The following is a 60,504-nucleotide window of genomic DNA, read 5'->3' on the forward strand; positions in this document are numbered from 1 at the left end:
ATTGTCATTGTCTACCATTGGGCAGCAAGTCCAAAGAGCAAGCTTCTGCCATACCTTGGTTGATGTTCAAAGACATGTAGTGTCTGACTGGATGTTGTGGCAGGGGATTTAAATGAGCGTATCCATCCTCTTCCTCTGTATTCATATGCATTGTCCGAGAACTCATTCGTGGTTCAGTAATGGTCCTCTTAAAAGACGGACTGAACGATTTGTGAAAGAGAAGCAAAAAGAAAAGCAGAAAGAGGGAGGGGATAGGAGAATGAGTCACACTTCAAATGCCCTAAGGCATTCTTATTCAAGTATTATGTGTGACTCCTCCCTTTCCTCCCTCAGGGATGGAACTCCTCTCTTCCCACTCATCACATCTCACCCTGGGTCTGGGACATGTAGAGATGACACAAGTCCCAGTAAAAGTATGGTCTGGTAGCTCCCCTCTTTTCAATTTAACCTTCCCACAACTTTCATCTCCTTTGAACATTCCACATTTTAAGACAGAACAAACACCTTTGATTCATCTCAGAGGCAGACTAACTTCAGCTGCAAATAGCTGCTGAAGCTATTTAATCACACAGAGGAGGCAGAAGTGCTGTCCACGGTCTAATGTCGTCTTCTCAGTGGGAGAAGTGGGAAATCAGGGTGTGGGTAAAAAGGCACAGACAGGATTTAACAAATAAGAGAAGCGAGCCCTTGTGGCAAGGGCTAGCCACATACTGGACTGACCTAGCAAGAGTGCAGCTAGCAGAGCAAAGGAGGTGATGGAGTTCTCCATCACTTCTGAATATGTAGCTAGAGAACTATGTCCAGTTTTGGGCTCCCCATTAAAAAAAAAATAAAAAATTTAAAAAATCCCATCAAATACATAAATGCTAAAACCAGTCAAGAAGGGACCCATAAAGATGCTTAGGAGCTGGAGCACTTGATTTACAGGGGCAGACTCTGGCAACTGGATTTGTTCAGCCTGGAGAAGAGAAAGCTAAGGAGAATCCAACTGCAATCTCTCACTGCATAAAGGGGCTATGGAGAAGATGGGGCCAGAGTCTTAGAGGTGTACAGTAAAAGGACAAGAAGTAGGGTGGTCAGATATAAGAAGAGGTGTCCAGACAGGGTGTGTCATCTCTGTCACTGGAGATTTTCTGAACTTGACTAGATAGGGACTGGACTAATCTGATCTAGCTTTGAAATTAGACCTGCTGGGCAGGAGTTTGGACCAGAGGGACTTCAGAGGTCCCTCCCAGATTGAATCTTTCCATGACAACTATGAGTATGAAGGGAAGACTCACTAATGATTTTTAGGGGGGAATGCCCAAAGGAACCTGAAGTAGCATCATCTGTTCCCCTTTCTTGTAACTTGGAGAGAAAAACTTAGAAAGTGAGAAACAGACTGAATAATACTTTTTTTTAGTAACTCAAATTCTCTGCACCACCCAACTTCAGTAGGAGCCCCTTTTTCTTTTTGCAAAGCCCTGCTCACACCTTGCTGGCCTTTCTGCACAGTGCTGTGCACTCTCCCCTTTTTCCTCTGGAAGTTTCCCTACCAGGAGGACGTAGGATGTATCAAAGTCACCATGTAAAGAGAGAAGTTTCAGAAAGGTTGGCACCTCACCTGCTGCCTCAGATGTTTCAGATGAGTAGTTGTTTATTTAATTTAACACAGAAAAAAATACAAAAACTGATGAAGTGAAGGCAAAGACAGAGTGAAGGACCACACTCCATGGACAAAATTATACCAGTTGAGAGATCATGTTAAGGAGAGAAGATACTGTGGGAAAGACCAGGGCAGACTTAGACTGATGTGATAGTGAGATTGTGTGACTGGAAACTTGTCATTAGAGATGCTTGAGCCAGATTGAGACCTGTGTCAAGGAGTCTGGCCATCCCCAGGAAAAGACACACGGCAGAGCCATGGTGTCTTAAGTGCCATTGTTTGAAAGGAACCTCTGGAAGTCATGTGGTTCAACCTCCTGTTCACAGCTGGGGTAGCTTTGAACTGATGAAGGTGCCCAAGGGCTTGTCCAGTCAAGTTCGCACAGTCTCCAAGGTCGGAGATCTCCCAGCCTCTCTGAATACCCATCCTATGTTTGGTCACCTCCACTGTGAAGAAAGTTCTCCTTGTGTCTAACTGGGATTTCCTACTATGGTTTCTGTTAGTTGCCTCTAGTAGTGCTCTAATCAGCCCTGGCAGAGTGTAGGTATGAATATGGGGACAAGATAGAGGGCCCCAAAGGAGCACTTGCTGATAAAGAGCTGGTCCCATGTCTGCCATTCAGCTGTGCTCTTGGGCACCTTCTTGTACCCTTTTAGTCACCTCTTAGTGATTTAAAAGCACATCAGTGAAAGATGTTATAAGGCTTAATTTGTTTAAGATTCTGATTTGAAAAACAAAGAACATAGAAGGAAGATCCAAGAACAGATGAGCATCAGATTCTTTAGTGAATTGGCTGAACTTCACAGGGTGGGCGTCTTCTTTCTTGCTTTCTACAGACAGTGTCTGTGAACACAGATTTTCATCATATTATTTAGCATCTTGCTGACAATGCATTTCAGCCTGTGAGCACTGGCATCTACTGGCAAGTCTGAACCCCCTCCAGGGCAGCTGCTGTGCTCATGACAAGGATGATGGAGGCCATTGGGAACAAGAGAGGATGCACTGGAGGGCCTGGAGCAGAGAATGTAGTGGAGGATGTGAAGAAGCACTGTGCAGCCAGGGTGTTTGGTTCAACTCTGTTATTTCTGAAGCCGCCTTCCAGACATACATGAACTCTGTTTTTTCCTATCCAGCAGCTCCTCCCGTGGCTCCTCTCATTTCTCTGTCTTTGTTATCTCATTGTAGATGGGCAAATGTAAAGCTGCCATGCCTCCACTTCAGAATGGCACTACTCATTCCCCAATGCACCCCTTTATTCACTTTGCCCCCATCTCCTTCACTGTCCGTGTCCTGTTTGAAGGGATGTTGAAGCCAACAACTCGTCTTTAGTTCTGAAACCTTTCAAAATTTATGAAGTCTCAGGATCTGCCAAGGGCTTTACTCTCACACAATATATAATACTGGGTTTTATTTTCCATACAAAATGTGCTTCAAAAGAACCACTTCTCCAAACTTCCCAGTGCCAGAGAAAGATTGTGGACCTTCCCTACCCCCAAAGATAGTGGACTTCCCTGAGCAGCTTGTGTCTTGGACTCCATCTGTGTGTAGGCAGGAGAACTTTGACAACATTTAAAATAGAAGGCAGACTGGATGAAATAATAAATTTGCTTTAATTTAAAATACTAGATACTATAAATTGTTCCTTCTGGAATGCGCTGCTCTTAACAGGAGAAAAGCCCTTTCCAAGCTGCGGGGGCCAAATGGAGTTCACTATATAAAGATATGGAAATAGTTTACAAAGATCATCCAGCCATAGAAAAGAAAGAAAGAAAGGTACCCTGGAAGTTACCACCACTGACTGCAGTAATGGGGAATGCTCCCTAAAAAGTCACACCAGACAGCGCACAGGAAACCCATGTTTTCACGATGCAGCCATCAAACAGTGGAATACAGCAGATTGCTAGGAAAAAATCAAGAGTCAATTTATGGGAAGAAAAAGAGGTAAAGCGTGGCAGCGTAGAAGCCTGCTGTGAATTATTTTTTTCAAGTTGAGTGGGTTGAACCAGATGAAACATTGTACCTTCCTTGCATTGTACCTTGCACTTCCTACTGCAATAGTAAGGAATTCTAGATAGTTAACTGGTATTTGCATCCATAAATTAAGACTTGGCTCTACTGAGTATAGTGAATTGATTCAGCTCACAAATATCTTTCGGCACATTGGGACAAAGGTTTCATTTTTAACCAAGGAACCGCTTCAATCTTTGAGAGTATTTTCCAATGAAATGTTAAATATTAAAGACATATTATTATTTTTTCATTTATTTTTAGGAAAGTCTCCAAATACTAAGGCATATACACATAGACATAAGGAATATATATACAAGGAATATGTGCGTATGTAATACAAACCAGATGCTGACATACAGAACTTCAAAGAACTCCTGCAATGAAACTCCACCCAGAAAAGTGGAGGCATCATATTCTTTCAAGAAGTATGACAAGTGCTTTAATAACACATGATGCATAGCACTTACCTTGGACTCCAGAGAACCCAAACAGTGTAGATATAATACAAGAGGTCAAGTAAGATTTGTGGCAATGGATTCTGCATCAGTTTGAGTGACTGTGTGTAGCTCTGAATGGAACACATAACTATTATCCTCCCTGTTATTCGCACAGCAATTAACACTATGGTTGCATTGAAGTTATTCAGGTAATGTTTTAATTCAGCCATGACATTTGACTCTACTTTTAATAGAAATTGTTTCAAGACATTCCCTGTAGTCTTCTGAAAATATATATTTTTTTCTATAAATGTTAATGCATATGTGAAAAGAATTTTATGGATTAATAGAGCCTTGCATTCTTTCTGTATCTCTATACCTTAAACAGGGGAACAGAGAGAAGAATAGATTTAGGAAAGAAGGTATGCCTTGGCAAACTGATCTAGAAGAGAATTATGGGTGGAGAGTAGTTAGTGTGTAGAGTAAGTAACTCAGACAGTAAATTATCAAGGATGCAGCTGGTTTATGACTGCCAGGTGTTAGCGTAAAGTGCTGATTAAAGCTCAAGAAATATAGAGACCTACAAGAATGTGTGGCTGTCAACCTAAAGAGACACACAATACTCATTGCTTGACTGTAGCTAATTCCTTCATGTTGCTTCTTAGGCCTGTGGTTTTTAGCTTTGTAGTATTTTTTTCTCTCTCTCATTTGTGAGCCAGGGAGGGAAAATGCAGGCAAAGAGGAAGATTTGATCTCTAATGACCTGTCCATTTGAATCACTATTCTGAGAAAACTGCATGCTAAACAAACAAAAATAAAAATACATTTAAAAGTTCCAGTTCCTAAAGCTGGTATCTCACAGCAGCAGATCCCACATCCCTTCTTGCAATGCCTCTTCAGGTGAAATGAACGGCCCCTTTCTCACAGATCCATAATTGCTTTGTTGAACAGGAGTGGCTGGCATAAATAATCTGTCCATAGACAGAAGCACAGAAGATGTTGTCATATAACACGGCCCTAGAAAACGAAAAGATATGGCTTAATGATGTCCCAATGACATCATGTGATCTATATTTGGACCATTTCTAATCGTACTGATTTGTCACTGGAATGCAGAGTTATTTTCCCCTTGGAGCTATTTCATTTGTGCTAAGTGGTCCTCTTGTGTCTGGTGCATGTGATGGAGCTGTACTTTGCCACCCGTTGTTCCTTACACAGGACACGAATTCAGACCTCCATAGCAGATGCTATGATCTCCACGCTCCTTTGTCATTGCACATGTGACAAACACGGGAAAGAGGAAACACAGGTTTCATATAATTTACTGGGGCCCATCAGATAGAACCATACTGGTCCTAAGTTATGAAGGCTTACCGTTTTGTCACTTCTTTTGAAAAAGCCGTTCCATCCTCCCAGTACCAGCCATTCCTTTCGTGTACGTATGATAATCCAACCCAGTAGAGCTGTGAATCCTGTGGCAGAGAAACCTGTAGGTGTGGGAAAATCATCACAATATTTCAAAAATAAGACCCAAGTTCTTGTATCTTGCAGCTGTGAAAGTTCTGCAACCTAAGGAGATAGCTCTTGCTCAATAGGAGAGTAACACGTTGTCCATGCTTGCTCTCCATGAGGCAGTGCTGACGGCTCTAATTATAGGATCATTCAAATACCGTTGTTTGTTGAATTGTGACAAGACAAATGCACTGTGGATCTGTGAAAACACTGCTTTTTCAAAGGAAAAAGAAAAAAAAAAAAAGGCAGCTTTATCTGGTCTGCCTTTAGGTGTCTATGCTGCCTTCAGATATCTGCAGTATAGATACAAATATGGGAGCACCAGTTAAGACCCAGTTAGAGTCAGCAGAGATCTGGCCAACGGATCCAATGGAGCCTGAGAAGTGATTCATCTCACCCAATGGGAGTGCTACTGAATAGTGACTGCGTTGGCCAGATTTCCCACTGACTGTACAGAAGTAGCCTGGGGAAGGAGCTCTGAAGTTGCAGACCTCTTACACTGCAGATGCCTGAAGTCAGGTGAGATGAATCCCAGCCTAGAGGGCAGAGCCTGTTGCCTAAATGCAGCCCTCCAACAGCTTTTGAGATTCTCCAGCCTCTCTGAGGTCTTTGCATATGGTTGATAGAGAAGACCCAGAACCTACGGGAGAACTGTGCCTTGCTGAGGTCAAGGAGAGGACCCTTGGGCATGTCAGATAGCCCTAGAAACCTATGCTTAGGCACCTGAAAGAGGTTCCTCAGCATCTTAGCCTGTTCAGATCTTTCAGATGCTCTACTGCTGCTTTGTAGCATGCTTAGGGACTCGTACAAAATCTAAAATCCACAGCTGGCATAACCTTGCCTGGCCTCAGTATGGCTGCAGCTGCCTATAGTAATCATGGAAGAAAAAGCAAGCACCCAGACATCTGAAATCAAACTATCCAGGGATTTATACAGCATACGAAAAGCATCTCTTGAATTCAGCACTGAAGTTGTGGTATTCCGGTGTCTCGCAACTGTGAGCCATGATCCTGACCTCAGGATGCCACTAAACTCAATAATAAAGCATTTCTCCAATTCCTATTTTATCTCTACCCTTTAAAAAGCTTTATGTGGTAAAAAGACAACAAGGACATTTGGGCTTTGTGTAAGCTGTTGAAAAAGAGGTTCCCAGATATGTGTGTACATAAAAGGAAAAATAGGGTCTTAACAGCAAATTACAGATCTTTCATTATTCAGAAAAAACAAACAAACAAAAAAACAACAAAAAACCCAAACTAAATGAGTAAGACTAGTAAATATTTTTCAGTTGTCATAATATAATCATCTGCTGTGACATGATTAACACCACTCTGTGAGGGATGACACAAGGTCAGAAAACAACCTGTAGTAGTCACTTGGCACTGCAGGGTGCAAATGACAGTACCACGGTGAATTGGCCACTCTCCCAGATTTCACGTTGATGTGGGTTTGATGCTGGGACCCCCTCCATAAGACTTGTGGAAAGAGACAATGGAAACATGCCTTCTCTGTGGTGGCTCTCTCCTCTGTGGTATAATGCACAATTTGTTTTCTTTGTGAAAACCTAAGCATTAGCTATTAAAGTATTTTATACAATGGCTTATTCTATTTCTCCTAATACACAGTTTGACTATTTCCCACAGCTCACAGTTTAGAAAGTGTCCCAAGTTGTGACAATCTTGTGACTTGCAGGAAGGCTACTGGACCCGGACAAAACTAAATACAAGCACTGTAAACGATCAAACTCATTTCTGCCTACAAGTTAAAACGTGACATAAAAGAATGCATGAGGTTAAGACTGTACCATCTTTGCTGTGTCTTTCAGCACAAGAAGAGTGGCGTTCCTCGAGGAGCAGAACTCCTGGCTTTGCTTCCATGTTTTCCTCTCCTTTGAAATGTAGAAGCAGCTGTCAGCTCCGCTGTTTACCCAGCTGGCTGGACAGACGGCACATTTTGTCCCTAGAAATCAGAAAAAGTATTAGGCAGGTCTGTGAGGAATACAGGGGCTTGAGTGAGAAGAGTTTAAGGGCAGCCATGAATCAGCCCAGCTCTTCAGGGGTGAAAGACAAGTTGTTTTGCAGGTTAGTGTGCACACACTCACAACTCACATACTACCACAGTTAAAAACAGACACTACCCGACCAGATCTTTTCCCTCTGATTTTATAGTCCCTCAGTCAATGGCCTCTGAAAAGGAGGTGATTTGCGTTTATTTACGTGGCAACCGCATTTACCGTTTTTCTCCTTCCCTTCCAAACACAACGCTTCCCTCATTTCCCGCAGCTTCTTTCCTTCCTCAGGATCCTTGGAAACCTGAAAAACTGAAAGGCATGGAAGCGTTGATCAAAGATTTTTTAAAAAAAGCTTTTAACTTTATTTTGTTGCTTTTGGCATTCTTTTAATTTTTGTCTACTTCATTTGTATGTCCACCATTGTGTGTACATCATCCGCATTGTCTTCACCAGGAGAGTTGTGCAGCACTGGAAGAAATCACCGGGAAAGTGGGGGGCATCTCCACCCTTGAAGATTTTCAAAAGTCATCTTGACAAAGCTACAGATTACTTTATCTGGGGTTGGTGATAGTCCAGCTTTGAATAGTGGGGACTAATGGGTGGGTGTCAGACTAGAAACCTAAAGAATTCCCTCTGAGTTAACATTTCAGTGATGCCATGGACCACCCTGAGTGTTCATCCTGGGCGCTCGCAACTGCTTTCCTCCTTCCAAAAAGGCACTGGGGACTCTCTGCCTCTGCTTCCAAATGTAATGTGCCATCATCTTTTGTCATTAATTGAAATGTTGCTGCGGAAAATCTGCTGTAATCGTTAGGCAAATGCACCAGTCACAGTGATTTGATGCCAGGATTGCCCTCCCTGCAAAAAGCTTTCAAACCAAGAAGAGGGAACCGGGAAATATTCCAGTAACAGTCACGGGGGGGCACCATTATCCAGAGAGTGTGGCTAACGAGATGAGTTTCTACCTGTGCAAACTCATCATTTCAGAAATGGATTAGGGTTAAGGTGAGGGTTAGGGTTTGTCAGTGGTTAGGGTAAGGGTTAGGTATATACATTAAGGCTGGGATTAGGTTTAAGGTTGGAGTTAGGGTTAGAAGTGGGGCTAGAGTCATTATGATTATGGTTAGGCATTAGATGTTACCTGTAAAGTTATGATTTAGGTTTGGGGTTGGGGTTAGGTTTAGGAGTTAGGTTTATGCTTAGGCATACGGATTGGGATAGGGTTAGGGATAAACTTTAGTGTTAGGATTAGGGTTGTTAAGGTTAGGCATTAGGTTTAGGGTTAGAGTCAGTTAGATTTAGGTATTGCATTAGGATTAGTGTAACCCTTAGGGTTAGGGTAACTATAAATGCAGATATTAGTGATTAGTTTGAAGAAGAGGAGCCTGAGGGGAGACCTCATTGCCCTCTACAGCTCCCTGAAAGGAGGGTGTAGAGAGGTGGGGGTTGGCCTCTTCTCCCAAGGGAATAATGACAGGACCAGAGGAAATGGTCTAAAGTTGTGTCAGGGGAGGTTTAGATTAGATATTAGGAAGAATTACTCTACTGAGAGAGTGGTCAGGCACTGGAACAGCCTGCCCAGGGAGGTGGTGGAGTCACCACTGGAGGTATTTAATAAACATGTAGACGTGGCACTTCAGGGCATGCTCTAGTGCCCAAAATTGTTATGTTGGGGTTTATTTTGTGTGTGTCTGGAATGGAATCGATGATCTCAAAGATCCCTTCCAACCATGAAGATTCTGTGTGATTCTGTGACCCCAAGTGACCTGTGCTGACAATGATTTGTGGGGGGATTTTTGTGGCAGAGCTGTACTGCTGCCCTTCTTGCTGGATTATTTCCATTGGAAGAAACCCGGACACCAGGGAAAGTTTTCTGGGGTGAGAAGAAGTAGTTGTACAGCTGGAATTCACTCCAACAGCCACATGTCCAGACACAGCAGTACTTACACAGGGCCAACAGGGCTACCAGCCCCGACAGCAACACCAGGCACAACACGAGGAAAACAAAGGCCACTGTCCGCCATATGGAAGACGAGGAAGAGGCTCCTGAGACAAATAAAAAACCCATTCAGCAACAAAACCAACGGCTTTCCTCACCACGCAGTGGTCCTACCTCCTCTCTGACAGCAGCAGTTCACCTTTATACCTTCTTACACCTTCTGCAGAGCAGTGCTTGTTATCACTCTTCTGAATTTCCTGGAGTTATTTTAAGAAAATACCTATTTATCCACTGAGATTATTTAATAACTGAGGCTCTAGTGTTTTAAAATAAAAATTCTTCTCATGAGATAGTAAATGGATTATATTTTGCAGTTCCCACAGTCCTGGAAATAATAAAACAACCTCTAAGACTTCTCCACCGTGTAAAGGGAAAATTACCATCTAGCTCTGAATAATTACTTCTAGAACCTGTGATTGGGATTTCTAAATGACTGCAATGTTTGAACATTAAACTGTGAACATTAAACATTAAACTTGATCAGACTTTAGAGCTGTTGAGCAAAAGATTGGAAAAGATAAACTATAGCCATCCCTCCCAGCCGAATTTAGTCATAAGTCTATCTACTTTACCTGGTCTCTGTGCATATCAAAAAGCCATTTTAAGAGCTTGCCAACCTATTCATTTCCAGGAAGCTCTGCCCCTAGATCACACTCACTAATATTTTATCCTTAGATTTTTGACTGTTGCTTCTCAACAGCTTCTCCTCCATCCTCCTTGTCAAGTGATCATTCTCAATGGATAGTCCTAGATCTTTTCCACACAGCACCAGCGTGATGTTAATTTATGTCTTTTTCTACCCTGCCCAGCATGATCTTTCTTTTCCAGATAGCACCAGGGTGATGTTAATTTAGTCTTTTTCTACCCTGCCCAGCATGATCTTTATTTCACACACAGTGTGAATTGCTGAGCCACGGCAACAGTACTCAAGTGATCATTTTATGGTCTCAGACATTCCATGGGCACAATACAATGCCTTAGTTAACACCCAGCTTTTTATAGAAAAACTTTGAGTATAAACAAATAAAAACATATACACCCATACAGTATATAGTGAATATACTTTCACTATTATAAGTAATAAACAGAGCACCTTTCTACTCCCCACAACTGAGTAAATTGCTTCCATTTCCAAGGCACTCATTATCTGATACAGTGCCTTCCTCTCTTGTAGAGCCTTGCTGTAATAAATGAGTCCTACCAAAATAATAAAAAAAAATCTATAGAAAGGTGAAATTTGTCTTCTGTGTGGAAGTAAATGGGAAAAGTAATTGGAGTAAAGATAAGCTTCAGAAAAAATATCATCTCTGTTCAGAAACTATTGCACGCAAGACTCCATTATGATTATTGTCTCTGTTGTTTCCTTGAACATTTATCTAGGAACATACTATAAAGTTTAAAGGGATTATATAGTAAACAACATGACTATGTAAATTGAAGTTATATGAAGTTATGATCTAGATAGAAAACCTAATTTCCATCTGTACTTACTGTCTACTCTGACACAACTGGCCGGAGCCTTGAATGTAGAACATTTGTTGCTGCTCGAATATCCAGAAGTAATAACTGAAGCTGAGGGTCGTAAATTTAAAGCGGTGTAGCCTTCCTCATCCTCCATCTCCAGCTCATCACACTTCTGTCTGCAACAGGAGCGCTTTGGGAGTAAGGGCACACTGCAGTGAGACCAGTGCTGGAGCCACGGGAATGGTTCACGTTTCAGGATTTCCAGTGAAACCACGGAGGAAGCTGGCTCTGTTCTGATTACTGTGTCATACTAAAAATGTAATGTATTGAAAGCAAGTTAAGGACACTGTCAAGGATGTGTGTTTTCTTCCTGGATGCAAAGACCAGGAGTCTTGGTTCCTGGCTAGAACCTAAGACTGTTTCATTTAACTATCCACCTGATCAGACCCTGTAAATACAGAAAACATCAGAATTTTCTACCTCCTCAAAATAAGATGCTCTAGAAATAGTTGCTATTTTGAGTTAAGGTGTGAAAGATATCTGTTCATATATCAGGGCACAAATAGCACCCAACAGGAATGGGCTGCCCAGGGAAGCGATTGAACCTCCATCCCTGGAGGTATTCAAAAGACAGGTTGACATAGTGCTTAGAGACATGGTTTAGGGATGTGAGTTTTTTTGTTTTTGTCAGAGTTACGTTGATGGTTGGACTAGATGATCTTAAGGTCCCTTCCAACCTAGACAGTTCTATGATTCTAACAGCTGCACAGAGAGCAATAGGCTACATTCCCATTCACTGTTATGAAATAAATGAAAAATGAAATTATTGTGCAAAAATTCTCTGAAACAAATGCTAGAAGGGGAAAAGCTGAGCTAAAAGGATGGTGAGGCCTGGTGCTTGGCAGGATTCAAGTGACCACTCACTCAGCCTGCGTCAGGGAAAGACCAGACCACGCTGAAGACCTCTCTGCTGTTGCACTGTACGCAGAAGTCACTGTGCAGGAGTGGCTTATCCATCCTCTCCCTCCATCTCTAGCTCTCTGCAGTGGCTGGCTCCAGTGTTGAGCTGTAGTTCTTACACATCTTCAGCAACCAACTCTCCTTAACCGAGCACTTGCCCAGACACGATGAGTCACGTCGTGGTGACAGGGTGAGTCAGGAGGAAATTGTGAGAGAGGGGAATTTCTGTGTAGCTGTTCATGTTCTTGTGTGTAAAGTTCAGAGTCTCCCGCTTGCAAAATAATATCCACAGACTGGAAATACACTGTAATGACTGGGGTATTCATCCTGCCTTGCTGTGCAGATAATAGATTTTTTTCAGGGTAGAAATACCTCTGGCTGCATGTATTTCTTGCATTATATCTTACCTGCATGCAAAGCATGGAAGGTGGAAAAGTTGGGAATAAAAGGTACCTACAGTCAATTTTGTTACACAGAGAGGCACACAAGGAATAGCAGGCACCGCATGCTCATGGTGTACCCATAATATCCTCATAAAAACCCACACTAAATATGGTGCAAAAATACTTGTCTAGTGGGCCTGAAAACTGTATGTTGGCACCTTACTGTGAAAAGGGCTTTTCTGCAGATAACTGGGAGCCAAGTGTGTCTATATTACTGAACTTCATTGCAAGTTTTCATGACAGTAACCTCCTCACTCTTAGCAGCAACTTCATGTAATGAATTGCCTTTGGGAAAACTTTTCTCCAACCTGATCTTACTTCTGCAAAGGAAACAGGAGGTAAAGTAATTTTCTTGTATTCTTTTGTTAGCTCTGTATTCAATAAGCAGTCTGTTAATTATATCACTTCTTTTTTTGAGCCTTCTTTTAAAACAGATCCTGCTGTAAGAACAGAGGTAACAAAAGTTGTTAGGTGGGGCTTCATCATCATGCTCTCTGTTCTTGTAAAGGTCCAGGGCAGAGAAAATTTCTCATTTCTTCAGACTAAAATGAAAAAGAAAAATAAGCTAAGGAAGAAGTTTGGGTCTACATTTGAACACAGCAGGTCTACAAATGTTTGTCAGCAGGCTGAGCAAAATGGCTGGGTTTATTAACCAGAATGTGACCTTTCAAATTGCCTTATCTGGAGTCTATGACTTGGGGGGGATGTGGGGAGGAATGGAATTTAGACATGGGAAACATGCTGTTGTAAAGAACTGTGATTCAAAAAAGCCAACACACGAACAAGTCCCTTCCTATGTCTTGTCATCTGTGAGGAAAAGCTCCTTTGAGTGGCAAAGGGGATACAGCCAGCGCGTCCTTAAGCCCCATCTGGTTGCAGCACCACAAGAGCATGTCATCTGCCAGATTCAGCCTTTGCTGGATAAGGTTGGTTGTTGTTGCCTGCAGCAGTCTTCATGTCTGCAGTGAATGGTAGGACACTGCCTTTTGCCTTTCTTCCCTGGGGTAACGTTGATTTGGGGGTTTTTTTTGGTTTTTTTTGGTGTTTCAATCATCGTTTTTTGAGGAGAAGCAGCTAGCTCCAGGGCACTGTGAAACCCTACTGTAACCCCACCTGCCTCTGCATCAGAGATTGCTTTAAATTTGCAGTAAAGTGACCCAAAAGATCTAGGCCACGGCAAGATATGAGGTGGGCTTGTGGCTGCCTGTCAGCATGGGGAGGTCTCAATCTCACCTCATGTTTGTCTTCAACAAACTGCAGAAACACCTAGGATTTGCACATCTGCTCTTAGGCATGCAGCATTAATCAAAAAACATCCTGGGAATATCTTTCCTGTTACCTCACATTCACTCTAATGTAAGAGAGAAGAAGATCAGACTTTTTCTCTCTCTCTTTCTTTCTTTCTTTCCTTCTTTCCTTCCTTCTTTCTTTCTTTCTTTCTTTCTTTCTTTCTTTCTTTCTTTCTTTCTTTCTTTCTTTCTTTCTTTCTTTCTTTCTTTCTTTCTCTCTTTCTCTCTTTCTCTCTTTCTCTCTTTCTCTCTTTCTCTCTTTCTCTCTTTCTTTCTCTCTTTCTCTCTCTCTTTCTTTCTCTCTTTCTCTCTTTCTCTCTTTCTTTCTTTCTCTCTTTCTTTCTCTCTTTCTTTCATTTTTTCTCATGAATTACAGCAAAGCCCTTCAATATCTGGAAAGGATGCACTATGAATACAGCTCTGGGTGCCTTCCAGATGAGATATCTTATTTCAGTGTAGCTGTTGAGAGACACACCAGGGCTGTGTCCGTGCTGCAGGACAGAAGCACTCTGCATTTTCACCCCCAAAGACAGGAACAGCCAGGAGAGCAGCTGGGAGAGATTACACTAGAGATGCACGGGGTGAGTGGTGTAAACAGCAGAGAGGAACAGAAATCCACTAAGGTTTCTGGAGCATGAAATTGATATTTGAAAATAACAAAAATGCTCATGTCGGTGACCAGAAACTGCTGTGCAGTGCTGAGATCAGTGACATACTAGAACAGCATCTTGAAGGGAATGACCAATGCTTTCACAGCCCAGATGCTACAACGGTGGTAAATGATCCACAATAAATAGTCTGGGGCACAATCCACAAGGAATACACAAGTCTCCAGGGGAGACCAAGCAAGGAATTTGTGGACTCAAATCAAAACGCCGTTATAAGACTGAGATTTCTTATTGCAACCTGCCTGCCATTGTTCTACGGAGATCTGGAGGGAGATATTTTGTTCATTACCAAATATCCCAAATTCTTGGGGTATTTTCACTGTGGATGGGTTTGTAGACCTTTTCCCAGCACATTGAATAGTATGTCATTCCAGGAAATATCCTAAAAATACATAAGAGGAGGTTCTGTTCATGCCTCTCACTGAACCCTAGCATAACTCTTGCAATAGATCAAAAAAGTGGAAAATTAGAAAAGTAGAAAAGAAGAACAGTATTATTACCAGGAAGAAAAAAATAAATTAAAAAAAAAAAGTAAAAGAAAAGTTAAGAAGAGAACTAACAGTGCCAGGAAGAAGTATAGAACATGGAAGAGAGCTAGACATTCGTAGCTGAAGGATATCTTCTACTGTGACACATGGACTAGTCCTTATGAGAACTAGGAATCCCTGTGCTCCAGAGGAAATATGATTCAGGAACACTTTGGCCCATCTTTTGAGGATAACTGTGTTTGTGTACTCTATACTTCACCATCCTAGCATATTGAAGAAGTCAGATCAACAAGACATCAGAAGCGTCTCTCGAGTGGAAGTGTTTAATCCTCAGCAGTTGCGTTATGTTACAGCTGTACAGTTATGAACTGACAAGTGGTAATTAGGACTGTACCAATGGATGCTTGAGAGAGGAGCAGCATCTTTACGTGCTCGCCCTGTCACTGTGCTTTTTTTTCTGGCCATCACTGCTGACCATTTTGTCCATCACTTGTGTTGGTTAAAACCAAGTATTCATCTGGCAGTTTTGGATCTGGAACGACAGACTTGGGTTGCTCCTGGAGCCCATCACCAGGCTTGTTTCCTTAGCATGAAGATACTTTTACACAAGTCTAAAAGAGAATGAAAATGGGGGAATTGAATAGGTTTGGTCCCACATATTTAAATTCTCATTTGACAGTTCTGAAAAACTAAATAAATAAAAAATCCAACCTTGCAGAATGACTTCTAGCTTCTCATAATCATTTTGGTCTGACAAACCAGTCGTCCTGCCAACGGTTGTTACCTCGCTGCAGTTGGATGGCGGGCTTTTCACAGATATAGTAAAGCTCTTCTGTACATGATGAGCTATATATGGCATTATAATAAAAATATCCACAGAGGTCATGGGAGGGTAGATAGTTTGCCCTAGGAAAGAAAACCATTTATTTTTGCATCTCACTTCATCCTTGCCCCTTCCAAAAAGAGCTGTCTTTACTTTCACGAAAAATATATACCCCCAGCAAAGAAATAAAGCATTTAGTGACACTGTGTACCAACTCCTAGAAGGCTCACCCTGTCCTGACCATGCCAACAAGCACCCCCAGCAGGGGTGGATCCTAAACCATTTCTTGTGCCTGACATTGTGCTAACTCCTGGGTACCAACCGGAGGGTGTCAGTGGCTCTTTCAACAGAAGTGTAGAGGATACCACCCAATAATGAAAAGGAAAATTGGCAAAGTAGATTTGAAAACCAGAAGAAAAATGTACTGTATTTCTGAAATAACTTGCTAAACCAAAGTGAAATGATTCTAGAGAATAAATACTGTCTTATACAGAATTAAAAAAAGTATAAAACCAAAAGCATGAAATGATGCACCTTTCCACTGGAGTTTTTTCCGTGTGTCTTCACTGAAACAAGATGTTAGATGCAAGAGGAATACGTGACATTTGTGGTCAGTCTGAAACCACATCATGGAAATAAACTTTCCAGGTTTTGCCCAGTAATACTGCCTAGATCACCCTCCAAGCTGTTCTGGGTAAGGCCAAAAAAAATCCGAAATGAAAAAGTGAGGCCCGGAATCCAGAGAAAGCTGCATAGAAGTTGGCTGTTCAGTGCACCCTTCGTGTCAGAGACACTGGGATTTAGCGTGTGGGTGAGGACCAACTTTATGTACCACGGAAAAGCTGCCCACTTACCAAGACTTTTGTTTATCCGTAAGAACTGTGTTGTCTGCCCAATACCAGTCTCTCTGTCCACCTCTAAATCTTAATCCAAGCCAGTATATTTTTCTATGAAACTTTTTTACCAATTCCTATGCAGAATAAGGACAATTAAAACAGATATTTAGGAAGATATTAAAAATAAATATTTAGGCTCAGAAGTTGAAAGCATTGATGGAAATTGCTTAAAGAACCGAAGTACCGCAAATTGTTAACCTGTCAGAACAAGTTCTGCATTGAAGGGAAAAAACTAGCATCAAAAGATAAATCACAGTAAAGCTGTTTTTAATCAGAGAGAAGATGCACTTCTAGCTCTGAAGAGCAATGTCACCCTCATCAACCTGATTTAAACCCCCTGGGTGAAACACTGCATTGTTTTTCCCTCTTTAGTCATGAATCTTTCCTCCTCCTTTACTCTGTCCTTAGCATTTGTCAACAGTGAAACAGAAGCCTCTGCAGGGAGCTGTTGAGTTTGGTTTGTTGAACCTTTACACTTGGTTCTAGCATCGTTAACTTATTCCCAAAAGCGAGTGGACCATGACGAGCAGAGGAGGTCTTAAACTTCAGCATTTAGCAATATTCTGTCCTTAAAAAAGGCTCTGAGCAGAACAGGTAAGGATGTAAACGTATGCTTTAGCGTGTGTTTTTTTAGCATGCTTTTATGCATGTACCAATGTTGCCTTTTTCACTGCTGCTTGAGGGGATCTCTAAAGATTTTAATTCCATTTTTCTGTTTTTCTCTTCCTTCCTTCACTTATCACTGCTGCTCCTCTGTTTTCTCTTTTTCCTCACAGCTCTCAGTGCTGTGATTAAGGCAGTGAGAACAGATTGCCCCCCACGATCCTTGCTGTCATCGGTTTGGGAAGGTGAGAATAAAGCCTCTCCCCTTTACTTCTGGAGGAAACCTTATGGCCTCAGCGAGAGGGAAACTGGCATTTGTCGAGTGCTGGAGAGCGGGCAGGACCAGCCACGACTGCCATCTCTTGGGTCATCTTTTCTGCCCTCAGTCTTCTAATATGTCTGCTGGCATCCAGAGGCAAAAGGATTATTTCACTCTACACTTGGCATTTCCCCTTCCCACCTCAGTTCGTTTTCATTTACTAAAATTAGGCCAGTTTTCAACAACTTGCTGCCTGGCATTTTAATTTTGATTGAAAAGATGAGATCACCTTTTGTGGAAAGAATTTCTACAACGGGAAAAGACTATGGTTTGCCTATGGGGAGGCCAGGTTAAAAGAGGTTTTTGTGCTAATATCCTACTAAATCCTTCTTTGGGTCTCTAATACTTGTTAAATAAGTGAAATCATTGCCCACAGCCAAACAGCCATGAACGTGCTTTCACCAGTCAGCCCAGCAAGTAGCCAGCCACGGCAAGCTAAGGCACGATGGGTTGTCTCTGACCACCAGCTGCTCAAAAAGGTTGTCCTTTGTGTGACAACGACAAGTCCTATGCCTTGCCACTGCCCAGGACTCCTTAACCACTGTAGAAAAACTCCAGCTCACGGTGCCATTTAAGAAAATTATGTGTGGGGGGGTCAGTAGCTGATAGGGCGCGTGAACTTCTCCCATGAATGAGAAATAGAGTGAGAAACCAGTCCATACCAGCTTTGCTGCCTCTTTTATCAGAAGAAGAGTGGAGTTTTGTGAGGAACAAAACTGGCGACTCTCTTTGAATGACTTCTTTTGCTCGGAGTGGTAGTAGCACATATCATCACCTTCCCACTTCCAGTTTGCAGGGCAGAGTACACAGTTCTGGCCTGGAAAAGGAAAACCATAGCCTCGTTTCTGTTGCCAGCCTGTCCCTCAAAGAACGTCATGGTTGTCCTGTGACAACAGTATCTGTAGGGACTGAGGGTGTTTGAGACGGCCCTCATGTAGTCAAAACCCCACTGTGGTCCCAGAAGGTTCAGGTCATGACAGAGATGAAAACTGAATCACACCCCTATCTCTCCCATTCCTTTAGCACTGGGAGGAGGTTCAGGTGTTGCAATTGGGATTTATTTAGCCTAATTTTAGGAGTCTTCAAAGGTGACATGAGCCAACCTATCTGGATTCCCATTTTAATCAACGAACAGAAGTAGGTTTGTCTCACGCTTCAGGTGTCTGTCTTGTATCCTTGCACTACTGATTTCTCTTCATTGGCTACAAGGGAGACCTGGACAGTTAGCTTGTCTGTAGAACTATACCCAAAGAAACGACAGCCACAGTAAGACCCCTCTGCCCAATGCCCCTACTCCTCAGAGCATAATTTCTGAAGAGAACTATCGCTCTGGGTGGCTCATTGTCAGATGTCAATTAAATAACCAAGCTGTGGCAAAATTATTTCAGAAACAGCCCTGCACTGGACACAGGGAGTGAACTCCCAGGCTGGTTTAGCTATGCTTCACCACACATCACTTCGGAATTTAGGAGACATTCCTGTCTTACATGGGGTTGGTGCTAGCACAGTGTCCTGTGTGTGGACTGCTGCTGACATAGAGCACAGTAAGTTGTTTAATTCTCAGGCAACACTGTAAAACTGTCCATTAGATGCAGATGAGCATGTTGTGGAGATCCATGAATTAGTGCTGACGGGAACTGGCATGTCCGGAAGGCATCCTACAGAACCCTTTTCTTACAGAAATTAAATCCTGAAGCCCTGGTACCACTGCCAGGTCCCACGCCAGAGCACGTATGGCCAGGCTGGGCACCTCTCTCCAGGCACTGCACGAGGCAGACATGCTCATTGCCCACTTTCTAGGTAGCCACGTCTGAGAAGATACAAGCCCACCTAAGGAGACAGACCTGAGTAGACACAGAAGACACATCTCTTTTTCTTCCCTGCCTTGTTAAAAAATAAGCGCTTGTCAAAACTTGTTGATTTACCATTATTTAAAAATAAGCTCTTGTCAAAACTTGTTGATTTACCATTATTTTTAAGGTTTTTGTCCCCTTCCAAGCACAGCTGATTTCCTATTGCTTGCAGCATATTTGAGAAATTTGCATGCAGCTCATTCTTTGTCATGTTGAGGTCTTTGAGTTGTGTCCTGTAGACCTTGGGAACCTGGAAAACTGAAATTCACAATAAGACATTTTCCAGTGCTATCCTTCAGAAAGGGTGGGACATAGATAGGGAATGTCTTAGCAGATCGTTAAGGATAAATAAAACATTTGGGATAAATGTTATTCCTCCCTGAACAGTTGCATGTAAGGTCTGCAGAGATGGAGAATATTTGCATAGTGGATTTCTTATTATTTGGCTGTGAGCAAACAACAAAATTAAAATGTTATTTTTTTATCATATATTTCCATTGCGTATCTTTTTCTTAGGTTGGTTTCCAGGATGTGCTTTTTTCCTAAAAATGTAAACTTCAGCTCTGGATCGCAGTGGAAATACTGCGGATGGGAGGTAATGGGCATGACCTATTTACTGTGACACAAAGCTTTTCCCTCCCCTTCAGATCCAGCATTATCAAAGAGGAATTCACTCCATCGTTAGTGCAGTAGGGATGTGGAAACAGTTTTTTAGGAGACCAGACAACAGCAGCCAGGGCAAGCAGTGGATCTCCTACTCCACTCCTTTCCAGCTCCCCTCCGTGTTGCTCACTTCTAGCCCCATCATGTCGAGAAGAGGACAAAGATGCTCTGCCAAGGGAAAATAGGTTTGCCTGGCTGCCTGTTCTCAGCTGAACGAGAAATTGCACCGAAAGGGCACGTCAGTCTGATATTATTCAGTAGCTTGAGCTCCCCAGCAAACAGAAATGCATTAGTACTTACACAGAACGGTGAGGGTCACCAGCGCCACCAGCAATGCCAGGCACAGCACCACCAAAATCAGGACTACTGGCCAGGGAGGGCGAGATGAAGCAGGAGGAGGCCCTGGGAGGAATTCGGTCATGAAGTGGCAGCGTGATACTACAGGAATGGTGAACACATTACCTTACTATATTGCAGCCATCTTTGTGGTGCACTGGTCAATAAATAATTGCTTTTACTTTACGGTTGCATATTCCTGCTGCAGAGTCTTTGTACACAACAAAAGATGCCCAAACAAAGTAAGACAGTGAGAGATCACAGCAGCTCAGTGCAGAATGTGGACAGTCTTGGGCTTTTCAAAGGCCATAGACTGTGGTGGTAAAGATATTGATAAAGCAAGGTATTGGAAAAATCTAGAACGTTGACTGCTCAAAGCTGAAAAAAAATTTGCACTGCAGAGTTGCAGTAATTTGTGATGTGTGGCATCTATCTGTGCTAATCTGTTTAATTTGAGTGCTGCAGTAAACTCTTCTGGTACTTTGTGGTAGTTTAAGACTTCTAGCTAGGAATTCATAGAGAATTTTTCAGTAACAATGGTTACAAACTAGATACAGAAATGAGTGCCCAATGAGGAGAAAAAGTAATGATCTTTTCCTGAGTGAAGGAAATTTTAAGCATGTCGGTCATCCAAAAATGACCCTGTTGATAGGAGCTGGAAGATTTCACAGGCAAAGATGCACTAAAAGAGGGAGAAAAAGCATTCAGTTTGCTAAGGAAGCACTAAATCTAAGGCATATATTAAAGTTGCCACGATATGGGCTTTGTGGAGAGCCGCAACCATTTTGGCTTAATCCAACAAAGGAGAAGAATGGCAATGTGAAGAGGAAATTGCTACCCTAGAAAAGGGAAAGCAGTATTTAAAACTGGGGAGTGAATTTCTGAAGTAGAAACTGAAATTTAGCACGTTGAGCTGAAGGAACAGGAATGGAAACTATGAAGTGTGCCTCTCCTACAACTAATCTGTGGTCAGCTTCTGTGGTAAAGTAAGCCTGGGCAGAATGTTGTACAAGACCTCACCCTACAGAAGCTCAAGTAGATGAATATCCAGGTGAAAGAAGACCAAGTGATGGATGTTGCCTTGAACTGGTACATAGATTACTGCTGGCTTATATTCACAGAATCACAGAATCACAGAATTTTCTAGGTTGGAAGGGACCTTAAAGATCATCTTGTCCAACTGTCAACCTAATTTTGACAAAAATAAATACCCACACAACAAACAAAGAGCAACACCATCACTAAACCATATCTCCCAGCACCACATCAACCCATCTTTTGAACACCTCCAGGGATGGTGCCTCAACCACCTCCCTGAGCAGCCCATTCCAATGGCTGATAACCCTTTCAGTGAAAAAAATTTTCCTAATATCCAGCCTGAACCTCCCCTGGTGCAACTTGAGGCCATTTCCTCTTGTCCTGTCGCCTGTGACTTGGGAGAAGAGACCGACCCCCACCTCTCTACACCCTCCTTTCAGGTAGTTGTAGAGAGCAAGAAGGTCTCCCCTCAGCCTCCTCTTCTCCAGGCTGAACACCCCCAGCTCCCTCAGCCTCTCCTCACAAGACTTGTGCTCCAGACCCCTCACCATCTTTGTTGCTCTTCTCTGGACCCGCTCCAGCACCTCAATGTCTTTTTTATGGTAGGGAGCCCAAAACTCCCATTTACCTTAAACCCCAGGACCTTTCCAGCCTCCCCAGCCAGCCTGCTCCCAGTCTGTACCACTGCCTGGGATTAGTCCAGCCTCAGTGCACAACAATTTCTGAACCTTCATGGGGTTTCTGCTCACCCAGTCCTCAGGTTTTGAAAGGTTCCTCTGTTTTGAAGCTCAACCACTTGGTAGCATCAGCCACCACCCCTAGTTTAGTATCATTATAAATTTGCACTCTATGTCATTTTGCAGGTTGTTGATGAAGATATTAAGCAACATGGGCTCAGTATCAACCCCTGAGGGACCCCTGCAGGACTCTACCACCAAACAGATGTTAAGCCATTAGTTACTGCCCTTTGAGCCTGGTACTCCAGCCTGTTTTCAATCCACCTAACAGTCCACCATCCAGCCCATAAGTTCCTCAGATTTAAAATCTGTAGGATTTTACTGTAACAGACACTGACAAAAGCCTCGCTAAATATATATAACATTTGCCACTCTCCCTTGCAGCTGCATTTCATCACAGAATGCAAACCCACTCTAAGGAAGTTCTAACTGTTCAGTATTGCACAAAAAAGAAATCCCCAGGCCCTTCATAAAGAGAAAGAACATCTTCCTTCTGCATTATTTTCCAAAGTCTGACCTCACAGGCATACGACAGATACACTCAGAGATAAAGCCTGCACAGGAGAGCCACGTACCGTATAGATCCTAATAAGCCTTAAGGAAGCATTGACTGCTGGGACATATTAATATCTTTAAGGTCTTCTTCTTAAGTGTTTCTGTACATGCTCTGAAGCTGAATATTATGTACCTGCCTTTCTATCACTTCAGTAATAGAAATTTGACTTCCCAAGGCGGGCTTTAAATAGACTTATATAAATTGCAGCAAAAGGGCAAAAATAAATTGTTCCTACCCCTACAAAGTCACAGCCCCAAGCTGAAGACTGAAAGCATTATAGTCCACGCTTCCTGGAGCTTTTAGATGAGAAGAGAAAAAGATTTTGTGGTTTGAAAGTGTGATTTCATAAACAAATACAAGATATTTTCTGGGCAGCAATATGAATGTAAGAGCAACAGTAGTTTTAGCAGTAGTTTTTAGCTTTGACTGTTTTAATTAAAGTACTGCCTTAAGAGTTTGTTTAAGTACTGGTTCCCTGTACTGCACTTTCTAACTTCACACTGCTTCTGCTACACCTAGCACAGCTAAAGGGGCCTTGCACTGGGTCCTCCTTTCTGTACAGTACTCCCATTGCTCTAGAGTGGATATATTTATTCATTGTGCTTGTTCCAATTTCATGTTTGCAAAATAATCCACAGAATGTACTGTGCGCTCTCAGAACGGTGCTTTCTCATGACAAAATATGCGTTGTCTACCCTGGGATGAAGAAGCAGGACATCTAGAGTTGTGTGAGGATACTGGCGTCATTGGACATTAAAGGAAAGGAAGCCCAGAGTTTAACACAAAGACAGTTCAGATTTTTTTAAAAATTATTTTTTTTTTTAGCCCCTGAATTATAATAGTTTGGCAATGCTCAAAACCATAACATAAAAATGTTCAAAAAACATATGTTCAAAAAACATATGTTCAAAAAGCATAACATATGTTCAAGAAGCGTAACAGTGTTTGAAACCACTGCTCTTTGATATAGAATTCCCCAGAGAATTCCTTCTGAATCACAAGCAAGTTGTCCTACTGTTTGTAAACCTCTGCTCCAGAGCCTAACCCCACAAACAGCTAGCATTTTCTATGTTCTTTGTTCCCATGAGTTGCATCACTGAAACCTAGAGTTCACCTTCACAATTTAACGCAAATTAAGCACAATTAATTTAATTTTAAATTGGTAAAATCAGTAAGTTACTATTTAAAATATAGAATTTAAAATGCCTTCATCTCTTTAATAGATACAGCCATTTACAGTGCCTTAATTCAGGCTAGAGCTTCAGAAGTGAAATAAAGTGAGTCAGTTAAAGCTAATGCACTTCTAAGCTTGAATGAAAATTCATGGAGACATTGCATGGAGCTGTAAATTAGTCCAAGTTAACTCTTTTGAGATTTAGACAATTAGGACTACTTGTGGAGCTCAGTATAACTCTCAGTAAAACGCTTTTCTGAGAAATAATAAGATCAGTATTTCAGGTATACCTTTCAAACTCTAAAAAAGTTCAGGCAGAAATGACAGTAACAAAAATGGGATACATTTATAACTAGTATAACTTTTCTGATAGTAACAAAGCTAACAAAGGTCGCTTGGGCATATAATTAAAAGTATTTCCCATCTTATCTACTTCAGCAAGAATAAATCATAAAAGCTTCATAGATACTATACCTTTTCCCTTAGTGTCTTCGGGCTCTGTGAGATTACCCACTTCATAGCTGTTTCCAAATTTCAGATTAGCATATGTTATTTCTTCTGTCATAGCTGGTAAAGAGAAAAGCATCAGAACAAAAAGGTAGAAAAAGATCTTGCATTTGTAGCTGGCAAGAAAAAGATCTAGCATTCAAACTAGGAAGTCAACCTACCCTGTTGCGGGGGTTCCTTATATTGGCAGGCACAAATGAAGCAGCAGAGACATCAAGATACATCTGAACTTCCTCAACCACAGCACTGCCAAAAAAATGTTCCTCTCTCACCCATTGCTATATTCTCTTCCTTCCTCTTTACCTCACTTCTACCCTCCCTGACTGGCATATATTTCTTTCTGCAATTACTGAAGGAAACGCAGCCACTTTTGCAGAACTCTTTTCATTAGAATTCTTCTTCTTTTGGGCAGACAACATTTAGTTGCCATCCGGTTCAGGCTTGAAACACAGAATTGAACAAAATGTTTTATGGCTTTGCAGCTGTCTTTTAGTTTGGGCAGCTATGTTCAATAGCAGATTTCTGATCACACTCCAGCTTCTCTTTCCTACCAGAATCTGTGGAAAGCAAACCAGAAGGTGGGCTGGCATCTTAAAGCTGGCAAATGGTGGTCTCATCCAAAAGAAGTAAGCACTTGTGCTCAAGGTTGTCACCTCAGCCAGGACACGTCAGGACGTTGGCTCTTGCCTTCTGTGCCACCTTCCCAAAGTGATTGTTCGGCCTGGCAGCTCAAAGGCACCAAACTAGGTGGACCTCTTGACAAAGGTGACATCTCTGAAGATATCTTCTTCCATTCGGTTTTCTGGCAGTCATGTTTTATTTCCCTTTCTGCAATAATTTTTTTTCATTCTTTGTTTGTCGTCCAGATCTATGGCATGAGGAAAAGCGTACACTAACACTCAGATTTTGAGACTGCACAGTAAAGTGAGTCTTCAAGAAAATACGATTCATGTATCTCCCTCGCAGGGATGGACACAGCTGTAGAAAATACCTGTGTCTGAGGGGAACAAACAATCCTACAGAGGAAAAGAAATGATAGGGAGACCTAGTTAGCCAAGGAGGGAGTATATGTTTCATTGCATGAGAAATTGGCCACCTGCTCTACTGCCGTGTCACTGCATTTCTCTGGAGACAAGTAATTCTTTGTTATCCTGGTAGAGCAGTGCCTTGCTGGACTATTGTTATTATCCAAAGAGTAGTGTAGGGTGAATTTTCTAACATGCAAGTAATTTTGTAAATGGCATAACTGAGACCATGAAACAGGATCTTCTAGAGCAAGAACAAAACATTCAATTGATGCCGAAATATCAGTGATTTTATCTGGAGTGGAAAGGCAGACAGACACACTCCGTGATGAAAGCAGAAGCAAGAGAATAGATTGTCTAAGGAATTTTACACCACTGTCACGATGTTTTTTAATGTTTCCACAGTTGTGAAACCTTAAATGTGCATGACGAAAGAGGGATGTCTGGAGCTTCTGGTACAACTTTTGCAATTTAAGAAAAATGATGAATGGAATGGAAACAGATTAGGCACGCGCATTGCCACCTGAGTGATTAGTGTAAGGCTTACGTACACTGTTCTGCTCTGGGTTAGGAGAGTAAAACATTCTGAAAATGAGCAGGAGTATGAACTAATCCTCCTTTGTACTTCCGGACCTGCGTAACTGAGACTTGGGCTTCAATTTTTTGCTTTCCCTGAGAAAATTAACCAAACATTATTCTTTATAATGATGCTAAAATCAAAATGACTAGTCTAAATTAACAAAAGACATTTGGATCATTAAAATACTGGAACAGCTTTGTAGATGGAACATTAAAAAATACATTTAATACAAAATACCACAAAACAAGCAAAGGTTTCAATAAACCAAACTCTACTAAAAATCAGCTTGACCTGTTTGGGGATTTGGGGTTTGAGTTATTTTTTTGTTGGTTTTTTTCCCACAAGTGTGCAAGTTTAGGGGGGGGGTTTGAGTTATTTCTTTGTTGTTTTTTTCCCACAAGTGTGCAAGTTTAGGGAAGTGTCATTTGTAAAACATGTTTATGTAAAACATTTTTGTAAATACCTAAAATGATCCACCACCTTTGTGCACCAAAATAAATCTGGAGCTTTTGAAGGTCCCATGCTACATCCTCTTTTAGGCACTAAGTTAAAGGTTTTCAACTTTCAGAGGATCTTCATTAACTTAAAGGAGGCAAGCCAGCACCCAGCACCTCTGAACACTGTAATGTTTTCATGTAGGCATTAAGAAAAATAAACATCTGTATAATTATATCCTTTTATTTATTTATTCCATATTGTAATTTAACATTTGACTATTGCTCCAGACAATCAGAAATTATAACCATTTAAAAGAAACCATACATAAGGTCTAAAATCAAGAAAGTAAGTTAACGGCTCTAACAGAAAATCTGTACAGTCATCCTATTGCAGTAAGACTGCTGGTCAGCTGAGGAATGCTGTCTCTTCTCCATTTCTTAACTGACCCTTATACAGAGTGATGAAATTTCTGGCTGTTTGAAGTACTAAAATATTTTAAAATGGCATAAATGTGAGAATTTCAACATTTGCTTGATCTAGGCAGCTGACTCCAACAGACTTCTGGACTTACAGGAAGAAGCCCCTGCTGTTTATTTAGTTGATACATAATTTGTTGTGCTACATCTCAAAATGTGAAGATCTGGAAGGCTGAAAACATCGTTTGGCAGTTGACAATGCTGAAGGTAAATAGGAGAAAGATTTCTTGACTGAATCTAAAACACAGTGTTTCTAACTTCTTGTAAGCAAATATGGCTACGGTTCATTCTCCAACTCACTCTTAAGGAACAGAGAAACCAAAATGGGGTGAAATCCAACAATGTGATGGTAAGGCCACATACATGGAAACCGGTAGCCAGAACTTTCTGAATCAGAAATGGCTAAAAAAATGAAGGACCTGAGTATAATAATATTTCCCACAACTGCCAGTAGGAACTAGGAATATACTGTGAATGTAAAGATCTCATACCAGCTGCATCAGAGGAAGTATCTAGAGCAAAGGCAGTGAAATTTAAGTGCTGGTACATAAAGCACTAGTGGCACTACACCCAGAACACTCTGCAGCATTGCTCTGATCAATGAACCTTAAGAAGTATATGATCTGTTTGGAATAGGTGAAGAGAAGGACTATCTGTAAAAACAGTCAGATAATCGTTTTTTATTGTATTTCAGGAGACTAAATGATCCTGGATTGTTCATCCTTGCCAGAAAAGACAAATAAAGTTATTGTACTCAAGTAAGGTCCTTGTGCTCAATAATGTCTGCCCAAGAGAAAAGGATTATAGCCTAGCTTTTATTTTAAAGCTGTACATTAGAACAAAAATATCTTACACAGGATAAGTGAAATTCTGTAAGTAGCTTTCAGATGGGAAGATTCATCATAATGTAACCCTCCAAGTCAGCTGATTTTCCACTTTCATATTCTGGTTTGGAAAAATAGCCCTTTCCCAAAATACAGTTTTATAGTCATACACAAGGTTCATTAATTGCTACTGTACTCATAAAATCCCATTCAAAGTCAGGTATCATGGGAAGGATCCATTCAATTATAACGCACCTGTTTTTTTTTAAACTAAACCAGAAGCCTGTTATTACAAAAGTAAAAAAAAAAAAGCAAACAAGGGAACCAAAAGAATTCGGAAACCCAAAAAAACCCTATAGCAAAATTAGCTGCATCCCTAAATCTCACAGCTCCTCATCTAGGCATGTAATGTACCACAGCTGAGGCAACATATGCCTTCCGGAGAACTGGGGAAGTGAAAAAAAATTATCAAATCTGATGGAATACACTCAGGTCAGCAAGCTACAGTGAATAAGATCAACTAATTGACTGTGCATAAGCACTTCTAAGACTCAACAGAACAGAAAAATTCAACAGTGCAAAATAGAAGGGAAGCTGGGAAGACTAATAGCTGGGAAGAAAAAGTACTGTTTGGAACAATAAGTTCATCTGCTGTGAAAGCTGGTCACGGGATGTATAAGGACCATTTGCATCCTGTGAGCATGATAAACTTTGGTAAATGTGTTCCTACCAGAAACAGAGACAAGCTGGTGCTCAGGCTCTGCTTCATCTGGAGTCCCCTTATGGTTGAAGCATCTCCGCTCAGAGAGAGACCAAAAGGAGAGCGCAGAGAACGGCTGTACTGGTGACAGGAATGGGAGGCCTCTCCTACAGAAGGAAGTCTGAAAATTTTGTCTCATGTAGTTTGGCAGAATGCCATCTGGAAAAGGAAATGGTTGGATTCTTACAGATAAAGAGGGACTAAACATGAGTGGGAAATGAGTCATTTAGATCTGTGTTACCAGATCTGACATATTCTGCAAAGGCAGTGGCCACAGCTGGAGGAGCAGGAGAGGACACCCTCAGCTTTTCTGCATCCTACTCCCATAAGGGCGCCACAGTGTCACATGAGCAGTTTACTAGAGAAAATAGACCCACTGTTATTTGCGGTTTATTCTATGGCACGGAAAATGGTAGAAATAGTAGAAAGAGAGAATTTCAACCCTTTCTGCTAAGGCTGGCCCTGTATTTCTGAACACTGCTGAACGGCAAGAACATATTTCCTGCTGCTCTTCAGTTCAAGCAGAAGCTTCAGCCTAGTGTCAGACCCTGGTGCAAATTATCAAATCGCATCATGACTTTCTGACACTCAAAAAGCTTGAAACCACAGCTCTAATAATGCCTGCATCTGAGAAACCAACGCTAACAATCAAAGGATTGGTCTTAATTTGAGCGCTTCCAGCTCTGATGATCGACCCATTGATTAACTAGTTCAGTTGATGTTTTCTCTTGTAAATCTCCTCTATTAGATAATGCCGATCTGCTTATTATTATTTTTTTTCTCTTTCCCCATTTTTTTCTTCTTTCTTTTGCTTCTTCTTAGTCTGGAATTCTGCTTCCCTTTGTCATCTCAAGAGTTTTTTTTTTTCTCCAAACAAGTTACTATACGTCCCAGTGTACAAGTATTTATAATGTATAGTATTTTGATAGAAACCTTTTCAGTGTTATTCAGTTCAAAGAACAAAAAAACTACAAAAGTGGTATTTGACACAAGCTTAAGAGCGGTAGGGCAGGATAATTTTCTGGTCATCACCTGAGAGATTAAATTCAATAAATTAGCTCAGGATATTATACTTCTCAGAGGAACAATGACCTTCTGCAGTCCCAAACAGCTCTTCTTTGGGAAATGAGTTTTAAATTCCCTTTTCCTTCATTAAAAATAAAACAAATTCAGGGAGGCAAAGATCACAGCCAACAATGTCTAGAACACCTTTTATTAATTAAGTTATTGATAGAGCCAAGCTGTTAAGGTATTGATAGAGCCAAGCTGTTATTGCAAAAAGCAGGCGGCTATTCACAAAATCCATTCTATTCCTCTCCTCGTGCAGTTCACACACTTGTTCATAGCTACCTGGTCAAAGCCGCAGCCACAAGACAGAGCACAGGAGGACACTCAGCAGCAAAAGGGCGTATTGACACACTCTTGGTGTCTAGGCAGGTGTTCAGAAAGTCCCTCAGAGGGCCCTGAGTTTTATCAGATGTATGCACAACCTTGTAGCCTGTGTTGGAACAACCTGGGTTATTCTGCATGTTGTTAGGTGCTGGTGCATGCTGGTGGTACAGATTTAGCAGGCTGCTGGTATTCTGGGCTGACCAGGTCTTGCAGCTCCAGCAGAACTCCTGGGATCCAGAATTTATCAGTCCTTGGGAGGTTTTTGCACAGTACCTCTCAGCACATAGCCTCCTCCTCCTTGTCTTGCTGTTTTCCGGTAGCTTTTTCTCCATCAACAACCAGTACTTATGGGATCCATTCATACAAGCACCTACAAGAGGCCATTTAGGGCCACCCATTGAATTTGTTTCTCTTGCTTTATTCTTCACCACTCTTAAAATTAAAAATTATAGTGTGGGTTATTAGGTAACATTCTTAGTAAACCTATAAGAATTTTACATCCCTGAACCATGATAAGTACACAGAGAAGTACACAGAGAAGTACACAGCAGGGGGTGTTTCAATGCCAATGATGCCAAAAAAGGATGAGCTGCCTCTTGCGCTTGAGGAATGAAGGCTACAGCTTCCCATTGGTTCCTATCCACCCAGTCAAAAGGGACATTTATCCCCTTATTTACAGAGAGACTCAATCACAAAAGAAGTCTCCAGTGCCCAAGAGATGCTTATAGCTATTTTACAAGGCTGGGACAACAAGTAAGTGAAGAAAGCATTTCACAGGTAGGTAAGAATGCCAGGCAGAGAGAAATGAGCTACCCTCTAAAAATAAAATTTTTTAAGCAAATCAGTCACACCAGAAAACAAAGTCAGGAAAGAAAACAAACAAACAAACAAACAAAAAAAAACCCAACACAAAACCCCCATCAAGATACGATAAAGGAAGTATGATTACAGTGTACTATCTTGCAAAATGCCTGAAAAAGAGACAGGACATGAAACTGCCAAGAGAAAGAAGTGAAGATCAAAATGAGCTGCTCTTCCAGGGCTGGGCTGGCCTTCTCTGTGAGCCACAAAGGCAGGCAGTTGTGCAGAGGGAAACAGACAGCATGTACTGGGGCTGAAGCCCCCGTGTGTCTGGTTCCTGTGCTCCAGTACTTGACATATGAGACTGCAGACATGGACAAGAAAATTTCAGAGCAGCACATTTCTCCATTGCATATTCTCCAGACTGCCAAAGACACTCTGAATCGTAGAATGGTTAGAGTTGGAAGGGACCTTAAAGATCATCAAGTTCTAACCCCCCTGCCGTGGGCAGGGACACCTCCCACCAGACCAGGTTGCTCAAAGGAACTGAACTTAAGAAACACCTCTCAGGCACCACCATCTGCAAAGCAGGGACACACCGAAGAAGGAAGTCAGTTGCCCCACCTCTCAAGAAGAGGGATATTAAACAATCAATCAGCCATAAGAAGGATTGCACATAGGAGCGTCACCTTCAAGCGTGACGAAAGCAAAAACTCTTGCCCCACACTGGCGAGGCAAGGGCAGTCCCACGTGCAAGGCTCTTGCCAAATCCGGTGCTATGGCCTAAGGGTACAATAAAAGTCCTCACAGTGCCGTGATGGGCCTGAGGCATGTCTTGCAGGTTTTAGGCAGCAAAGCGTGAAGAGGGAGATCAGGAGATAGTAACTGCCTCTCACCCAGTGGGAGAAAGCACACTGTCAGTTGAGAGTTTTATTTAAATGGTGACACCAGGCACTGCCCCAGCAGGGAAGAGTCTGTGGAGGGATTGCTTAAAGTCCCTGTCTGCATTTTGGTATTTGAACTCGTAAGCCCCAGAGCTGAAGCAAACCTCTTCTGCACTTGGACTCCTGCAGTCTGTTCTGCCAGCTGGAAGGTCCTCTTTGGAGTCCTCCAAGTTGCAGTCCAGCTGCACCCTCCATAGCAGGCAGCTGCCATGGACCCTGAGGGACAGGCAGGAGGAGGGAAGGCAGGATGGGACATGTGGGCAGGATGGACATCCTCCTCTCAGGTCAGTCAAGCTTGCCAGGCCTCTTTGGACCCTGGCTAGAGAGTGCTCTGTTAGCCACTTCATTTAGAGTTGAGATCATTGAGTTCAACCACAAAAAAAAAACCCAAACAAAAAACCAACCAAACAAAAAAAAGGTCAAAAAAACACATACTCACAAACAGACACAACCCAATAATCTCGGGCACTAGAGCATGCCCTGAAGTGCCATGTCTACAAGTTTCTTAAATACCTCCAGGGATGGCGACTCCACCACCTCCCTGGGCAGGCTGTTCCAGTGCCTCACCACCCTCTCAGGAAAGTAATTCTTCCTGATATCTAATCTAAACCTCCCCTGCTGCAACTTCAGACCATTTCCTCTGCTCCTGTCGTTATTCTCCTGGGAGAAAAGGCCAACACTCACCTCTCTACAACCTTCTTTCTGGTAGTTGTAAAGGGCAATGAGGACTCCCCTCAGCCTCCTCTTCTCCAAACTAAACCTCCCCAGTTCCCTCAGCCTCTCCTCGTATGACCTGTTCTCTAGTCCCATCACCAGCTTGGTGGCTCTCCTCTGGACACGCGCCAGTGCTTCAGTGTCCTTCTTGTAGTGAGGGGCCCAGAACAGAACACAGCCCTCGAGGTGAGGCCTCACCAGTGCCCAGTACAGAGGCACCATCACTGCCCTTCATGAAGATGGCAGCTTGGGAGAATGTGGGCCGCAGGGAGAGCAGTGTGAGGGCAGGGGGCAGTTGGAGGAGGCAGAGGAGAGCAGAGCCCTCGGCCTTGCAGCGGCTGCCCCCCGGCCAGGCGCTGGGAAAGCCTCTGCCCCGGGCAAGGGGAGCGGAGCTGCGGGGCAGAGCTGCGGGCTGACGTCAGCCACCGGGGGCCGAGCCCACGGGCATGATGTCACAAGCAGAGAGGTGAGGTCACAGGGGAGGCCCTCTCCCATTGGCCCCTGCCAGCCAAGAGGAGGCCTGGCTGGTGCTGCCCGGGAGAGCCCAGGCCCAGAGCCCAGAAGCAGCCAGGCCCCAGCAGCTGGGGACGCCCTGCCAGGACAAGGCTTGGCCCGGCGCAGGCAGCACCAGCCCGGGGTCAGGAACCAGCCGCCGGGGCCAGCGAGGGAAGCCGGGGCAGGCGGGCAGGGCCCGGGCAGGCACCGCCGGGAAAGAGCTGCGGGAGCGAGCTGCCGGCAGCATGTCGGGGGCAGAGGAGGTGTGCGTGGGGCCTGAGCAGGAGATGCAGTGCCAACCCCCCGCCTGCTCTGCGGGCCCCTCCGAAGGCAGGGAAGCCAAGACCAAGAAGAGCCGCTCTTCCCGCTCCTCCCGGGCCGGGCTGCTCTTCCCCGTGAGCCGCATCGACAGGCAGCTGCGCAGAGGCCTCTTTGCCCGGCACTTTTCAGCCAGGGCCCCCGTCTACCTGGCTGCGGTGCTGCAGTGGGTGACGCACAAGATCGTGGATGCGGCTGCTGCCGTTTGCAAGAAGAGCAAGCAGAAGCGCATTTCTCCATCCCACATGCAGGCGGCGCTGCAAAGGTGCTCTGGGCTGCAGCAGCTCCTGCGAGGGACTGTGAGGCCCAGGGGCCGCAGCAGGGCCGTCCGCCAGGGAAAGCGCGAGGCCTCACCCTCCAGGAAGAAGACCACCAAGAGGAAGAGCAAGAAGAGATGCCCCGGGCGAAGGGCTGCGCAGAAGTTCCACTGAGCAGAAAGTAGAAGCTCTTGCCCCACACCGGCGAGGAGAGGGCTGCGACACCTGCAAGGATCTTGCCCAACCCAGCTGTGCAGTCTGAGGGCACAATAAAAGCTTTTGCACTGACGTGTGGGACATGGGGCCTTTTGTGCTCTGTGTTGGACTAGTGTCTCCCGGCTGGCCCGAGGCAAGGAGCTGGCTGCAGGCAGAAAGCTCTGCAAAGTGGGGCTGGGGCACAGCCCTCGCTGAGCAGGAGGGCAGCAGCCTGCCTGGACATTGCCCAGGAGTGAGCTGTGAACTGGGGATATGGGCACAGGCAAGCTCTGGCAGAGCAGAGGGACTCGGAGGGGGCATGTCCAGACCTGCTGTCAATGGCATTGGGCATTTTCTGAGCCTTCAAGGCACGTGATAGGAGAGAAAATGGAAGAAAGCAAGGAAGGAAGGAAGGACTTAATGAGTGCAGAGACAGACTGGAGTCAGCAATGGCTCAGAGCTGCAGATTCAATATTTTGGACCAAAGGGGATCCTGCTGCTCTGGAATTATCAGGGGCAATATGGGAAATTGAGCAGAAAGTGCCATGTTTGCTGGGGCAAGGCAGAGGAAGAGGACGAGGTAGTGACTGGGAAGATCCCTCTGTGTTAGACCCTTCATGCCTGAAGAAATGAAAATGGGAAGGTTGGGTCTTTCCAAAAGGGTGGCCCTTGTTTCTCGATCCTGGCTGCAGTTTTGCAATCCCAACCACAGTAACACAGTTTTGGGTTCAGCGTAATACCAGCACGAGCTGAGCTTACTCCTGACAAGTGGCCGTGGAAATGAATGTGTAGATGCATTTGTGGTTGTACCTGCAAAAAGGAGACAGGTTCTATTTATTATGGAGATGAGAGTAGACAAGGCAAGTGACAAGATGTGTTTCCCCGATGCACGGGTGGAACGAGCCACTGGCTGGGTAGGCTGGGGGGAGTCCCAGGTAAAGCCTGGTGCCACCTTCTGCCGTGGCAGAGGGGGAGAGCTGCAGAGCGAGTGGTGCTGGTTGCCCATGCCCAAGGAAGGCAGAGTAGCAGAGGTCACCATCTCTCCTTGTCTTGGGGAGGAACGGTCTGTTGTTGGGTTGGCTTTGCTCACAGCCCCGGGGGCTTTGCCCACAGCCCCGGGGGCTTTGCCAAGTATTGTCTGGGGGCCCTGCACAGCCAGCCCCTAACATTGTCACCAGCAGGCATGCAAATGCCTGGCAAAAGAAGAACTCCAACTTTTAACAAGCCCCACTGTGGCCTCTGTCGCAGCACAACAACAGCAGTGGGAATCACCTGTGCCACTTGCAGAAGCCCCATCAGACTTGGCATCATTAAACGCTGACTCCTTAATGATGCCTCGTGCGGCTGCTCTGCAGGTGCCATGGAACCCTCTCCTGTGCCGTTGGGGCAGGCAGAGCCTGGGCCCGATGGCCCCGATGTCCAGAGCAGAGTAGGGTCATGAGACCCACACGCTCAGTTCAGGCTCCGGCAGCGTATTGCTTTTGTGGGAATCAGAACCACTGCTGCTGTAGCACTTGTTCCTCAATCCCTGTCACATAAAATGTGGGATTTCACCCTTGACTTAGAACACGTTCAGTTCTCTTCTCAGCCATTTCCTCCTGTGTTCTTCCATCCACTCCTCCGTCTGTGGCTGCTTCCTGGAAGAGCCATTTTCTCCTGCTCCTCCCTGTCCTGTTGTGCTCTTCAGCTGTGCTTCCCTTTGCAGTCTCAGGGATGAAGTGATTCCCATTGGATACTCCCAGTGAAACCCCTCCACAATATCCAAACCCCAAACACCAGAGGTTTTCCCTAAGGGCAAAAACCAGTAGAGATTGAGAAAGCCACAATCGAGTGTGGGGTGGAGATGGGGAAAAAGCATCAGATTGTACAGCATACCAAAAATTATCTTCAGTTTAGGGGCTTAGATGCCCGTGTGGACCTGGCATTTGTGGAAGCGTGAAAGGTGAATCTCCTGCAGTCTTGGCCTGTGATGGTAATCAAATGAGATGTCATTGTATTTGAAAGGAGGTCTGCAAGGAAAGGCACCCCCATCTTGTGTGCTCGGCTTGGGTCAGTCATAGGGAGTCCAGGGGAACATAGCAGTGGGGTGGAGCACATTTTCTGGCCAAAGGGAGACATGTTGTCAAGGATTTAAACTTTGGAGGGCTTAAGCTCAAGATAATTTCAAAAGCAAAATGTGTTAAAGATGCACTTCCTTCTAGTGATCCCTGACACTGTCCTCATCAGTCCAGGCTCGGTTCTGCAGCTTTCTTTAGAAAGGAATGGGCAAAATCTTGCGGGATGCTTGGAGTCAGTGAAAGCGCGTGCTCTGAGCAAGTTCTTCTGATGTGTTTTGCAATGTGGTTAGAAAGAAGGTGCCTTTAGCAGGGCTTATCCTGCATGTGTGCAGGAAGGGAGAACGTGAGATTCACACACTGCCATTCTCAGATGGGAAAAAGGTGCTTCCATGGGCACCGAGTGACTTGGGGTTTGCCTCTGATCATGCTGAATCTGAGTGGGGAGGAAGGAATTGAAGTTCAAAGTGGAAGTAAGCCTCCGGCATGAGCAAAAGAAGACCCAGCCCCAGAGCAAGATGTCAGAGCTGCATCCTGCAGGTACCTATACACCGCTCCCTCAAACTCCACCGTGGCTGTGCGCAGCCAGCCCAACCGTTGGGCATGATGGTGTTTGTCAGGGTGGTGTCACCAGGGCAGATGCTTTAGACAGAGGAGAATCAGAAACAGATCTGTTCCCTGGCGGGACTTAACAGCAGCTTTGTCTCTCTCCCGCTGAGATAATGGGCACAAGGCACAAGAGCAAGAGGAAATCACAGTCACTGTTGTCCTCTCCTCTGACCGTGCTTCAGGTTTATGGACTGTGACCTGGTGACATAGAGTGGAAGGCTGTTTCCCTGTGTTCAGAGAACTGGCACACTCCAGACGAACAAGGTGTTGCTCAGTCTCACACCAAGTGGCCAAGAGGAGAAGAGTGACAAGCCCAGCTTTGCTCTCTGACAGTCTCAGCTTGAATGGAGCATTAATGGACCTGGCACTCACAGCCACCAGCTTGGGGGCCCAGAGGCACGCTGTGACATACGTCTGATGAAACTCCAGGAGCTTTATTCGCAGAGCAGAGGCCATCAGCAGCTGGGCTGAAGAAGATTCATACTTCATTGAATGGCTCTAGGCCTACCCGGGTTGTAAAGACAAGACCATTCTTCTTCTGCCCTCTCCAGGGTGGTACAAAATGAGGGATGACATAATGTTCTTCAGGACTGTACTCGTGATCTCAAGGCCTGCGAAGAATGACACATTGGTGCAAGGGAGCGTCCGTCAGGAGGTTCCCTTCTTCAGAAATTGGTTACTGGGTGAGGTGACCCCCAGAGACCCGTTCCAGTCTAACTTTTTCTATGAGTCTGTGTGTCAGGAATTATCTCTGGCTCTCAAGTGAAAGCCAATGTGGGGATAAGAAAGGACAATAAATGCCATGCACCTCTTGTAAAGACCAAGTTATCCAAATATTGTAGGCAGTCCTTTTCTACTCAGTATATCTCAATGTTCTTTTCAGCTCTGTTACTATCTCAAACTGTAAGCAATGTAGCTGGCAGCGAGCAGTGGCTGCAGGTCAGCTTTTAGTAATGCAGTTTCTCCTCTTACAGATTATCATAGGATAATCCAGGTTGATATGCATTATTATTCCAAACTGAGGTGTACCCTGCTTTTCCAGTGCCAAAGTACAAAAATAGCCATATAACTAAAGGGAGAGCCCACTCACACCAGAACTTGAAGGAGCTTCCTTCATCTCATCCATGTGCACACTTTTCTTCCCAGGCATTTCCGAAGGGCCAAATGCACATCCTTGTTCCTCAGGCTATAAACCACAGGGTTCAGCAAGGGAGTCACCACAGTGTAAGTGACAGAAATCAGAGTGTCCTCCTGTAGGCAATAGGTGGATTTGGGCCTTAAATAAACGATGGAGGCGCACCCAAAGTGCACAACAACCACAGTGAGATGGGAGGCACAAGTGGAAAAGGCTTTGCCTTTCCCCTCAGTAGAGGGGATCTTGAGGATGGTGTGGAAGATCAAAAGGTACGAGAGAAGAATCAACAAGAATGAGCCAAACACCACCACAATACCAAAAATAAAGATGACTGTCTCAATTCCATTATTTTCTGTGCAAGCTGCCTGGATGACAGGAGCCATGTCACAGAAGAAGTGATTAATTTCCTTCCCTCCACAGAAAGGCAATGTGAATACAAAGTAGGTAACTATCAGGGACAAGGTGAAGCCGGTCCCTGTTGCAAAGGCCACTAGCTGTCTACAGACTCTGTCGTTCATGAGGACTTTGTAATGTAAAGGTTTACATATAGCCACACAGCGGTCATACCCCATGGCTGTTAGAAGCATACAGTTAGTGGCTCCAAAGCCAATGAAGAAAAACATCTGAACAGCACACCCAGTGAAAGAAATGGCCTTTTCTTCTGTTATTAGATTTACCAGCATCTTGGGAATGAGAGCAAATGTATAGCAAGTTTCTGAAAAAGAGAGAATGGAAAGGAAGAAATACATGGGGATGTGAAGATGACGATGAAGCCTGATAATTGTCATTAGCAGGACATTTCCCGTGAGGGTGACCAGGTAAGTCAGGGAAAAAAAGACAAATAGTGGAATCTGCAGATCTGGAAACTCTGAAAATCCAATCAGGATGAACTCCATCATTTTGGTTTCATTCATCATAAAGCTTCTGGTCTAGAAAGAGATCATTGACAAAAAGAAATCTGATGTGAATGGTGAGAAAAGTAACAATACCACGTCCCCTTCATAATCCCCAAAGCACTGTATAGCAGCAGGGAGTAGTGCTCTGTCACAAATGGACAGTATTTCTACAGTGAAGGAATAATAACAGTAAGCGAGAGAACTTTGTTTCCTTTTAATGTCCCTGCTTCTTTGCAAACTGCCCATTCAGGTTAGGAATATTACTGAATGTAGTACGATAAAGCATTTCTTTGCTGTTCCTTCAGTATGAAGTGAAATGGTAGGAAAACCAAGTTTGGTATCTTACTCTGAAGTCAGAGAAACAGCTCGGTGTAAACAGCACTGTATGTTCAGAGTAGAAATTCCTTGGGGCTTTTTTTGAGGCTGAGCTCCCAATGGTTTATCTCACTCTCTAATGAAATTTGGTATTCTGGGACTAGAGGGTCTAGAAGTGCAAGAGCATTCAAAACCAGACAGTTCAAACACAGGGGAAGGAAAAGATGACTTTATGCTTGGACAATATTGTCCCTGTTCATCTAGCATTGCAAAATAAAATCCAGCAAGCCTTTCAACAGTGGAGCCATTTCTTTCTATGGTTTGGTATTCAAAAGCTGGTAATGTCAGATAAAATGAGCCACTGATTCATTCAGTTTCATTATTCATGCCATTAGTGCCATATATTATTGCATTTAAATGCATCTTCATGTTTTAAGTAAAACCTGACTATAATTAACAGCTTCATCACTATGGAGAGAGAACTATGAGGAAAGGCAGAACCAGGGAACTGTTTCTTTCAAACCAATAGTGGTAGAAATGAGACAAATGGGGCTAAATCCTTCATCACTCACACTAGTCACACTGCTCTGGAAATCACTGGGAACTCTATAGATCTCAGGAGCCCCCAGTTCAGCTTACCTGCATGTGTACTATCAGAAACCAAAGGCTGACATGCACAGTCAGCCTTCAGACCCTCTGCAATCCCTTACCTGAAGAAACCTACCTGTGATGACAACTCTAAAATTCAGATTGACGCAACCTGTACTTGGTCTTTCCATCGATGTCTCTCCTGAGGTGTCAGTCGCAGTCCTTCCTATCTCACCGACAGGGACTGGAAGAAAAGGGGGATAGACATCGTAACTGCATTCCGATTAGGAGAAAAACTAGCTGTTAGCAATGCAGGGTCTAGAACAAGTCTTCTGAATACCTGCCATTCAAACAAGTCACACCTTTATCCATCCTGTGAGACCTCCAGGGCATAGCTCTTCTGGCATAGCATCAAAACCTAGGGCTAATTGGTGACAGTATCATCAAAGGGACATAACAAAACGCTATGAACTTCACCACTTGAACTCATGAAGTAAAGAAAACAAGTGAAGGAAAGCTTCACTGCCATTATAACTAGAAGCTCTTCTCCCTAAAAAAGGGGAAGTTCTGTTCAAAGTTATCTGAAGCGTCTGTTTTAATATTATGACTGCAAAACTGTTTGGTTTTCAAGTGGAGGCTGGGGAAGATTCCTTCCACACAGTCTAATGCACAAACCCAAATAAATGCTTATTTTTCAAGACTGTATTAACAATTCCTTGGAATTATTTGTAAATAGCAAAGTATATTAGCATGGCAAATTCTTGTTAGTCCAACTGGAGTTGTGAGTCACGAGGCAAACTGCTGGGTCAGGAAATCAATGAGTCAACCAAACGCAATATGGCATTGCGACTAAAACGGAAACCCGTGAATTAACTTCATCGGAATTGTCATTGGAGAGTTCAGAAAGTAAAGAAATGCCATCTCTCAGACCTCATTATTAAGATTTGTTTGATAGTTCAGAATCTCAGCCTTCTCTGTAAGCTTAGACTTGGTTTTATTAGTAAGTTCTTGGTTTAATTTTTAGCAAACTCCATTTTTCCTTATTTTTCATATTCTGATTTTTCGTATTACAAAACTGAATGGACTGAAAGGGAAAAAATTAAAAAGGCATAAAATTTCTAGCATTTTTCTCTGGTTTAGTATAACTCAATAGCAAGAACTATAAGGATATGCATTACATCAGAGCTCCTACAACTGGGCAGTATTCCACAGGCTTGACTGGCACAAGTCAGTTGGGAAGGCACTGAGAGAAATAGCAGAGAAATTTGTTCTGAACCAAGAAGGTGATACAGCAAATGGGGAATGGCAAAAGAAAATAGGCAGACTAAATGTCCTATAGTGCCCCAAGCAGAATGATAAGTAAATCAAGGATTTCTAGGAGGCTGGAAGTGAAAGCAAGTCTTTCCTATGAGCTTAGTGGCATCAGGCCTTGGGCTGCAGCCCTGCATCCAGGTATGCAAGGGGTTGTATTGACTCCCATGAGAAAAAGTATGGATGGAACAGATGTATTGTTTCACACATCTAGTGTGCCCAGGAGTAATAGGTTTAGGACTTAGTAGTGTTCCTTTTACAATGTACAAAACCATAGTAAAAAATGTGATTTGATACTGAATAGGATGAGGATATTCAGTAACCTCCCCAAGCTTTCTTCATATCAGGATAATAATTTGATGTCACATCTTTGAATGATAGTTTGCTTTTAATCTAGAAAGCTGACCAAGCACCAGACCACAGTCTGACAGTCCTAAAACTCCTGCTGTGCTTTCAGGCTTTAGCTTTCTATTGGAAACTATTATGTGGTGTTGCCATACCCTGTGGGACCGTAGTCCAGAAGAAGCTTCTGAACTGGGTGCGTGAAGAATCATGCTTCAGTCATTAACTCCAGCACCCCATATCATGATCTTCTTTCCCCCAAACACGAGGAGACTGTCTTACAACTGCGAGATTCATTTTTCAGTAAACTTGGAAGAGTTTAGCAGCCTTTCAGAAAGACTTGCATCATGTTTGCAGGCTTTCCTGTCCAACCATGGGCTCAAGAAATTTTATTTTAGCTAAGATTGTTAGGAAATCCATTTATGCCATAAGCTTAGGCTTTAGGGGAACCACAAATATGAGAAGACTTTCAAGAGAAAATAAGCATTCACAACACTGATTATCACCACAACAGTTACGGAGCTGAGGTCTGAGCCGCTGTGGAACCTCACCTGTCTCATGGGTTCTTCCGAAATATCCAAGTTAGGGTTAGAAACCAGTCTGGCTCTAAGTGCTTGAAAATCCCTTGAAGGCAGCTCAGCTTGCATTCAGCTCAAGTGGCAGCACTGACTGTCAGAGGTCAATCTTTGACCATAACAGGATGCATTCTGTATGGTCATTGTGATGACCATGGCCATCAAAGGGGGGTGAGCCTCACTGCAGGTCCCTTTTGGGAGGGTGAGAGCTACACTGAGTTGGTTGCACCACTGGCAAGGCTGAGGGGGTGTCAGCAGTTAAGTGGGAGACTGGGGCATGAATAGGAGTCAGCAAAAGTCTCAGGTGACTCTTGGGAGTAGAGCTGTAAAGCTCAGCACCTTGTGAATGATTGAACAACAGGGTCACTGTTTGATTGTAGAGCAGAATAAGGCCGGGATACCTCACTTAAATTGTGCTATGGGCACACTCCAGCAGGCTGAAGGAGGACAGAATGGGACTAAATATCCTGGAAGGTGACATAGTATCCTATAATACCTCATCTCCATCACAGGTACTTTTCCATCGCTGAATTAGAGGCTGTGTAACAGCAAGAAAGATGGATTTCCACAAGTCTAGCAGCAGTCCTCACCTCTGCACAATGAGCTGGTGATGTCTTGTTCTGTCTGTGTAATCTCTCCCTCCTCCTCATGGCAACCCTGCAATGACAGAGCTTTGAAATCAAACCTTCTCCCCTCCCACCCTGTAGACAGCATCCCAAAAATTACCCTTGGTAGGTTTCACTAGAGCACATCTATTCTGCACTGGGGAGAGGAATGAGCTGAGAGAGGGAGATAGTGTGGGGCTCTCTGGACCTCAGCAAGAATGACTTAATAAAGGTCTTGGTTTAGTAAGGTAGAATAAGAAGAGGCATATAGCTAGCTAGTAAATTTTATGTCCTTTCAGATGCTGGGAACCCTGCATTCATGCAGCATCAGACAGATCCCAGATGGATTCTCCCGTGGCACGCTATACAGATCCCATCTGAGGAGAGGTTCCTCCTTTTTGGTCATTCAAGATATTACACAATTTTTCTTGGAAGAAAACAACTCTGTTTCTAGATTTTTTTTCTTGGAAGAAAACAACTCTGTTTCTAAAGGATGTTCACATGAGGAATCCTTGCTGTGCTTTAGCTAACAGCAGGGCCATGAAGGTGGTATAAGCGCAGGCACCAAGCAGGAGCTAAGTTTATCCTGCGGCCAAGGCAGGTGTAGGGACACAGATGGAAGGCTGCACTGTACATACAGCACAGCCCAGACCTGCACTCAGTTAGCTGCTTTGGGGATCAGTAACTCCTCCATGCACAGTGATCTCCCAGTCAGGATCTCTACAACAGGCTGTTAAACTGCAAAGTGACTAAGTAATTAGAGAAGATCCAGATCTTGAGAGGATGGTTAACCAAAGGGACTCAAATCAAATCTCCCCTAAGCTCCTCCTGTGCTTACAGGGTTCTTGATCCTCTCAGGCACCTCCCAAGCTGTCCCATTACCCCCAGCTCCCTCTTTCCCTGCATTTCCCTCCTTGCCTGCCCCACTTTGTCCCCTGCAGCAGCACTCAGCTGAGTACCCTCAGTTGCTCACAGGGAAGAAGCATCCTCTTTGCTCTCCTGACGTTCCCCCAGCACAGGGTGCCATAGCCAGGACAAGGCAGTCAGACACAGACACCTACTGTGCTTCTGATAAGAGTAGCTCAGAAACCAGCAGATGAGCCAGGTCTCCTGACTCCCACAAACAGCATTTTGGATAAACGGCCTTCAACAATGGACCCCTTCCCAGTGGCTCATTTTCCCAGTGTTGTAGGTGTGAAGTTGTGTGGTTAAAGGTTCATCTCCACAAACACAAAGGAGTACAAAGGAGCGGTGGCAGGTGGAGGAACCCCAGTATCCTAGGCAGAGGCAATGGAGAACCCTGATGTGGCTTTTCCCAGGGCTATCACGGGGGAGGGATTGACCACATTGTCTGGATGTGAGACCCAACAGAGAAGTATTGACTCTCCTCTGCTCACTTCACAGACTGAAGGGAGGAATGCACTTCTTTGGTCATGCTCTGCATCTGAACCCCTGTCATAGACAAAAAAATAATTGCTTGAATGTTAAAAGCCAAGTCATGACTGAGTGCATGTGTATGGCAAGGTCTGTGTGTGTGAATGTCTGAAACTGAATTCTGAACTGTCAGGCAGAAACCTGCTACTTGCCAACTGCAACTCATATGGGCCGGGTCTGAATTTTAGTAACACCTGGAATAAGCAAAAGTGGCATGTTCTGAATCCTGCAATTAAAAATATAGGAGACAGAGCCATTAATTAGGAGGCTGATCAAGCATTGTTTTACTCACATAGACAATTTAGATGAGGAAAACTAGGGGTGTGGGGTTCCAGAAAAAGAGGTGATGTCAAAAAGAAGGGTGTACATACGTCAGCGTGCACAACTACTAGTGAGCATCAAGCTGGACTAGTCAGTGAGTAGAATAACTAGTCAGCAAGTAGAGTAAGAGGCTTGGGACCCAAGGACTGGAGAGGCCATAGGTCTGGGCCAGGTATTGAAGAGACCAGAGGGTCTGAGAGTCAGCTACTGGAGGGACTGGGAGGCCCAAGCCAGCTGTGGCAGAGGACAAGGGATCTGGTAAGGTTGTAGGTGTGGAACAGCCACTGAAGAAACTTGTTTGCATGTATGTGGTTTGTACCTGAGGCAGCTGGGAGACCATGGGATACTGGGGCCGAGTACTGTCCAGGCTGCCTGAAGTCAGCTACTGATGCGACCCGTATGGCTTCTGTGTGTACATACGTGTACACTTTCCATGTGTGTACATATGTATACATTTTCCACTGAGTGTTTTTCATCCTGATTAGCCTGCCAGGGAACAGAATCAAGGCTCTTTGTGCTGTTTGTATTTGTGCAAGGGCTTTGTTTTCAGTTGGTGTGGATCCATGTCATGGGGCATATGTACGTACGTATGCATATGTACGTGTGCCAGTGGGAAAACACATGCTCAGCCTCGCTACTTGGCTGAACACAGGGACATGGAGCCACAGCAGCCTTGTACTGCGTCGAGACACTGCATTTGGCAGCTCCTAACAGAAGGGTTTCTCCTGTGCAAGTATCTCAGAAACAAAAAGCTCTATGTACGCTGCTGGAGGCAGGGAAACTCTGGGAGGCAGTGAAGGCATAAAGGGGAAAGCCATGGAGGGGACTGTGTTTAACAGGAAAGAAACCCATATGAATGGGTGGGTAAGTACAATGCCATGTAAGTACAATGCCACGTCCCATTTGAGAATGAAGTGGTGTTTACTTTCTGGAAGAATCCCCAGAGTTCAAGTATGGAACTCTGGGGATTTATACTTGAGACTGTTTTTTGTACTGCCTGTTGGCAATCAAAACAGTGCCCCTTCAGACACATTGCACAGAAAAGTTTGGCTTTAAAAGCAAATGAAAGTGGGGAGTGGAACGGCTCTTTGTTTTGCTTGGTGTCTGAGAAAACATACAGAACTTTCTAATAAGATTTCCCTAATAAAAACCACGGAGCCGAACAAACCACACTTGTCCAGATGCTACAGGTAAGGCAACTGTTGGGTATAAATGCAATGTTCTCTTTGCAATAATTATCTGCTGTATGTCCAAGTGTAGCTCTCAGTTTGTTCAGCAATCAGAAGTGAAGTTAGATATAGAATAACGGATTGAGCAACTGCAGGATTCAACCCTCCCCCCCCAAAAAACCCAACCCAGAAAAAGAAAGACATGGAGGGTAAGCTGGGCATTTCACTAAAGTAAAGAGGACACAGCAATGGATTAGAAATGCTAATTGGTTTAATGGTAAAACTGCAATTATTTTGTGAACTGTGCATTCACTTCAATATGGACTTAATTTAAAATAGCTGCTTTGAAGATGTTCTGACTTCACCTTAATTGACACCTACAGTCTTCATCATGATAGAGAGCTGGTATTTTCTCCAGCAGAGAAAACCCACTCCCACAAAAAATAAAAAATAAAAAAAAAACCCAACAAAAAGAAATCCCAGCCCAGAAAAAGAAAGACAGCAAGGGCAATCTAGGCAGTAAAGTTGTGTGAAATGGCTCAAAACTGCTCAAAGTTTGTGCAGAGATTAGAGCTTGCTATTCAGATCTACATCACTTATCATGGTGAGGGTAGTATGCACCTCCAACGGAGTCAGAGGGGAAAACATGGAGAAGGGAGCTGCAGTGCAAAGGACAAAACATTCTTAGGAAAACTCTCAGTTTTCTTTCCTTTTCCTTGCTCCTTCCCTTCCAGATCTCCGTGGTTGCAGTTTGTGCTGCCTCACCTCCAGCACAGCATGCAGAATGAGACGATTGTCACAGAATTCATTCTCCTGGGGTTCTCCAGCAACCCAGACCTTCGGCTCTGCCTCTTTGGCCTTTTCTCTGTCCTCTACTGTGCCACTCTGACTGGAAACGCACTTGTCTTTGTGCTTATCTGCCTGGACTACCACCTCCACAGCCCCATGTACTTCTTCCTCTGCCACCTCTCCATCGTGGACATCTGCTACGCCTCCAACAATGTCCCCCATATGCTGAGGAACCTCCTTGGACGAGGCAACACCATCTCATTTGCCGGGTGTGGGACACAGATACATCTTTATTTAATCCTTGCACTTACAGAGTGTGTGCTGCTGGCTGTGATGTCTTATGATCGCTACGTGGCAATCTGCCATCCCCTCCGCTATGCCCTCATCATGAACCGGAGGGTGTGCCTCACCCTTGCCGCGGTTTCATGGGCTTTTGGGTTCATATTTGGTACACTACAAGCCTCTCTGGCTTTACACCTGCCTTTCTGTGGCCCCTGTGAGGTTGACCACTTCTTCTGTGAAATCCTTGCTGTCTTAAAGCTGGCCTGCACTGACACTACAGTCAATAAAGTCCTGATCTTTGCTGTCTGCGTGTGCTTCCTCCTCTTCCCTTTAGCCTTAATCCTAATTTCCTACCTGCACATCCTGGCCACAATTCTGCGCATCCGCTCTGCACCAGGATGGCAAAAAACCATCTCCACCTGTGGCTCCCACCTGACCGTGGTGGGTCTGTTTTATGGAAATGCCATCTTCATGTACATGGGGCCTGGGAGCAGTAACTCGTCTGGGAGGGAGAAAGTTCTTTCCCTTTTCTACAGTCTCGTCAGCCCCACTTTGAACCCCCTGATTTACAGTCTGAGAAACAAGCAGGTGAAGGAAGCCTTCCTGAATCTTCAGAGAAGGAAAAGGGTGTTTTATTCCATGTAGTTTGGGCTCCAGGCTTTCAGCTGTCTCCTGTCTGCTTTTATTTATTGCCATCTATGGGTATTCTTCACTGAATTTTAAGTCATTAATATGTAGCACAAGAGATTATTCAAATGCATTTTGTCTCTGTTTCACTGTACAGTTGAATGAATATCATAACACAAAATGACTAATTATTATTCCTTTTATTAGAGGTAATTAATTATTCTTCCTCATATGCAGCCATCCTAGGGAGGTGGTATGTTTTACCAGAACTACTGATCCATCTGGAAAGAACAGTTTGTCTTCTCGGTTCTAACTAGAAGTCAGAATAAATTGCTGTGTAGCAGGTTTTTTTCTGAGTGTATCAGCTGATCTAGTAAGATACTGTTTTTCTCTACCATATTTGTATTTCCTAGCATCCTTAGGATGCTAGACCTTCAACTCCACCACAAGAAAGAAAAAGAGAGAGATCTTGATGCTAAAGGGCTTTGCTTCTCAGCAGGGTGAACGAGCCTGTGCAGGGTTTTGCTTCTGCACACTTTTGAGCCTAACACCTCCCATGCAGCAAGTGAACATGGCGACCACTGCAGCGCAGAAATTAGTTTTGCATGGCTTTGCCAGGTTGCTACCCACAGCAGTTCCTCAGACTGAGCTACCTGAGGTATCTGTACTGTGTATTGCATTTCTTACCTTGACCCTGACTCAGGGTGTAGGCTCTTGGCGCCTTCCCGTCTACCCACATTTCAAAAGTCTTCCTGCAGCCTTATTTGCTGCCAAATAAGCTTTGGAAAATCTTCCCTGGTCTCTGTGTTGACACGTCTAATTAGGAGGTCTAATGGTTAAAAAGGGCTATGTATTCCACTAGTCTGTCGACCTTCATGGAAATAATTGCCTGCAGAATCATTCCTTCAGGAAATAAGGCTGCTAACTGGGATGGGGTTTTCAAATTAATGGGCTACATTCATCACGTAATTCCTCTGGATCTTTCAACTTCACACAAATTGAGAGAAGAAGAAAAAAATCTCCCTGTCCCTCATCCTAAACAAGCCTACAAGGTTCCTGCCACATATGTTCATTCAGGGGAATAACTGAAGGTACCTGTTGTTGAAAACTTCATGCGAAATATGTAACAGTGGAGAGAGGTGTCCTCTTTCAAAATAAGAGAAATGGGAAAGGTCCATCAGCAACAAGGACCAGCCATGGCTGTGATCCCTAATGTGAACACACTAAGTGTCAAAAAGTCAATTAGCCAATTACCATCTGGTTTAAACACTTCTTCATCTACCAGAGGAAACTGTTGCTGATGTTCTGACTCTGAGCAACAATAAAAAAGACTCATTAGTCCATTCTTACTTGAATCCCATAGAAATGTAGCTTTTTCTAGTAAACATGAGAAAAGCAGAAGTGAAAACCAGAAAGAACACCTCAAAACCTAACAACACAATTAACAGTTTAATCTACAAGGCTAAATCTTTATTGTAGATGTTTCTGCAACACTGCACGTAGGGACCTAATTCCCTTTTCCAAACCATCAAGGCCATAAAAAAACCTATAAGCTACTAAAAATCTGTCAGAATTTTAGAAGAGAAAAAGTGTTGAGAATACAGAAAATGCCCTTCCCAAGAGAGGATCATTCCTGATTTCAGCATGAAAAGCATCAGCATTGGTATGGTACCCAGAAGACATGAATAACTTGGTTTCTTAGAGATGTGCATGGCATTTATTGTCCTTTCTTATCCCCACATTGGCTTTCTCCTGAGCACCAGAGATAATTCTTGACACAGACTCATAGAAGAAGTTAGATTGGAACGGGACTCTGGGGGTCACCTCACCCAGTAACCAATTTCTGAAGCAGGGAACCTCCTGACGGACGCTCCCTTGCACCAATGTGTCATTCTTCGCAGGCCTTGAGATCACGAGTACAGTCCTGAAGAACATTATGTCATCCCTCATTTTGTACCACCCTGGAGAGGGCAGAAGAAGAATGGTCTTGTCTTTACAACCCGGGTAGGCCTAGAGCCATTCAATGAAGTATGAATCTTCTTCAGCCCAGCTGCTGATGGCCTCTGCTCTGGGAATAAAGCTCCTGGAGTTTCATCAGACGTATGTCACAGCGTGCCTCTGGGCCCCCAAGCTGGTGGCTCTTACAACCAAGGTGGGTAGAGCCGTTCAATGAAGTATGAATCTTCTTCAGCCCAGCTGCTGATGGCCTCTGCTCTGGGAATAAAGCTCCTGGAGTTTCATCAGACGTATGTCACAGCGTGTCTCTGGGCCCCCAAGCTGGTGGCTGTGAGTGCCAGGTCCATTAATGCTCCATTCAAGCTGAGACTGTCAGAGAGCAAAGCTGGGCTTGTCACTCTTCTCCTCTTGGCCACTTGGTGTGAGACTGAGCAACACCTTGTTCGTCTGGAGTGTGCCAGTTCTCTGAACACAGGGAAACAGCCTTCCACTCTATGTCACCAGGTCACAGTCCATAAACCTGAAGCACGGTCAGAGGAGAGGACAACAGTGACTGTGATTTCCTCTTGCTCTTGTGCCTTGTGCCCGTTATCTCAGCGGGAGAGAGACAAAGCTGCTGTTAAGTCCCGCCAGGGAACAGATCTGTTTCTGATTCTCCTCTGTCTAAAGCATCTGCCCTGGTGACACCACCCTGACAAACACCATCATGCCCAACGGTTGGGCTGGCTGCGCACAGCCACGGTGGAGTTTGAGGGAGCGGTGTGTAGGTACCTGCAGGATGCAGCTCTGACATCTTGCTCTGGGGCTGGGTCTTCTTTTGCTCATGCCTGAGGCTTACTTCCACTTTGAACTTCAATTCCTTCCTCCCCACTCAGATTCAGCATGATCAGAGGCAAACCCCAAGTCACTCGGTGCCCATGGAAGCACCTTTTTCCCATCTGAGAATGGCGGTGTGTGAATCTCACGTTCTCCCTTCCTGCACACATGCAGGATAAGCCCTGCTAAAGGCACCTTCTTTCTAACCACATTGCAAAACACATCATAAGAACTCTCTCAGAGCACACACTTTCACTGACTCCAAGCATCCCGCAAGATTTTGCCCATTCCTTTCTAAAGAAAGCTGCAGAACCGAGCCTGGAGTCATTAGGACAGTGTCAGGGATCACTAGAAGGAAGTGCATCTTTAACACATTTTGCTTTTGAAATTATCTTGAGCTTAAGCCCTCCGGAGGGGTTTCACTGGGAGTATCCAATGGGAATCACTTCATCCCTGAGACTGCAAAGGGAAGCACAGCTGAAGAGCACAACAGGACAGGGAGGAGCAGGAGAAAATGGCTCTTCCAGGAAGCAGCCACAGACGGAGGAGTGGATGGAAGAACACAGGAGGAAATGGCTGAGAAGAGAACTGAATGTGTTCTAAGTCAAGGGTGAAATCCCACATTTTATGTGACAGGGATTGAGGAACAAGTGCTACAGCAGCAGTGGTTCTGATTCCCACAAAGGCGATACGCTGCCAGAGCCTGAACTGAGCGTGCGGGTCTCATGACCCTACTCTGCTCTGGACATCGGGGCCATCGGGCCCAGGCTCTGCCTGCCCCAACGGCACAGGAGAGGGTTCCATGGCACCTGCAGAGCAGCCGCACGAGGCATCATTAAGGAGTCAGCGTTTAATGATGCCAAGTCTGATGGGGCTTCTGCAAGTGGCACAGGTGATTCCCACTGCTGTTGTTGTGCTGCGACAGAGGCCACAGTGGGGCTTGTTAAAAGTTGGAGTTCTTCTTTTGCCAGGCATCTGCATGCCTGCTGGTGACAATGTTAGGGGCTGGCTGTGCAGGGCCCCCAGACAATACTTGGCAAAGCCCCCGGGGCTGTGGGCAAAGCCCCCGGGGCTGTGAGCAAAGCCAACCCAACAACAGACCGTTCCTCCCCAAGACAAGGAGAGATGGTGACCTCTGCTACTCTGCCTTCCTCGGGCATGGGCATGCATCTACACATTCATTTCCATGGCCACTTGTCAGGAGTAAGCTCAGCTCGTGCTGGTGTTACGCTGAACCCAAAACTGTGTTACTGTGGTTGGGATTGCAAAACTGCAGCCAGGATCGAGAAACAAGGGCCACCCTTTTGGAAAGACCCAACCTTCCCATTTTCATTTCTTCAGGCATGAAGGGTCTAACACAGAGGGATCTTCCCAGTCACTACCTCGTCCTCTTCCTCTGCCTTGCCCCAGCAAACATGGCACTTTCTGCTCAATTTCCCATATTGCCCCTGATAATTCCAGAGCAGCAGGATCCCCTTTGGTCCAAAATATTGAATCTGCAGCTCTGAGCCATTGCTGACTCCAGTCTGTCTCTGCACTCATTAAGTCTTTCCTTCCTTCCTTGCTTTCTTCCATTTTCTCTCCTATCACGTGCCTTGAAGGCTCAGAAAATGCCCAATGCCATTGACAGCAGGTCTGGACATGCCCCCTCCGAGTCCCTCTGCTCTGCCAGAGCTTGCCTGTGCCCATATCCCCAGTTCACAGCTCAGTCCTGGGCAATGTCCAGGCAGGCTGCTGCCCTCCTGCTCAGCGAGGGCTGTGCCCCAGCCCCACTTTGCAGAGCTTTCTGCCTGCAGCCAGCTCCTTGCCTCGGGCCAGCCGGGAGACACCAGTCCAACACAGAGCACAAAAGGCCCCATGTCCCACACGTCAGTGCAAAAGCTTTTATTGTGCCCTCAGACTGCACAGCTGGGTTGGGCAAGATCCTTGCAGGTGTCGCAGCCCTCTCCTCGCCGGTGTGGGGCAAGAGCTTCTACTTTCTGCTCAGTGGAACTTCTGCGCAGCCCTTCGCCCGGGGCATCTCTTCTTGCTCTTCCTCTTGGTGGTCTTCTTCCTGGAGGGTGAGGCCTCGCGCTTTCCCTGGCGGACGGCCCTGCCGCGGCCCCTGGGCCTCACAGTCCCTCGCAGGAGCTGCTGCAGCCCAGAGCACCTTTGCAGCGCCGCCTCCATGTGGGATGGAGAAATGCGCTTCTGCTTGCTCTTCTTGCAAACGACGGCAGCCGCGTCCACGATCTTGTGCGTCACCCACTGCAGCACCGCAGCCAGGTAGACGGGGGCCCTGGCTGAAAAGTGCCGGGCAAAGAGGCCTCTGCGCAGCTGCCTGTCGATGCGGCTCACGGGGAAGAGCAGCCCAGCCTGGGAGGAGCGGGAGGAGCGGCTCTTCTTGGTCTTGGCTTCCCTGCCTTTGGAGTGGCCCGCAGAGCAGGCGGGGGGTTGGCACTGTGTCTCCTGCTCAGGCCCCACGCACACCTCCTCTGCCCCCGACATGCTGCCGGCAGCTCGCTCCCACAGCTCTTTCCCGGTGGTGTCGGCCCAGGCCCTGCCCGCCTGCCCTGGCTTCCCTCGCTGGCCCCAGCGGCTGGTTCCTGACCCCGGGCTGGTGCTGCCTGCGCCGGGCCAAGCCTTGTCCTGGCAGGGCGTCCCCAGCTGCTGGGGCCTGGCTGCTTCTGGGCTCTGGGCCTGGGCTCTCCCGGGCAGCACCAGCCAGGCCTCCTCTTGGCTGGCAGGGGCCAATGGGAGAGGGCCTCCCCTGTGACCTCACCTCTCTGCTTGTGACATCATGCCCGTGGGCTCGGCCCCCGGTGGCTGACGTCAGCCCGCAGCTCTGCCCCGCAGCTCCGCTCCCCTTGCCCGGGGCAGAGGCTTTCCCAGCGCCTGGCCGGGGGGCAGCCGCTGCAAGGCCGAGGGCTCTGCTCTCCTCTGCCTCCTCCAACTGCCCCCTGCCCTCACACTGCTCTCCCTGCGGCCCTTCCCTCTCCCCTCCAGCCCAAACCCCACTCCTGGCGACAGGACCTCCTTTCTCCCTCCTCCTCTCCTGGGATGCCAGAGCCACCGGCTGCCCATTGGGTCCTGTTGGGTCCTGCCTGTCAAGGCCGATCACCCCAGAAGGGTGGTTATGTCGGGACACACAAAGCACTGACAAAACCTTGAGTCTGACAGTTCCAGCACCAGCACCCGTCTCCCCTCCTCCATTCCAGTCCTGAGAACAATATTTTTCTGAGTTCATTTTCATCAAGGCATTGACACTGTGTCGGAGAAGTTCCACTGATGTAATATAAATTTTTCAAACATCTGTGACAAAGGATGTTTGAAAACAAACCTTTGGCTGGAGGGAACTAAACCTTCTCTTCCAACAAGATATCGGCATAATTGTGTTCTTATTTCTGAAAGGGTGGCCCTTGTTTCTTGATCCTGTTTGTGGTTCAGAGGGAACAAAACCTTCTCTTCCCAGAAGGTATCAGCATAGTTGTGATTTTCAGGAAGGCTTTCCCACTTTTATCTTTGTATGTGGACCTTTGTATCACAAAGTTATTAGGGACGTGGCTTAAACTCCTCTGAAGGCCCAGTTGGGCAGCAAGTAAATAAGCTATAGTAATTTGTTATTACTATTATTACTCTTAGTGTTACTCTCATATGAAAGACTGAAAGTGTAAAATTTTTTCAGTCCTTGTAGCATTTCAAGGTATAACAATATTATACCTTGGGAAATACCTTGGGAAATCTTGGGAAAAGATCAGCTTTTCTGATGGATTAAGCTGTGTTACTATTATTTCATTCCCTTGTCTTATGATCATTCATTCCAGCCGAACTTTTTTGCTTAAACTAGAAAAGGAAATCAAATCCTCACAGCAGAATTAACCCTGCTGAAATTTTCCAGTTTTCTGGATGTCCAGCTTGTGCTCTTCTGAGTTTTTTCCATCATATACACTTGCCAGAAATGTCACCATTACGGTGATAATTAGGATTGACTGTACTCTCAAATTTGTTTCTTTCCCTCTGTTCTCTCACTGTCATAGATCCATCATTAATTAGTCATTATCACAGAATCACAGAATCATCTAGGTTGGAAGGGACCTTAAAGATCATAGAATCATAGAATCATACAATTGCCCAGGTTGGAAGGGACCTCCAAAGGCCATCTAGTTCGACCTCCCCGCAGTCAGCAGGGACACCCCCAACTAGACCAGGTTGCCCAGGGCCTCATCGAGCCTCACCTTGAATATCTCCAGGGATGGGGCCTCAACCACCTCCCTGGGCAACCTGTTCCAGTGCTCCACCACCCTCACAGTGAAGATCATCTAGTCCAACCATCAACCTAACTCTGACAAATAAATAAGATATAAGAAATAAGAAATAAATATCCCTAGTGTGTTGACAAATTTCTTAAGAGAAATCAAGATAATTTCATTTATGGAAAGAAGAGGCTGTGATACCAACTGCATGTTGGGAGAATCTTGCCTATTCATTGTGTTCGGCAAATTAAGTGCTCCACAGGAATAATTCTCATGCTCAAAACCCTTCAGTGAACAGAGGCTGCTAGAAAGCTGACTACAGAAATACAGGATAGCAGAATTTGCAACTCTCCTTCCTAGGCACCTGCTTGAACACACTTCATTTTCTTTCCACCAGGCCATCTTATCCCATGTAGAATGTTGTCTTCTGAGGATATTCACCTCCTTATGGCTTTTTTTAGGAAGTGATTAGGAGGAGGCCAACACCATCAGGCCTGCAATGGGTATCAGTATGGTGATGCCAGTATGCTTGGTCCATCTGTCTCAGATGTTCCCCTGCTAAGCACTGAAAAGATCCTGCTCTCTCCAAATCTTCCTGACTGAAGGAGTGGTTTTGACATTTGTTCTATGGTCAGAACAACTCATTTGCTTTATGGTCCTCATTACGATGCGGTAATCAAGGGCAGGGATGCCCGACAGGTAGTCTTTGACAGCCCAGATTATGATTTGCATACTTTATTGTCCCATTCCTTGCCCTTCCACTGCATTCTCCTCCTGTATAAAGAGCCTGCCCTGTTTTTTCTCACTGATCCCAGTTTTACTGCATCTGTTGCCTATTTTGGGATTGCCGACACTGTTATCCAGGCAGTTTTGGCCCTGTATGGTATTACTCATATAACCTAAGTATGGTTGGCCTTGCAAAATTCTTGCTATCAATGCCTTCCTGAAGTGCAATGATTTCTCACATAAACTGCCCCTTAAGCACCTGAGAAATCGAGTCACTCTTCATGGCCCTGTCTGTAGCTTTTGTCAGCCTCTCCCACTGTTACTTGCCACGTTGAGCAGTATTCTCCTGTGCCTTGGCTGGTTAGTTTAACCTCAGAGCAGGGCACGGTCAGCAGTCTACATGTGCCTGCAGCCCAAGTTGCCATCAGGGTATTTCAAACACAAACGTAGCCCCAAAGAACCACTCTTAGAAGAGGCAGCATAGCTCTGGGGCTGAGACCTCACCACGTTTGCAACCTGAGGAGGCAGATGATGGAAAGGTTTCTGAGCCTCCTCCTTAGCCAATGTCACAGAATTCGTCCTGAAAACTGAATTTCCCCATTTCTCCATTGTACGAATTCTGCTAGTTTTGGTGTTCTCCTTCATATACTTGTCTGCTCTCATGGCCAATATCCGTATAGCAGGGTTAATAAGGATTGATTGTTCTCTCCATTTCTCCATACACTTCCCCTCTACACTCTCCTTCTCAGGGACATAGTATACCTTTATCATTGTTCCCAGCACGCTAGTAAATTTGGTAAGAAAGCAAAAGGTTCTTTCCTTCATGGGACATGCTATTCCATGGCATTTGATGCATCGATTGCATGCTCCTAGCACCAACGGGATATGATGGTTATGCCTCAGTCACTAGGCCCTTGCAATTACCATGTCATCATAAGCCACAGGTTCTGCCTTCTGCTGCAGAAGAACTTCTCCAGCATGGACAGGACTTCTGTTTCCAGTAAGAGCAACATGGATTATTTATCTTTCTGCAAGTAGAAGAAACCTAACCACTTCCTCTATAATTTGGCACCACTTCTGTGTGCCAGAGACTGTCCCGATGAAATGGTCATTTTTGTCATTTGTGTTTTGGCTGAATTTTGCTCCTTCTGCTTGATTGATTCTGCTCTCTTCCCTTCTAATTCTCAACACCATCCTGAAGATCCCATCCACTGAGAAAAGGTGGAAAGCCTTTTGCATTTGTTCATCCCACTTTCTTGTGGTTATTATGCACTTTCTTCCTTTTGAAGAAGAATTCTGCCACTTTGGTTCGGGAGGGGGCTAAAAAATCCTTCCCTTTTCTGCTTCCTCGTGTTGCAGATGTGGTGAACTCTCAGGCTCAGAGCTGTGCTACCTCCATCATCTACTTGCAGCTCAAATCCAGGGTATTTTCTGATTGAGAAAGCTCTGATTTTCATCGCCTACACAGTGCTAAGTCCCCTGGTGAAACCATTGGTGTACAGCCTCTAGAACAAAGATGTGGAAATAGCTCTCAAAAAATCTTTCCTGTGAAAAACAGATCTAACAGATCTTTGGTGTCCATTAAATTTATCGGGGAAGGAAGTTAAAAAACCTGTACGGATGGAAAACCTCTATTTCAGCTAGCTGAGAGGTGTTATAAAATCTTTTTCCCAACCCAAAGGCTTAAGACAAACAAAGAAAGAAGCTGCAAGGGGACAGCAGAGAAGCATTGTAGTGGAAATGGGCACTACAGCCCCACAGTGGTCTTCACAGAGTGGATCACAAATAGCAGCAGGCAGATTTCCGTCTGTGGATTTTGAGGCAGGTGCGGCACCATCTCCTGCTTCCCCATGGCCTGAGATACAGCAAATAGGTAAAGCAGAGCTGTTCAGGCACATTTAGAGCCTAAATCGGGTCTCACAGGTAGGCATCTTGCATGACTGATGTGCAGTGCAGCCAGGTAGGCATTGGACTACTGGTGCGTCCCTTAGGTTGGATATATAAGGCATAGCCTCTTAGAAACGGTTAGGTTAATTAAAGACTCATCCCCACAAGCACAAAGGGATACAGTAAAGCAGAAGGAAGTGGGGAAACCCCAGTAACCTGAGCAGAGCCACCAGAACACCCCTTGACCCTGCTGTTCCCAGGGCTGCCACTGGACTGAACGGTGACAAGCCCCATTGTTGGGGAGCAAGACCCACCAGGTGAATCAATGGGAGAGACTCACTTACAGACTGCCTAGGGGTATGGGACTCCTTCTGGGATCACGGGAAGAGCATATTGAGATGGTGTGAGACATTTTACAGGATTTTTAGGGGAAGGTGGAAAAGGACGAATCAAGGTTCTGTAAGGAGGAACAACAGTGGGAAATGAGAGGGAAAATGAGATTAAAGAGGCTGATTGCTTGTAAACAGGTTGCTGGTCAGTACACTTGTCTAGCCATGCCTTGCTAGACATAAGCAGACTGGTCACCGCAGTCTCTCCTGTCTTCTTACTAAACTCCAGCTCCTGACTGTTTACTGGGAGAGTGGCTCTTTATTCTGTGTGCAGATGGGTGTACGGAGGTGTGAGTGCCAGCCAGTGCTGAGGGGCCCATTGGTCAAAAGGGGCCATGAGTCTGAGGTGCCAGCAACCGGGGAGACAGGAGAGCGTGCCTGTTGTGTGGGAGTGGGTGTGTGCATGCCAACGTGCAGTCATAAATACTGAGCTGGACTAGCCATCAAGTAGGATAATATATCTGACAGCTAGGTACTGGATCAGCTGTAAGTCTGGATGCTGGAGAGGCAAGAGGGCCTCTTTGGAACATGTGGAATTTTACACCTGGTCTGTCCATACTTTTTCTCATGGGAGTCATTTTAACTCCTTGCATACCTGGATGCAGGGCTGCAGCCCAAAGCAATGCCACTAAGCTCATAGGAAAGACTTGTTTTCACTTCCAGCCTCTTAGAAATCCTTGATCTACCTATTATTCTGCTTGGGGCACTACAGGATATGTAGTCTGCCTACTGTCATTTGCCATTCCCTGTTTGCCTTATCACCTTCTTGGTTCAGAACAAATTTCTCCATTATTTCTCTGAGAACCTTCCCACTTTGTGCCAGTGGAGCCTGTGGATCGTTGGAGTCAAGCCTCCTCCCAGTAGTAGGAACTCCGAAGTAATGCGTATCCTTATATTTCTTGCTATTGAGTTATACTAACCTAGAGAACAATGCTAGAAATTTCATGCCCTTGCGCCCCCCTCCCCCCCTTTCAGTCCATTCAGTTTTGGAATATGGAAAATTAGAATATGAAAAATAAGGAAAATGGAGTTTGCTAAAAATTAAACCAAGAACTTACTAATAAAACCAAGTCTAAGCTTACAGAGAAGGCTGAGATTCTGAACTATCAAACAAATCTTAATAATGAGGTCTGAGAGATGGCATTTCTTTACTTTCTGAACTCTCCAATGACAATTCCGATGAAGTTAATTCACGGGTTTCCGTTTTAGTCGCAATGCCATATTGCGTTTGGTTGACTCATTGATTTCCTGACCCAGCAGTTTGCCTCGTGACTCACAACTCCAGTACAAGGGGACAGCAGAGAAGCATTGTGGTGGAAATGGGCACTACAGCCCCACAGTGCTCTTCACAGAGTGGATCACAACTAGCAGCAGGCAGATTTCCGTCTGTGGATTTTCTGGGGAGGCAGGTGCGGCACCATCTCCTGCTTCCCCATGGCCTGAGATACAGCAAATAGGTAAAGCAGAGCTGTTCAGGCACATTTAGAGCCTAAATCGGGTCTCACAGGTAGGCATCTTGCATGACTGATGTGCAGTGCAGCCAGGTAGGCATTGGACTACTGGTGCGTCCCTTAGGTTGGATATATAAGGCATAGCCTCTTAGAAACGGTTAGGTTAATTAAAGACTCATCCCCACAAGCACAAAGGGATACAGTAAAGCAGAAGGAAGTGGGGAAACCCCAGTAACCTGAGCAGAGCCACCAGAACACCCCTTGACCCTGCTGCTCCCAGGGCTGCCACTGGACTGAACGGTGACAAGCCCCATTGTTGGGGAGCAAGACCCACCAGGTGAATCAATGGGAGAGACTCACTTACAGACTGCCTAGGGGTATGGGACTCCTTCTGGGATCACGGGAAGAGCATATTGAGATGGTGTGAGACATTTTACAGGATTTTTAGGGGAAGGTGGAAAAGGACGAATCAAGGTTCTGTAAGGAGGAACAACAGTGGGAAATGAGAGGGAAAATGAGATTAAAGAGGCTGATTGCTTGTAAACAGGTTGCTGGTCAGTACACTTGTCTAGCCATGCCTTGCTAGACATAAGCAGACTGGTCACCGCAGTCTCTCCTGTCTTCTTACTAAACTCCAGCTCCTGACTGTTTACTGGGAGAGTGGCTCTTTATTCTGTGTGCAGATGGGTGTACGGAGGTGTGAGTGCCAGCCAGTGCTGAGGGGCCCATTGGTCAAAAGGGGCCATGAGTCTGAGGTGCCAGCAACCGGGGAGACAGGAGAGCGTGCCTGTTGTGTGGGAGTGGGTGTGTGCATGCCAACGTGCAGTCATAAATACTGAGCTGGACTAGCCATCAAGTAGGATAATATATCTGACAGCTAGGTACTGGATCAGCTGTAAGTCTGGATGCTGGAGAGGCAAGAGGGCCTCTTTGGAACATGTGGAATTTTACACCTGGTCTGTCCATACTTTTTCTCATGGGAGTCATTTTAACTCCTTGCATACCTGGATGCAGGGCTGCAGCCCAAAGCAATGCCACTAAGCTCATAGGAAAGACTTGTTTTCACTTCCAGCCTCTTAGAAATCCTTGATCTACCTATTATTCTGCTTGGGGCACTACAGGATATGTAGTCTGCCTACTGTCATTTGCCATTCCCTGTTTGCCTTATCACCTTCTTGGTTCAGAACAAATTTCTCCATTATTTCTCTGAGAACCTTCCCACTTTGTGCCAGTGGAGCCTGTGGATCGTTGGAGTCAAGCCTCCTCCCAGTAGTAGGAACTCCGAAGTAATGCGTATCCTTATATTTCTTGCTATTGAGTTATACTAACCTAGAGAACAATGCTAGAAATTTCATGCCCTTGCGCCCCCCTCCCCCCCTTTCAGTCCATTCAGTTTTGGAATATGGAAAATTAGAATATGAAAAATAAGGAAAATGGAGTTTGCTAAAAATTAAACCAAGAACTTACTAATAAAACCAAGTCTAAGCTTACAGAGAAGGCTGAGATTCTGAACTATCAAACAAATCTTAATAATGAGGTCTGAGAGATGGCATTTCTTTACTTTCTGAACTCTCCAATGACAATTCCGATGAAGTTAATTCACGGGTTTCCGTTTTAGTCGCAATGCCATATTGCGTTTGGTTGACTCATTGATTTCCTGACCCAGCAGTTTGCCTCGTGACTCACAACTCCAGTAGGACTAACAAGAATTTGCCATGCTAATATACTTTGCTATTTACAAATAATTCCAAGGAATTGTTAATACAGTCTTGAAAAATAAGCATTTATTTGGGTTTGTGCATTAGACTGTGTGGAAGGAATCTTCCCCAGCCTCCACTTGAAAACCAAACACTTTTCCAGTCATAATATTAAAACAGACACTTCAGATAACTTTGAACAGAACTTCCCCTTTTTTAGGGAGAAGAGCTTCTAGTTATAATGGCAGTGAAGCTTTCCTTCACTTGTTTTCTTTACTTCATGAGTTCAAGCGGTGAAGTTCATAGCATTTTGTTATGTCCCTTTGATGATACTGTCACCAATTAGTCCTAGGTTTTGATGCTATGCCACAAGAGCTATGCCCCAGAGGTCTCACAGGATGGATAAAGGTGTGACTTGTTTGAATGGCAGGTATTCAGAAGACTTGTTCTAGACCCTGCTTTGCTAACAGCTAGTTTTTCTCCTAATCGGAATGCAGTTACGATGTCTATCCCCCTTTTCTTCCAGTCCCTGTCAGTGAGATAGGAAGGACTGCGACTGACACCTCAGGAGAGACATCGATGGAAAGACCAAGTAAAGGTTGCGTCAATCTGAATTTTAGAGTTGTCATCACAGGTAGGTTTCTTCAG

General features: G+C 44.8%; 6 protein-coding genes across 10 annotated transcripts; 2 read left to right on the forward strand and 4 right to left on the reverse strand.

Moving 5' to 3' along the window:
* Nucleotides 1–3,894: 3,894 nt before the first annotated feature.
* LOC106886844 (natural killer cells antigen CD94-like) lies at nt 3,895–11,374 on the reverse strand. Of its 2 annotated transcripts, none has more exons than XM_014940091.1 (6): nt 11,106–11,374; nt 9,563–9,661; nt 7,838–7,924; nt 7,409–7,563; nt 5,467–5,579; nt 3,895–5,109 (listed from the first exon to the last, which is right to left on the reverse strand). In XM_014940091.1, the coding sequence occupies exons 1-6, from the start codon at nt 11,230–11,232 to the stop codon at nt 4,989–4,991; spliced, it is 702 nt and encodes a 233-aa protein (XP_014795577.1). In that variant the 5' UTR covers nt 11,233–11,374; the 3' UTR covers nt 3,895–4,988. The 2 variants fall into 2 exon arrangements, with proteins under 2 accessions (XP_014795577.1, XP_014795575.1); XM_014940089.1 differs by lacking the exon at nt 3,895–5,109 and adding an exon at nt 5,122–5,356 and having other exon boundaries at nt 11,106–11,355.
* Nucleotides 11,375–15,235: 3,861 nt separating this feature from the next.
* Nucleotides 15,236–24,689, reverse strand: LOC106886843 (C-type lectin domain family 12 member B-like). Of its 4 annotated transcripts, none has more exons than XM_014940088.1 (8): nt 24,593–24,689; nt 24,399–24,491; nt 20,384–20,485; nt 19,535–19,678; nt 18,230–18,384; nt 16,604–16,719; nt 15,638–15,832; nt 15,236–15,537 (listed from the first exon to the last, which is right to left on the reverse strand). In XM_014940088.1, the coding sequence occupies exons 2-7, from the start codon at nt 24,487–24,489 to the stop codon at nt 15,667–15,669; spliced, it is 774 nt and encodes a 257-aa protein (XP_014795574.1). In that variant the 5' UTR covers nt 24,490–24,491; nt 24,593–24,689; the 3' UTR covers nt 15,236–15,537; nt 15,638–15,666. The 4 variants fall into 4 exon arrangements, with proteins under 4 accessions (XP_014795574.1, XP_014795573.1, XP_014795572.1 ...); XM_014940087.1 differs by having other exon boundaries at nt 20,384–20,521; XM_014940086.1 differs by lacking the exon at nt 24,593–24,689 and having other exon boundaries at nt 24,399–24,582.
* An 8,264-nt stretch (nt 24,690–32,953) lies between these two features.
* On the forward strand, nt 32,954–33,752 carry LOC106886851 (histone H2A-beta, sperm-like). The gene has a single exon (XM_014940104.1). The coding sequence runs from the start codon at nt 33,126–33,128 to the stop codon at nt 33,627–33,629; it is 504 nt and encodes a 167-aa protein (XP_014795590.1). The 5' UTR covers nt 32,954–33,125; the 3' UTR covers nt 33,630–33,752.
* A 3,674-nt stretch (nt 33,753–37,426) lies between these two features.
* LOC106886822 (olfactory receptor 10R2-like) lies at nt 37,427–38,365 on the reverse strand. The gene has a single exon (XM_014940055.1). It carries the CDS (start codon nt 38,363–38,365, stop codon nt 37,427–37,429), a length of 939 nt encoding a protein of 312 aa, XP_014795541.1.
* Nucleotides 38,366–45,781: 7,416 nt separating this feature from the next.
* Nucleotides 45,782–46,720, forward strand: LOC106886823 (olfactory receptor 2A1/2A42-like). Its single transcript, XM_014940056.1, has one exon. The coding sequence runs from the start codon at nt 45,782–45,784 to the stop codon at nt 46,718–46,720; it is 939 nt and encodes a 312-aa protein (XP_014795542.1).
* Nucleotides 46,721–51,457: 4,737 nt separating this feature from the next.
* LOC106886824 (histone H2A-beta, sperm-like) lies at nt 51,458–51,961 on the reverse strand. The gene has a single exon (XM_014940057.1). It carries the CDS (start codon nt 51,959–51,961, stop codon nt 51,458–51,460), a length of 504 nt encoding a protein of 167 aa, XP_014795543.1.
* Between the last annotated feature and the right edge of the window lie 8,543 nt (nt 51,962–60,504).

Source organism: Calidris pugnax, unplaced genomic scaffold (genome assembly GCF_001431845.1).
Source record: "Calidris pugnax isolate Ruff unplaced genomic scaffold, ASM143184v1 scaffold36, whole genome shotgun sequence".
Classification (NCBI taxonomy): domain Eukaryota; kingdom Metazoa; phylum Chordata; class Aves; order Charadriiformes; family Scolopacidae; genus Calidris; species Calidris pugnax.

Bases quoted from the DNA above. Each gene is read 5' to 3' on its own strand.
- LOC106886844 (XM_014940091.1), bottom strand. From the start codon at position 11,232: ATGGAGGATGAGGAAGGCTACACCGCTTTAAATTTACGACCCTCAGCT. The intron at 7,564-7,837 runs GTAAATGCGGTT...TCTGATTTCTAG, and splicing joins GGAAGGGAAGGAGAAAAACG to GGACAAAATGTGCCGTCTGT. The intron at 5,580-7,408 runs GTACAGTCTTAA...CCACACCTACAG, and splicing joins TGAAAGACACAGCAAAGATG to GTTTCTCTGCCACAGGATTC.
- LOC106886843 (XM_014940085.1), bottom strand. From the start codon at position 24,570: ATGCTAGATCTTTTTCTTGCCAGCTACAAATGCAAGATCTTTTTCTAC. The intron at 19,679-20,383 runs GTAAGTACTAAT...TGTGAATTTCAG, and splicing joins GGTGACCCTCACCGTTCTGT to TTTTCCAGGTTCCCAAGGTC. The intron at 16,720-18,229 runs GTATGGACTGGT...TATTCTGCATAG, and splicing joins TAAAAGAGGCAGCAAAGCTG to GAATTGGTAAAAAAGTTTCA.
- LOC106886851 (XM_014940104.1), top strand. From the start codon at position 33,126: ATGTCGGGGGCAGAGGAGGTGTGCGTGGGGCCTGAGCAGGAGATGCAG.
- LOC106886822 (XM_014940055.1), bottom strand. From the start codon at position 38,365: ATGATGAATGAAACCAAAATGATGGAGTTCATCCTGATTGGATTTTCA.
- LOC106886823 (XM_014940056.1), top strand. From the start codon at position 45,782: ATGCAGAATGAGACGATTGTCACAGAATTCATTCTCCTGGGGTTCTCC.
- LOC106886824 (XM_014940057.1), bottom strand. From the start codon at position 51,961: ATGTCGGGGGCAGAGGAGGTGTGCGTGGGGCCTGAGCAGGAGACACAG.